At 46.4% G+C, this 69,652-nt stretch overlaps 3 protein-coding genes and 1 long non-coding RNA gene across 4 annotated transcripts; all 4 read left to right on the forward strand.

The window, feature by feature from the left end:
- The first annotated feature begins 7,189 nt into the window (after positions 1-7,189).
- Positions 7,190-8,280, forward strand: LOC111837259 (uncharacterized). Its single transcript, XR_002836613.2, has 4 exons — positions 7,190-7,363; positions 7,543-7,606; positions 7,710-7,754; positions 8,031-8,280. It is a non-coding gene; the product is annotated as an uncharacterized lncRNA (long non-coding RNA).
- Positions 8,281-16,078: 7,798 nt separating this feature from the next.
- Positions 16,079-19,127, forward strand: scpp5 (secretory calcium-binding phosphoprotein 5). Its single transcript, XM_072706917.1, has 10 exons — positions 16,079-16,175; positions 16,601-16,675; positions 16,780-16,824; positions 17,028-17,105; positions 17,718-17,759; positions 17,876-17,944; positions 18,060-18,092; positions 18,267-18,326; positions 18,827-18,964; positions 19,092-19,127. Exons 2-10 carry the CDS (start codon positions 16,622-16,624, stop codon positions 19,113-19,115), a joined length of 543 nt encoding a protein of 180 aa, XP_072563018.1. The 5' UTR covers positions 16,079-16,175; positions 16,601-16,621; the 3' UTR covers positions 19,116-19,127.
- Positions 19,128-23,015: 3,888 nt separating this feature from the next.
- cnga1a (cyclic nucleotide gated channel subunit alpha 1a) lies at positions 23,016-26,240 on the forward strand. The gene is made up of 6 exons (XM_023799389.2): positions 23,016-23,062; positions 23,367-23,420; positions 23,511-23,588; positions 23,676-23,780; positions 24,549-24,655; positions 24,805-26,240. Exons 1-6 carry the CDS (start codon positions 23,016-23,018, stop codon positions 26,238-26,240), a joined length of 1,827 nt encoding a protein of 608 aa, XP_023655157.2.
- A 10,409-nt stretch (positions 26,241-36,649) lies between these two features.
- tacr3a (tachykinin receptor 3a) lies at positions 36,650-51,614 on the forward strand. The gene is made up of 5 exons (XM_023799144.2): positions 36,650-37,326; positions 41,156-41,344; positions 41,518-41,668; positions 47,737-47,933; positions 48,738-51,614. Exons 1-5 carry the CDS (start codon positions 36,947-36,949, stop codon positions 49,048-49,050), a joined length of 1,230 nt encoding a protein of 409 aa, XP_023654912.2. The 5' UTR covers positions 36,650-36,946; the 3' UTR covers positions 49,051-51,614.
- The last annotated feature ends 18,038 nt before the right edge of the window (positions 51,615-69,652 follow it).

The raw sequence follows: 69,652 nt of genomic DNA on the forward strand, positions 1-69,652 counted from the left end.
GATTCTGTGGCTCTATATATTACATTCAGCAATTGTACATATAAAACTCACTGGCCCTATACACAAAATTTTCCAGCCTCGATATATAAAATGTAAAAGTCCCATAAATCAAATTCAGTGTCCTGATATATGAAGTTCAACGGTCCGATATGTAAAATTCAAATCCCCTATAGGTTAAATGCCATGGTGCGAGTGAAAAAACACACAGACCCCTACAGGCCAGACAACAGCACCTTGACTGCCATTGGGTATCAGGATGAAATCCATGGACCCATTGTCAGACCCTATGCTGGTGCAGTGGGTCCTGGGTTCCTCCTGGTGCAGGACAATGCCCGGCCTCATGTGGCGAGAGTATGCAGGCAGTTCCTGTAGGATGGAGGAACTAATAGCATTGACTGGCCCCCACCCTTGCCTGACCTAAATGCAACAGAACACCTCTGGGATATTATGTTTCAGTCCATCCGACGGCGCCAGGTTGCACCTTAGACCGTCCAGGAGCTCAGTGATGTGCTGGTCCAGATCTGGGAGGAGACCCCCCAGGACACCATCCGTCGTCTCATTAGGAGGATGCCCTGACATTGTCAGGCATGCATACAAGCACGTGGGTGCCATACAAACTACTGAGTACGATTTTGAGTTGCTGCAATGAAATTTCAGCAAAATGGACTAGCCTGCCGCATCATTTTTTCACTTTGATTTTTGGGATCTCTTTGAATTCAGCCCTTTGTAGGTTGATCATTTTCATTTCCATCAAACAATATGGCATCCTTTCATTACTAACACATTACCTGGTCCACATCAGTATAGGTATCCAGCATGATTTTTTTCCCATTGAGATCTGATGTGTTCAAAGTGTTCCTTTAATTTTTTTGAGCAGTGTATTTATTTTTATTTTGTTTTATTTACCTTTTATACCTTTGGTAGGATGCAGACAGAGTATAGTTGCTAATTTAATGACAGTGTCGTTCCTGTGTGTCAGGTTGTTGTTCTATTCTATTCTATTCTATTATGTTCTGTTCTGTTCTGTTCTGGTGCATGACGGAGCTGGATGGGGACTGATTTGGGGGTGAGATTAGCCAGCTTCTCTTCACATTACCTGTACACTTCTCTCACGCCCTAGTGTTACAGTTCCATGTTGCAAATGGGTTTTGAAATTCCTGCTGGATCAAGGAAATCGGCATCATAATCAAACCAAACACCCACGTTGTGGTGAAATTTTGTGACTGGCAATAACCACATGAATGCTGATTGGCTAATAACGGCCCAATCGCACCTTTATAAATACCTGTTCTATACCAGCACCAGCCATCAAACTGCTTCGGCATCATCAGTGGTACCTTACAAGTCACCTGCCAAGGTAAGAGCATCACAACAATGTAACTTCTGTGTTGAGTTATGGGCGGATTCTAATCATGTGGATGCTTTTACCGACAAATGTGACAGGGCTGTTTCGGGAAGAACTCCTTCATCATGAAGTACGTTCTTGTTGTGATGTTGCTGATTGGCTTCAGCTTGGCAGTTCCCGTGAGTATCATGAGTCTGTGTTCCTCCTAATCATTTATCACGATGCCAGCGACCTTAGGAAGTACTTCTGAGGTCATACAACAATGCTACTGAATGAAAGAAAGACATTTTGCTACATGATCTGAAATCTAGCCTAGTGGTAAAATCCACCATGGCCTCCGGATGTAACAAGCACGACTTGTTTCTTCAGCAGGCTCCTGAGGAGGAGCATATGAGGAGTGAGCGTTTTTCTGGTTGGGAGGTCAGTCCCCCGTCAATCTTCCTCTCAGTTCTTCCAGCACGAGTGACCAGATCTTTGGCTTCACCGCTAACGCCGTACAGGAGAAGCTAACATGAGGTTCAGTGTTATGGTTAGAAGTGGCGAAGGGTGGCACTTAGTTTAAGAGATTGATGGTGCAACTGAAACTGAAATTATGAGACAGCAGTTATTCTGCAGTATCCTGACGATTATGCTTATTCTGAATTATTCTGAAACTACTAAATTGTGTAAAAGGTTTTAAAGACTGATGTTTAGACTTTTTGTACAGATGCATCTGTAAATGATAGAGTAGGGCAGTGGTTCCCAAACTTTCTCTGCAGGGCCCCTCTTTTCTAGATAGGAACATTATTGAGACCCCCCATTCAAACTACACAGGTTTAGATTCAAACTTTATTTGAAATACAACTCCCTTTTCTAATTGAGTGAAACAAATACAATTACAAAATACAAATGGTGCAATTTCACCAATGTGGGAGAAAAAAGAGCAATCAATTAAAAATAAAAGTCCAGCATAAGTTTAAAATTATGCAAATGCTGATTTAACATTCCTGTTAATATCCATTGGCGTACACAAATTAAAGTTTGTCTTGCGTTTACCGCATTTTGTTTTTAATGATAGCCGCAGGTTTCAGCCTATACTATAGCACAAAACAACACTAAATCATACCCGTTAATTGATAGTCTCCCTGCACTTCATGTAGAAAATTTTAAACCTCGTTTTTCATGATATGGTTAGATTTTTTTGTCCAGCGCTACAAAACGTCGTCACGCGTCACCATGTCACGTGGTGCAAAAACCTTGCAAGAGCAAGACGACTTAAGATAGATCGTACAGCACCTCTCAGCCGGCTGAACAAACTGGAACAACCTCCGTGACGACACAACTTTGCCCTTATTGGCTGAAGAACGTGACGTTTGTATCCCAGGAATTTCTGATGCGTTATCTGCTATTTCTCCCGAATATCACGTAAAGCAGTGAGAACTGGTTTTCAGTTAATTTACCTGGTAAAATAAAGTTTAAATAAATTACATAAATGCTCTAATAGTACACGTAAGTTAGTGGTTTATTTATTGTTAGTTACTGTAATGTTGCGCTGATTTATTTTGTTTAATCGTCCAGTCTGTGAAGAGATTATTTTAGGGTGGCACATGCCCCTGAGGGTATCCCATTGCTGCGCCCCTCCGCAATACCTCTGCGCCCCCCAGTTTGGGAACCACTGGAGTAGGGTGATACTTGACCTGAATGATTATTGGTTTGAAGATCGTGCCTAACTGCACTGTCAAGGAGTAAAGGGAGATTGCTTGCGATACTGGGAGGGAATGCCTATTTTGGTCATGTGACATGGACTTGCCTCCAGGGATACGGTGGAAACTGTGGATTCAGTCCATATGGCGGATATGGACCATGCTACCCCTTGTGCAACTCCGCCTTCAACGCCCTGCTGCCCTGCCTGGTGACTTGTCTGACTTCCTGCCCCGCTGCCGCCCCCGCTCCCACCCCCACCCAGGCTCCAGCAGGAAAATAAGACGTCAGACATGGGCGTGGTCACCACACAGACGGCGACCCGGAGTGTCACATGAGAGATCAATAAAGCTCCCTGAGTCACTGAGAACTGTGCCTTTGTGTTGTTTTTGTGCCCCATGTGAGAATCTGAGGGGAACGATAAACACATGCGAACACGGACACCTTCCGTAGCCCTGCGGCCCAGAGACTTCGCCGTGAATATCTTACGGCAGAGATCTGTGCCCCTCAGCCTGAGCAATCTTACATAAATACGTCAGATTCTGTGGCTCTATATATTACATTCAGCAATTGTACATATAAAACTCACTGGCCCTATACACAAAATTTTCCAGCCTCGATATATAAAATGTAAGACTCCCATAAATCAAATTCAGTGTCCTGATATATAAAGTTCAACAGTCCGACATGTAAAATTCAAATCCCCTATAAGTTAAATTACATGGTGCGAGTGAAAAAAGTATTACACACAATATTTTAGTGGACAGTATCTTCAAATTACAAATTTTTTGAAGAAGTCTTGTGAATCTTAAGTACAGTGGTACCTTAGTACATGAACTCAGTTTGTTCCAGAAATCTGGTCAAGTTGTGATCCAGTCGAGGCCCAACTTGCATTTCCCCATAAGAAATAATAAGAAATAGATAAATACCATGTAGACCTTGTACCAGCTCCAGGGGTCTGAAGCACATTGTTTACACCCAAGAACAATATGTGAAGGAAAGACTCAATCAGGGTCAAAGGTCAGTTAATGCCTCTAGGTCAATGGTTCCCAATGGGGTCCACAGTCAGCTTTACAAGGAGCTGGGAGGGAGCAGAAGTGTGGATCTTCTGTGTGTCCCTGAGGACCAGGTTGGGAATCACTGATCTAGGTAAAGGTCGTGTGGGGTTTCAAAATATCCTACTACAGTGAGTCACAATCTCCGGATATAAAATGACTATAATTCTTGTTATTATGCAGTTGATGTAAAGCATCACCCAATATTGAACAAGCATCACAGATATTTCAACTTAATTGCAATTCTGCAATTTCCTGCAAGAACAATATGTGAAAATTCGAAATGAAAGATCTTAAGCGGTTAGTGTCTGGATGCCATGGAAGCATGTTTGACTGACGTGCAGGTGGCTTGGACACTCAGAGATGATCTCTCCTTGTCATGTAGAACAAAGACACATGAGATCAAGCAATTGCAACATCTGGAGCCTGACTGCCCAAAACTCAGACAGGACACTTAAGCACTTATATAAGTCGCTCTGGCTAAGGGCGTCTGCCAAATGCTGTAAATGATTTGTAGACGTCTGGTATATATAACTGTCAGATTGGTAAACATATGTTCATCACCAGTCACTGAGCTTGACTGGACACTCCTTCCAAAGCGAGGTGAGAGACTTTGAATTACATGTAGTGGAACTTTGCTTTGAATAGTCTGCTCTCTTATTGTCGTATAATCTGCATATTTCTGTGCTGATATTTACAGTGATGATACCTCATTGGAATGACCTACTTATAATACATGATTTTCTCCAGTCAGTGACAATGACAATGACGTCTCCTGTCCCCTTACTGGCATCGATGCTGCTGGTGTCTCCTCTTCAGCAAACAGACATATAACAGATATCGATGAGACTATAACCATTTTTATATGTAGATGTTTAGTGAAAATATACTGCCAGACAGCTGTTTTCATTTTTTTTTTTTTGCTGTATTCCGTTTAATCTTTCCTATCATGTTAGACTTTGTTTTTCAAAGAACACAGCTGTCAGAAAAATGATCAACGAGATTCTTGTTAGCAAAGAAATTACTAGAACCTTCTGGCAAAGGTTAAGCACAAGCATTATTTAGAATGGAAACTCTAGGGGGCGGATTGATATTTTTTATTCTGGAGGGTGTCAGCCACTCTCCTGGACTCGGCAGTAAAATCCCCCAATTGTCCCCTGGGGTGAGGAGGGGGCTGTCCGCATTTTTCAGTTTTTCTGTCTGCAGGCTGCTAGCATCTGCGGGCTGGAGGAACACTCCGCGAGCAAAGAGGTGACTGCATAGGGGGGGCTGGTCACATGGTCACATGGTCACATGATACATGTCCATGTCACTATGTTAGCAGAAAGGCTCTCTCCAAATGAAAATATGCATATTTAATTTAAATAGGATCGGTATACAAGGTAACAAATATCTTTGATTTTTTGTTCCAGAATATGGACAACACCTTCCTCCAGATGTTTTATGAGCTGCTTCTGCAAAGGCTGCTCCTCGGGGCAAACCTGGCACTCCCTGCTCACAAATACCCCCCCCCAACCCCACCCCCGCTCCTGTGCCAGCACCCCCCACTGGCCGCTAACATCCCCCGCAGCCATCGGGACCTGCAGTCCTTGTGTTGTGTATCTTCCTGGCCGGAATAAAACCGTGTTCCCCGTCTCTGCTTACCATAAACACCAGGATTACCTGTGTCACGGCAACTAAACAACACGCAAGCAAACAGTGTTTGGCTGCTCTGACGATGCTATTGTACCTTTGGAAAAGTCCCCCTATAAAATGCAGTTGTCATTTTTATTGTCATGCTAATTATCCAGTGTGATGTTTCTATCTGTTTTATGTTATGAACAAAGTTCAAAAATCTGACCGTACCTACCATGCTGTACCAAAAGCAAATTCCACCTTCCTCGGTCGTGTTGTCATTAAAAATAATCCTGATTCAGCAATGTCAGAATACACTATAATCATTAAAATATCATAAATACTATTACGACTTATACTACCACTCATAATAACTACAATAATAATAATAATAATAATAATAATAATAATAAAGAGCAGCACGGTGCTCATTGGGCGGCACTGTGCCCCCCCCCCCCCCACACCCCGACTCTGCTAATGCAGATTTTACATGTGTTACTGCACTGTGCTGTGTACCTGCACTGATCCGGACCTTTACATGCAAAATGTATTTCCCAGGCTGTGACGGGAACGAGGCTCCGTAACCATGGCGATCCGAGGCTTTCCTCAGCTTGTGCCGACCAGTCAAAGCCAAGGGCTCCCAAGGGCTCCCAAGGGCTGTTAACGCCCCTCTTTCCCAATCCCGGCCTCTGTAGTGTGAGTCACATAGCCATACATTTACCAGGGGAAGCACTTTTCTGCCACACATTAGCCGTTTTGCCCTCACGTTTCAGAGATAAACCTTAGGGGATAAGTCATGCATTTGACAGAGAACCAGCCTGAACTGCGTAAATGACAGAGTGACAGGGCTCTCGGCAAGGCCAACCGACCTGTCACTGGAGACAATGCAGTCTATTGGCCTGGGCATTGCAGTTTTTCATGGATCATGAGTGACCCCATGTGGCTGGAAGCAGTACTTTTTGGAGTAATGACACTACTCAGAATAAGAACAATAATAATAGATTTTTAAATAATAAATGTTCTCCACATATGAATTCCCCTGGGTCCTCTGGTTTTCTCCTGTGCTCAGGCAAATTGAGCCTTACTCTTACGTTACCATTAGTGCGACCTCATAGTGACAGTGTTCCCTCCGTTACACAAGCAGATGACAGTTTATCCAGAGTTAGATGCAATGCACCTCGTGTCCCTACAGGGGGCAGCAGTGGCACTGGTGGTTGAGGCAGATACAGTCATTCTATGTGTTCTCTCACATTAAACTGACTAAAAATATACTCCTTGTATCCCCTTTAAACATCACACCAATAAACAAAGACGTCCACGCTACATCCATGTTGTTATATTTATAGCTGATTTATCACTGAGAAACGATGGCCGTAGTTTATTTTAACCACCAACAAAGCAACAGGTACCAGTGTTTAGCAAACAAAGGGCCACCTTACAACATGAAGGCAAGACAGGAAGTGATGTCGCGTTGGGGGAGATTAGGCCCTCATTCCCACTAATGTTCCTACCGTCATTTATCTTTAAATCCTCCTCATTAATCGGAGGGAGTGTCATTGGTCAAAGCGCGCTTTAGCTGGGAAGAGGCAGGTGAAAACTCACTGCAAACGGCGATTAAAACACCGTATCAGAACCAGAGACAACATCTCTACTACAAGAAGGACTAAAGGTAAAGAAATCAGCCATTCAATTTTTATTGTAACAAATATGCATGATTATTCCAACAGTACACATGACTAATGCTGAACAGATTGTCCTTAGGGATGTGAGAAAGGCAAACAGCAATACAAGAAGGTGCACTGTGAAAATTACATTAAATAACAACTTTAAAAAAAAATTTTTGGTCAGGTCTGACTGCAAGATGAATGGAAGAATCCTCTTATTTTTCCTTTGGATGATGCTTCTAGGAGTTGTAAGTACTATACGCATATCAAATCATTTACAATACATTGATCAATCATTAAAATAACCTAATATTTCACACAAAGTAATTCCTTGTCATTTTTCTATGACAGGTCTATGGACACCGTCGCCAACAGAGTCATTCTCACAGTAACGAGGTATAGAAATTCCATTTTCTGTAATCTCATGTAGCTAAGCTATCCGTTCTGTTTAAACAGCATCTCAGAGAAAATGTTACATGTAAGCGCTCTAGAAAAACAATTTTATTTATTTGTAGTTTTGTCTACAGATCAAGTTGGACATTTTAAGGCTTATTAAGGATTTAAACGTTGGCCAACCAAATGTTATTCCTGGGTTTTTTGTTTTGTTTTGGAGAACTTCATTAACAGCCCATGAGATAAACACTTGGTTATACTGGCGTGTCTCTGTTGCAGATACCCCACTTCTTCCAGCGCCCACCATCTCCCCCTCACCCTTCAAAGCCTTTATGGCCTCTCATCCCAGGACTGTTCCCGTTTCCTTGGCCAACACCTTTCCCAAAGTGGGTTCCAACATCTCCAACACAAGCTCCACCTCCTGCCTCAATATCCACCACTGTGCCTGTAACCCCTGACAGGGGTGACAACTAACAGACCATGGACCGCATTTCACTCGCTCAGCCCGGAACAATCTCAACGTCTTTCTGTAGTTTACAGTTTACTGTTGATTACATTTGACCACCCATTAAAATCCAGAAGCAAGTTAAATGTCTCTGTGTTTTGATATCTTGTGGTTGTCTGAGAGTGACACATGTTTGAAAGCATTGAGAATTTCGTGGAAGAAGTAGTGATGAATTCCTTTAAGTTTGGGCAGGTGTTTGGATTCAAACTGTGGTCGGACCTCACATTAGGAAAATCACACAACTATGACAACAACTATACCAGCAAAACAATGAAATGCTGAAAACTCAGCAAATTTAAGTAGTTCACGGTGATGTTTTGGAGTTGAATCACTGTTTCCATCCTTAAACAAAGAAAAGGTTCTTATATTAAATGTCAATGGAAATATTTTTGTTTCGAGCTGCTAACTAAAATTCGTCTGAGGTGGCCGTGGCGGGGAAGGGGGGGGGTGGCAGCAGACATAAGAACTGGGGGCAGCCAGACGCGGTTAGCTATGACCTATCTGTCTGTGGGAAGCTACATCTTGCTAAATTTCACAGCGGATTACAGTGCAGTGGGATAATGAGCCCTTGCCGTCTGTCTCCTGCCCACACAGCACTATTGCAGGATTAGTGGTTGTGGAAGGAGGAGACGGAGACTTGGTTTGCAGGTGCGTCGTGGTCGCTGGGCTCTGGTCCAGCGTGACTCAGGTATCTGCAGAACTCACCTGTCACACCAAAAGGCGTTCGGGGAGTTTCGCCCAGTCAAACCGCTACATTACCTCATCTCACAGCGAGAACCCTACTACTCCACATTCAAGCCCAACGCAAGCTGCTCTGTCAGTAATAGAATGACTCATACCATCAGTGGAGAAAAATCAATTTTCATACCGGAAAAAAAGTTCAACAGTTTTTGTTCAAAATTCTGTGGGTTGGATGAGACACCCAGGACTGAGTGATGTGTCTTCGCAGTATGAATACATCAGCATTTTATTTTCTTTACTCAGTCCTTTGATATCCTGAACTGAAAGTCATCAGATTCTCCAGCTACGCGTAACGCAAAACTTCAAACGGGCCTCAAAATGTGACAGGTCTGACCCTCTGCGTGTTTGCTTATCAGGGGAAATATCGGCAGGGAACGAATACACAATCTGATTCGCCAGATGAAAAAGGTGCTTCCAAAATGAAGCAATTGAATTTCTGGAATTGTATTAACCAAGTAAAATGGGGACGACCTCCTAACCTGTGCCCCTAGTGTAAAGAAAATATTCTATTTACTACAGTAAAAAAAAAAACATGTGCGGCTGAATGTCCTTTGCACTTCTGCCTCCTAGTGGCTAAACACAAGTACTGCACAAAAGACTCAGATGGCAGAGCTGATGCCTTATAGCTAAATATAGGGAAGCGTACTTGTAATCGAAAGATTGCTGGTTCGAATCCACCGTTGAGGTACCCTGAGCAAGGTACCACCCCCAAGCACTGCTCCCTTGGCGCAGAATTAGCTGCCCCCTGCTATGTCACATTGTCACATATGGGTTAAACGCAGAGGACACATTTCGTTGTTGCGCACTGTGTGCTGTGGTGTGTTAACAATGACCACTGATCACCAAATTCTATTGTCTACAAAAGTCTACTTGGAACTCATTTAAAACAGCAACTTTATAAAAAACAGACTGATAGAACTGTTTGTGTAATTATTCCACCCCTTTTCATGTTAATAGCCTCATGTACAGTATCACTGTCACACCATAGTTATCCTAATCTTATCATAACTTGAAAATGTTTAAAAATGTCAGTTAATCACCAGGCACAGGCTGCTTTGTCACCTACAGTTTGATTAGCAGGTGAGTAAATGAGCCAGGAGGCCTGGTGGTCGCTCCGTTCCTGTTCCAGCATGAATGGGCTGGTGTCACGGGATGCTTTGGTTCTGTCCAATGCATGCCGTTTCAGTGCCGGAGATATAAAGGTCCTGATGTGAAGCTGCAGAGTTTTCCTATCGGCAGCTGGGTGGCGACCCAGTTTGCATTGAGGCCTTTGTCTGTCCTGATGCTACAAGCTGCTAGCTTGACCAATCAGGGTGTATCTACAAGGTGGTATCTACACAGAGCTGCAGCCACTACCCTTCCAGCTTTGACATATCCTGATAAGGCACCCTGAGCCAACCACCGGCGGCCCAAAGTGCTCAACACAGACCCTGAAGCAGCACTATACACTGAGTTAAGTCAAACTGACAACAGCATCAATATTATTGGATGCATTAATACCCCCAGGGCAGCTGAGGGCGCTGTGCCATTTTTCCCTTCTCTATAAACCTGGCTTCTGTGTCTCTCCTGACCCCCAGAAAACACAGCTGGACCCCGAAGCCTGAGCCCTCCCTCCATATTTATATGTTTCTTCCTCTCAGCTGTTTAATTGAATCCATCTCTACCCTGTGCCCAAATAAAGTCCTGCTTCCCTCCTTACTGCTTCTTTGGATTGGATTTGTTATTCTTCAATAAAGACCAAATAGATGAAAAAATTTTCGCCCCCCCCCCCCCCCCCCGACCTGGGAGACATCCCCTTGAAACGGATAAGGTACCCATAGTTTCTGCAGGAATGGCGCACATGATTGGTGGCCGTCTGACAATATGGGATAAAGAAAAAGAAGACATATCTACCTCTTGAGGAGGATGTGTTACATCACCGTGTGAGTGACCTGCATCCACACCGTAGCCTGAGACAATACTCCCCTGTTGTTCAACCGCTTTCACTGGAAAGCGATAATTATGGGTGGGTGGATACCAGACAACAAGACACGTAACAAGCAGCATTATAAGCCCGGCGATGAGGTAACAGACAGAGACACAGTCTTTTTCCAGTGCCCTGACAGTCATTGTTGGCTTTGTGACTGGTTTGTTTCAGTCGTCCTGTGACCCGAGCAGGCCGCCTACACGAGCTGAGGCCCGCTTCAGCCTGTCAGGTCCACTCACAGTGTGGATGAGGTCAGCACTGGTGCCCCAACCGCTACGTCACGGGTGGTGCACTGATTTCCATAATGATCTCACATGTAAAGCACCATTTCAAAAGGTGTGAGTGTTTCCCTTTCACCTGTGTGTGTGTGTGTGTGTGGGGGGGGGGGAGGGGGCATACTTAATCCAGAGTAATTACAGGTAATCAGTGGCAGTCTGTCTCTGTCTTCTTCCATTGCTGAGATGAAAAGGCTCGCTCAGTAACCTGATTGGCTGCCTCGGCCCGCGCTCCCAGCTTAAGTATGCCCGATACCACCATGGAATCTTCTGGAGAATATTTTTTTAGCTTCCTTATTGCTTGCTTCTTTCCTTCATCACCCTACAGCATCTTACCAAAAAAAAAGGTACCTGACTAAAAATACTTCCAATATTCTGGTGTACAAGCAACCTTGTTTGTGCTTCATGTAATTCTGGCGGCATCAGGCAATACACTTCGCATTTATGAGATCAGAGAGCTTTCACTGCGTTGTCTGAAACTTGAACATCACTTCAGCAGACCTGCGTGACCCTGTATGCTTGCTGAAGCTTTCCGAAGATGCAGGAGACTTTTGCACTGATGTGTCTGCTGTACGCCACGGCATCGGGACTTCCTGTGAGTATTTTATCTCCGTAACTCGTTTCTTTGTTTGGCGGCAGAAACTCTGATTGAGGTTTGCAAATTTCGTAACTGCATTAACTGGGATTTGCTTTCCTAGTATTTAACATGGAATGACAAACTGGGAATCCTTTCGAAAAAGAAGCAAATGGGCCATAATGTAGACACTGGATACGTTTCCCTAAGGAAGCTGGAGGCTTTATGACTCTGCTGTGCTGTAATTGCACTCCTCCGCTTTCTTCGCTTCTGGATTAAACACTATCCTCACTCGTTCGCTTTCCCTGCCCCTCTGCCCAGGTGACCCAGTCGCCAGACCAGGCCGCTCCCTCCACGAAGCCGCTCCGCACTGACCTGATGGAGCCCGGGAAGCAGGTACAGCTTCTACTACAGTCAGCTGTGAGCTGTGGATCACCCAAAGGCCTCAGCTCAGTACCCAGCCAGGCTCTGGTCCCTGTAGATCCCACTGGGGTTGCCTCTGCCAGTCCATCTCCTCCATACCCTCACTTAGCTGCTCAGCTTCTGTGTCATTTTAGCTCATGATCCTGCTGTCTGATCCACCACAGCACATTCTGTCACTGAGAAGCTTTTAATATCCACCCAGTAAAACCACAGTACTGTAACAGCAACATCCTGGTTTAGTTCACTCACACTGTGTCACATTTAATTTTTCCCAGTTTCTTTCCTTGGATTTGTCTTCATTTGTTTTTCTTGGTGTTGATGTATTTCCCAGGCATTCCTGCCGTATGGGTATTACCAGTTCTTTCCGGCACTTTCCGGCAGCCAGCAGGTACGGCGTTCAGAGGTGATGTCGTGGCTGATCCTGTCTGGTCACTGTACTGGTTTTCCCAGACGCTCGATCTGGCCCAAAGCCAGGTTCCTGTTTGAAGATCACATCAGACCCTTAATTATAGCAAGTTATTTAGCCCTCAGGAGATCGATTTCTGTCCTTTTTATCTGCTGTTACTTTGTTTGTTGAATGCTATTGCCAAATTAATGAGCAAGTGAAATTCCTTTTGACATCCATTGAATTTCCCCTCACGTGTGATTGGCTCGTTCGCTAGACACATTTTGGGTCAACTGTCCTCATGCCATTTTGTTCTTCCCACCAGGCCCCCGCATTTGGGACGCCCATGCTCATCCCGGCTCCGTTCCCCCAGCTGCCTGCAGGAACTGCGCAGCCTGCGCAAACTGCGCAATTGTTGCAGCCAGGACAAAATGTATGAAAAATGCAGGAAATGCAGAAATCGATAAAGGCATTTTCTAATGCATTTGTGGGCCTTTCGTTTAGACTGTGATAGGTCTTTCTCACTTCCATATGCTGGTCCCGTAAGCTTTTTCCACTCTGCAGTTTATCCTGTCCCCCTCTCTCTCTGATGCAGATTCCTCCGACCCTCTACGTGTTTCAGCAGGCTCCGGTAAATACACCCTGTCGCTGTAGAAATGGCTCCTTCCCCCTGCTTTCCCTTATGTTCCCAGCCTAGCTTTCAGGCCCTCTCACTCGCCTCCTTCTCTGTTCTTTCCCAGCAGGAAAGTGTGGGCAGCGGCAGCTCTGAGGAGCCGCAGGTAAGGGCAGCGGGGGAGGGGGGGGGGCTTTCCTCACGCCCAAGCGGCTAGCTTTGTTCTAAGGGGGTAACTCTCTATCTGCTCCGCACAGGGAGGGAGAGGCAGGGGTAGACTGGAGGTGTACGTGCCCAACTTTGGGGCAGCACCACCCACACTCCCTGGAAGCCTCCCGAATGGACTGGGGGACAGTCCTGCCATGGGCATCTTACCTGAGGGGCAAGACGGAGGGCCGCCTAGCTCTGCTGTTCTATCTGCCTATGGCATACTTCCTGTTACAAGGGTACTTCCTTTCTCTGGAGTGCATCCTGTTTCGGGTATACTTCCCGTTTCCAATATCCATCCTGCCTCCGTCCACACTGTGCCCGGCGTCCCCCCCACCGATCTGGACAACCGGCAAGCTACAGACATACCAACGGTCCACGGCCGTGCCCGACCTGCCAAGAGCAGCACCAATCCTGCTTTGGCAAAATCTGAAGTCCCGCCCATTCGTGTAGCCCCGCCCATTCGTGTAGCCCCACCCACAGAACCGGCACTGCCTGACATTCCTATGCCACGCCCATCACCAGCTCCATAGCTTGTTGATAAGGAAACAGGTTTTTCAGAATGTAATTAATACCCAGGGCAGGATCCATATACTGTAGCCAATTTTTGTGGGATGCAAATTCAATAAAGTGATAAATTCAAACTAATCTCTCTGAGTGTTCTTTTTTATACTGTTATGATGATTCAGCTTAAAATGCATATATTCTCACACATGCCACTCATTGCATTTGCATCAAACAGCTATTTTCAACCTAAAGTGCACAAAATATTGTAGAATCTTGAACTCTGATCCACTGCACACATAACAAATTGCTCATCCTTAGTTGATCCTGAAAGTGTATATTTCTATCCTCCGTCCCATTTACTTACATTTATTAATAAAAATAAAGTCTCCCTCAAACAGGTAACACTGTACTGTTAAAATACATTTTCCCAACCGAGGGTCAAATCCTCAGGGTAAATGTAGCTTTTCAATTCAACCCGTGAATTATAGTAATTATGTTTTCTACTGGCATTAAAAGTTTCAGTTTGGATAAATGGCTTCAGGAAAAGGGTCCAAAAATAAGACGAACCTAAAGGGAAGCCTGTGTTACCTTAGAAACATTCAGTTTCATTAATAAAATGGTACAAATAATTTTTTGAAGGGGACCAATAATTATTCTTTGAGAATTTTTTGGACCGTGCTTTGCGATGCTGTGGGAGGTGTTGGGGCAGATTTCGTTAAACCCAAACACAGGCTTCTACCCGGATTCCTGACCAGAACCTTGTTCATTCTCGTTGCCGGTATGGGACTGCATGGTCTGTCCTCGTCCTACCAGCAGAGGAATTGGGATGTCCTCGTTTGTTACCCTGGCGACACGTCAAAAGACATGCTCTGAAAATTGTGGGATGTCTTCCACTGGATTTTGTCACTGTTTTGAACATTAAAGGCTTTAGATATTTAACAATAACATTATTATTATCATTATTATTTCTTTTGTTATTATTATTATTATTATTATTATTATTATATAACTTCCCACAAGTGATTATTGTATTTGTATGCATCTGCGTGCAGGACGTGTAGCTTTTTAATCTCAAATTTATTCATTTGTTTTGTGTTTGTCTGAATGACTCATAACAAGAACAAGATGCCCTTTGATTAGCGAGAAAACGTCCTTCAGATTCAGTCGTCCCGTCCCCCCCCAGCCCCCGCTGGCACCGCTGTCTCCCCAGAGAGCGGGGAGCGTGGAGATGACCTGCACGCCTTTTTGATCTCAGACTCAGCCCGCCATCAGGGCTGGAGCGATACGTTTAAAACGCTTTTCATCTGACCATAATGACTACAGCAGTGAGTCAGTTTCACAATTTCCCACGACAGGACAAGGAGCACTGACCAGTCCCAGCCAAACTCACGCTTACATTACACGGGGCCATGTGCCCAGCTATGGACAGAGCACTATATCAACTAGCCAAATATCTAATTCCTCCAATGAACTGAACCAAAAACTTTTAAATGATCTTGTACTGGTCTTTTTTGTCCTTTCTTGGAAATCATGTAAACAAACATTTATGATGTCACTGTTTTTTATGGGAGATTGACATTGGTGCTAAAATACTCCGGGCTGTAGCCCCGAGTGATCGGACCTAAGGACGCCCATGCTGTACAGTATCATACGATATTTTTAAACATCGTTTCCTTTGATGCGTGTAAATGTGTTTAGATTTTTGGTCATTTTTTCATTTTATTCACCCTCACACCCACTTCCTCCCAAAAAAAAATAAAATGAACCCCATGAACAGTAAGCCACAGCTGTTGGCACAGTGCTGACCGCCGTTACGCTGATAAACAGGCAAGCTCCCGTCTGAACACTCCGCACTGGGGCCCGGCAGTGAAATACAGGACCTGGCGTTCCCAGGGGCATTTCCAGGACGCCTCCGATGTTCAGTTTCCCATCGGACCTTAAACAGCACCTTGGGCTGCAGACCAGGGGGGACGTTCAGAAACGCTCGCGTATGCAGTATTCCGTGGCGTGTTTTCAGAGCTGGGGTGTCATTAAGGGCGAAGCGTAACCTCACCACTGATCATTTCCCAAATCCCGAGGCGACACAGTAGAACTCCCTCGTGGGTGATGTCAGACACTCGGCGATTGGTTACCCACTTTGGGGCGAAGATATTTAAACCCGGGACCTGCCCTGCTCCCCACTCTACACCCTCTCCAGCGACCGTCTCCTCCGTCTGGAACCCGGGAAGGTGATATACCTATCCGATCATTCCTTCAGCGCATTCCTTCATTTATAATACCATGGGATCCGTCAAGCCTGTTATCTATACTTATGAGATTATTTCCATAGAGAAAGCGTGTTCCTCTCTAAGGACATTGAATTACCTGGTGACTGTGGTAATTAAACTGCTTAAAACACATGTAGAGAGAAGGTCTTTGCTCTATGAGAAGGGCTGTCACAGATTTATCAAGAAATGAACCGTAAAACTGTCTTCAGGAGATGTATCTAGCAGGCAGTAGGCATATCAGATACCGTTAAAATGGACCTAATGTAAGCTGCTCTCATAATTACAAAAATCATGTAGTTCGTTCCTTTGCCTCATTATCTAGCACCCTCTTCATTTTTAATAATGTGCCTTTGATGGGTTTCTTCACCCTGGTTTTGTTTTTGCAGGCTGTTGGGGAATCCGCGACAATGAAGAGCGCCCTCTTGTGCCTCTGTCTGGTCAGCACGATAGGTGCTGCTCCTGTAAGTCCCGCCACTCCCCGCGCATTTACTTGCACTGCTCTCCAGGGGGCGCCGTGAAGGGTCCAGCTGCCTAATGATTCTGAAACTAGGTGTTTTTTTTTCAGATGAAGACCTTCTATGAGTATCTTCCTCAGGCTGGAGTCCCACAGGTAGGCTACCCCCATCTGTCAGAGGTGGCAGCATCATTATGGAACAATATCCCATATTTGACCACAATTTGAGGTCCTGAAGAAAATGGGTCTTAAATGTCATGATGTGTCTGCATGTGAATACAAAAGATAAATATTTAATTTGTTGTAAGGTAACCTGGGAATAATGCCCTACTGGGCCATTTTCTTTCTGATTCTTCCAGCAAAGAAGCGGTCCGTACTTCCCCCTGGCACAGCCCCCACCACAGCCAGGCCTCAACGGCCCCGTCAGCATTGAAATGGTAGGCCCCCCCCCAGCTATCCTGCTGCACACACGGAGTCTGATTCCTAATGTAATTCATATGCATCCACACGACCAAAAAGATTCCCATCTTAGACCTCATTTGCATATTCTCATAGATGACTTGTTTCACTTCACATTCAGTTCTGATTCACACTTGTTCACAAGTTCACTTCTACTTCACTCTCGTTCATGCATTCAGATCTGATTCACTCTCGTTTACACACTCAGATCTGATTCACTCTTGTACAGATTATTCAGTTCTGCTTCACTTTCATTCACATATTCAGATCAGATTCACTCTCATGCATCCAGATCGGATTCACTTTTTTTCACACATTCAGATGTGATTCACTTTCATTCATACATTCAGATCTGATTCACGCTCTATCACACATTCAGTTCTGCTTCACTTTCATTCACAAATTCAGATCTGATTCACTCTCTATCACGCATTCGTTTCTGCTTCACTCTCATCTCAGTCATTCATATCAGATTCACTCTCTTTCATGCATTCAGATCGGATTCACTTTCATTCACGCATTCAGATGTGATTCACTTTCATTCACACATTCAGAGGATGCAATGAGTTGTGATCCTTTTTCATTTATAGGTGATGATGCCAAGATACTCTAGTAATGGTCCAGCTGGAGAGGTACGTGATCGTAGAAGATGCTGAGAGTGAGATGCTGAGTGAGATCATGTGAGATGCTGAGAGCCCCCGGCCGAGCCGCCCTCCCCACTAATGACATGTTGTTCACATGCTCACAGCCCAACTCACCCCAGGTATTTCTGAAGTACAAAATGCCCAAGACGCCCGGCATGAAGAGCATGGAGATTGTAAGTGCTGGCTGGGCACATCGCAGGAGCACGATAGCCTAGCTGCAGCTAATGCCTGTATGTTAATATATACGCTTATATGAGTTAATTAACTATGTCCTCTTCGCTCCCCAAGTTCTACCCCATCGACTACACCCAGCAGCAGCAGGTGAGCCTCAAAGTCATCAAGTTAACACATAAATTATTGGGAAAAGCCGTCTGTTCACATTTGTTACAGAAGCAATGGCTCGCCAGCTTCAAAACGTAAAGTAATGCTCTTGGCGGTTCGGGAAAACGTGCTTTCAGTAACCAAGGCCTTCAACTGTGTTTCATTCCTCCGCAGATCTTCTCCAGATATGGACTGATGCCACCAATGCTTCCTCAGCAGAACCAGAACCAGAACGTAAGCCATTTTCTCTTGGTGTCTGTCTGATCTTCAGATATAAGTGTCCAGAGATACTTTATTCTTATTACTCTGAACAGTGCAGATTTATTCCTATTACAGTGAACAGTGCAGATTTATTCCTATTACAGTGAACACTGCAGATTTATTCCTGTTACTTTGAACACTGCAGAGTTATTCCTATTACACTGAGCAGTGCAGATTTATTCCTATTACACTGTACAGTGCAGATTTATTCCTGTTATTCTGAACAGTGCAATTTTATTCCTATTACTCTGAAGAGTGCAGATTTACTCCTGCTACTCTAAATAGTGCAGATATATTCTTGTTACTATGAGCAGTGCAGATTTATTCCTGTTACTCTAAACAGTGCAGATGTATTTCTATTACACTGTACAGTGCAGATTTATTCCTGTTATTCTGAACTGTGCATATTCCTATTACTCTGACCAGTGCATGTTTATTCTGATCATTCTGATTATCACCTCTTTGCATTTCAGGTGTTCCCGCCCAACACCATGCCACAGAATGGGCCCCAAAACCCATCCCCCCCTCAGGCCCAGGCCCAGCCCCCCCCCAAGGCCCAAGGCCAGGCCCAGGCCCAGCCCCCAGCCCAGGCTGTGCAGTCAGGCACCAAGGTGACCACTTTGCCTGTTTCCTTATTAGCGGCCGGTTAGGTTGACGGTGAGGCTGCTGACTGTCGTCTTTGGGGCCTCAGATCCAGATCATATGCTGAAACTATCCTGTATGTTTCTGTCTCTGTAGCTCTCAGGGGCTGCAGTAAACTAAAAGCCTTTACCGTGAGTCCTAATGTCCCTTCAGGGATCTATGAAGTACCATCTTATCTGTCGTATTTTGAGGGCACGAAGTGCCTTTAGAGAAGCTTAATCCTACTCGCTTCTGTGCCGTTCTTTTCAGGATCTGGCAGGACTCACCCTCTGAAAGTCAGGACCCCATTGAGCTGCCTCTCCAGCTCCCCCTGGTGACGGGGCAGGTCCCTGCTGTCTCTCTGCTTTTGCATTTTGGGATTTTCACATGAAGGGACGAGGCAGCGCCGCTCTCTTCACACGCGGGTCTGCTGCTCATCCTGGGCCAAACGCTGTCCCTTTACTTGCTGTTTCTGTTGTATTTATGTCAGCTGTGATTAAAATTTTTATTTCAAAGCAGTCGGTTGTAATTCGTTATTAGAACATGTCTCGAAAAAAATGAAGGAAGACCTGGGGATATCGATTCAGAGGCCAAAATGAAGTGGCAGGAAGTGCATGCTGTGGTGCTTTGTGCCTTCAGACTAGCATGTAAGCTAACGTCTGCATATGCAGATAGGTCAGGAACCGGGGTGGGGGGCATAAAGTCATTAACTGCTAATATGTTGTTGTTATGTTGCTAAGACATAGTTTTAAAAGCTGCAAAGAGACAGTGAGCCAATTACAAAGCGAGCCTTAAAAATCTATAGTTCTTCTGTTTACTCACTCAAAACAATCTAACAGTTTTGCTTAGCGAACGTTCTACTCTTTCTAATTATGCAAAAATGATTTAAAAAAAAAAAAAAACGTAAATCTTGTATCTAATTACTTGCAAAAACATATAAGACAGATATACCAGTCACAGTAAATACTAACACTAATCCCGCTATTGGACGGGTCATGTGACCCAGGGGACTGGCTGTGCAGATGACAACATGCAGTAATTAGTAATTAGTTGTCAGAATGATATTCTTCCAGACAGCATTTACAAGAGTTTGGGGTTTGAATCTGACCTCTGCTGTGTGTGTGTGGAGTTTGCGTGTTTTTCTACCAGAAGGGGTCTGTAATGTTTTACTGAGTGTGCGTGAGTACCTGCCCTGCGATGGACTGGCAACCCGCCTGTCCGAACAACACATTTAACAACTCGTCATTTATTTAATTTTTCCTCCATTTTGCCGTCCCAGGCCCAGTCAGCTCTAACGGCCCCAAAACCTCAGCCCTGTGCCTCTCTCCGTCCCAGGTCACCCACTCTCCCTCTTTCTCCTCCCTTATCTTTCTTTTGAACCCCTAATATACGTCTCAGATGCTTTCTGAGGCAGAGGGTCCCGTTGAAGACGGAACGGCCATTTTCTGGCACCTTCTTTGTGCCTCTCTGCGTTTGATATCCGAACATCAAATAACTTGTGGCTTTAATAGAGTTTTTTTTTCATCACTGATGCCGTCTTGGGTTTTTGAGGCTGGGAAGCTGCATTCTGCCATACGGGGATCCTCCCGTCGGTGAAGGGGAGAGCCGTCAGGGAAATTTATCAGGACCCTGGACCCAAACTCAGACTGCAAAGGAAGCCACGAAGCCCGCTCTGTAATCTGCCTGTGTGTCGAGGTGTTTTTAACATTCATACTTGATCTTTCCCACCCATTTCTATCCCTATTATAGGGTACATGCAATATGTTTGTAATTATATATAATTTATATGCACATTTATGACTTTATGGCTAATATAATTGCAGTTATGCACTGAAATTTCATAAAATCATTTCAGTATAAAATATGCCGCCCAGTCTGACATTTAAACAAATGCTTTTATCCAACGCAATGTACATTTTTTGAGCGAGCAAAGTAAGCCAGTAACTGGGGGTTACGGGCCTTGATCAACGGCCCAATGGTGAAATCACTCTGCCAAATGTGGGACTTGAACCAACGACCTTCTGGTCCTTACACACAGCCTGATATATGGTGAGCCTTTGGAGACAACAGTTCCAACTCCCAGTCTAACCTCCGATAGAGGAGTGGGGGCAGGTAGGGCTGATGCCTGAGGGGGATTATGGAATGCTTCAGAACGCTGACGAGGCAGAGATGAGGAGAGGAAAGCCACGGGATAATCCTTGGCGTGGGATAGGCTGCTATTGAAGGTGATGTCACCGTTTAGTAGCCTATGGAGGTGGAGGTGGGGGTCAAGGGCAAATGGTCCTCGGGGCTCCATGTCAAGGGCAGGAGGGGCCTCAGAACCTGTAGGTCCATTAAAGGTAGAGTACAGCACCAGACCAGTACCGCGGCCGGGGTCTGTGTGGGGCAAACTTGCCACCAGCAAGCTTCATCTTACCCAAATCCCCGACGATCTGATCTGCAGATTCGCAGCCGACACGCCGCTCGGTTACGCTCAGATGTGACAGCATGATCACACCCAGACGAGTGATTCCGGGCTGCTGGCCAAATGAAATTCAGCAGCACCTTCACACCGAGGTAAAAGCGGGGAAACGCTAACTAAAGCTGCAGCTTTGGAGAGCGAGAGTGGACATGGGTCTCGCCATAAGCCTCATCCATATTTCTGGGGGGGGGGGTGGGGGTTGTCATATTTACCGGGCTCTAAATCCCCAAATCCAGCTCACAGTCAGTAGACTCCTAGAGCAAAGTGAGTCCTGTGCCGCCAGTCGGATGCTTGTTGGTAGGAGTCGCACACAGTCGGTCCAGACGATCTGTTCTGGTTAGTAATGCTGGGGTTTTCCCGTATATGAGGACGCTGGATCGTACCACTTGTCACCAGCTGGGTGAGCTCACAGAAAATTTACGATTTCTCAAGTGACTGAGACAGTATCTCCGCTTATGTACGTTTTTACGTCCTGCTGATATTCTCTCTTATTGTCATAATTATTGAACTGAAACCTCACACCTACTTTATATAAGATGCTTCTTTGCAAATCTTTGGATTAATGTGGCATAAAATGACAAATTCAAGTCTCTTAAGTGTCCCGGGAATAATCCATGGGATAAAATCTCAGCACAAAAGCAACTGGTCAGATTTCAGTTTATGAAACAGCACGGATGTTCGCTCATGTTTAATCCTGGAATTTTATGTTTAAACGTAGTAAATTTGCACAACGAGACTAAAATGTGGAGCAAGGTGACAGATGCATTATTTAAATAAATCTCAAAAAGCATATCACAATAAAATCTATGTCTGTGTGAGGGTTTCCCTCTCGTCACCGATATGAGTAATACACAGTACAAATGGTGATGCTTTACATTAACTGCACCTTCATAAAGCATCATAGAACATTCATAAGTACAACGTAACATCTTAACATCCCATAACAGCTTTAATATATATTATTAACAAACATTATATTATACAGTTATAATGTTTGTTTTTAAAGAATACTACAGCTGTTAAAGTATGTTAGTATGTTAAAGTATACTTACTGTATGTGCTGCTTATTAATGTTCTACGAATGCTTTATGGATGCATTATAAAGGTGTAGTAAATGTAAAGAGTTACTGTACATATGATAGGATAATATATTGATAATAATGTCCCAATCAGGTCCCGCCTTTTTCTCCTTTTATTATTGGTCGAGGCTTAAAAAGGCTCCGCCCCACATCAGGACTGAGAGCAAAGTGGAGCTTGTTTCACCCACATAAAGCATCGATGTTTTTTCATTGTCAGATCTGCTGTTTGACCTATTCTGCATCTTCTGGAGGGCGATCGGAGCATCATCATGCCGACGCTGGTCAACACTCACCAAACACACGTGGTACAACTCCCAGTAATCCCTCTGGGGAGGGAAGGAGACATGGAGGAGGAAGAATGTGACAGAAGAGAGTGAGGTTCTCCATCGCAATGGAATAGGGCCTTGACTTGCAAGTGCACTTTGATGAAGCTCTAAGAGTAACATACTGTTGCACTGATCAGCGTCTGATTGGCTCGTTTTCAGAGATGACTGCCAACCAATGGCAGGGCTCCGTCTTAATGCGAACAACAGCAACAACAATGAAGAGTAAGTAGATCCAGTTACCCTAATTACTGTTATTAGAGTCAAGAATGTAACTGTTATCTAAGCTATGTTGGTAGATCACCTATGCATTATGAAAAGATAAGCTGCTTCTCGTTGGCATTAATGGTCCTCCTAGGCATGTTGCAGATCCTCTCCCTGAAGAGACGGCACATCCTCATCAAACGTTACACCGTAAAGCGAGATGATGTGTGCTGACAATAAGTGTCCCTTTAAACGCAACAATGTCCGGAAAACCGGGAACGCCGGAACCTGGATCTCACCTGGAAACTGGTCCTTATCTTTCCAGAAAAGATAAGAAGAAAAAGAAAAGGCAGAAAAATGAAAAGAAGGAGAATAGAGAGTAAGCAGTCTCGTCTATCGGCCGATTTGCCCCATTTGGTCACTTGGAGCTGAATAGGAATAAAAAAAAAAACCACACATTTTATCCCAGAAAAAAGAAGGAAGAGCAGGTGAAGGAGAAGAAGAAGGAGGACCAGGAAAAGGAGAAAGAGAAAGATAAAAAAGACGAGTATGTGCCCTGAACAAAATCCCTACGCTGGATATGCTATCCACACTCCTTTGGAAAATGACAGCTGTGCTCATATCCCCCCTCCAGGCCCAAAGAGCTTCTGGTCATCGACCCAGGGAGTAGTAGGTACTATTACTGGCTGTTTGTGATCACCATCCCTGTGATGTACAACTGGATCATCATCATCGCCAGGTATGGCGACCCCTACGCGATCTAAACACCGCAGTCAGATTCAAACACACGAGTGACTGGCTGGTTTCACCCGCTTATTGCTATTGTTACTGGTTTGCTACCTAACTGCAATTTTTAACAAAGGCATCTTACAATTCTAGCTTTTCATATGTTCTTACTATTTTACTAACTTTTCTAAGGGTACAACAGCAATACCCTCCAAGACTTGAAGCAACAACCATTCGGTTGCCACCCCCTAACGCACAACTTCATACATGCACTTAGTCAGGGCACTGACATAACAATTGGCATCTATTCTCATTTGCTTTTACACTTATGAGCACATGACCTGAAGGTCATTGGTTCGAATCCCAGAACAGCTGGAATTTTAACAAGAAAGAATCATTTACAGCATATATTTTGAGGTGTTTAATTAATATTACATATCAATGAATAACCGTATAATTAAACTTTAAGACAAATTTGACAGATTAATAGATAGAACGTCTCACTGAATATAAAATGCAAAAAATGCAGTATTTATTTTCTCATTAATACCTATATTAAAAGGAGGTTCAGATGTCCCCTCTACCTGGGGGAATGTTTTTGGGGATTTTTATCTTTCCAGCCATCAGACTGGCTTTCATCTCCAAAGCAGAAAACCTCTTGATTTATGTTTGATAAACCAAGTTCCCCTCCGGGGAAGAGAAAACAAAAGACTGCGAACATTATCATCGGTGAAAGTGGCCTGGCTGAGTAGCCCCTCTTCAGCCGTGTTTTCTCGCGCAGGGCCTGCTTTGAAGAACTGCAGCACAGATACCTGGTCGCCTGGTTTATTTGCGACTACATAGCGGACGTGGTATATCTGGGTGACATGCTCTTCAAGGCCAGGACAGGTAAGAGTCCCATTATGTGCTTTGAATTCCCTTAGCGCTGCAAAGTTTGGAAGCTTGAGGACTCTGCAGTGGCGTTTTGTCATCCCGGTGCAACCCGTTCGTTTTTGTTTTTGTTTTTTTTTAAACGTTGGGTTTTTCTCCATAAACAGCCTTTCTGGAGCAAGGCTTGCTGGTGAAGGACGAAAAGAGACTCTGCGACCGGTACCTCCTGAGCTTCCAGTTCAAAATCGACGCTGCGTCCATGTTGCCCACCGACGTGCTTTACCTTGTGCTCGGGCTCGACTACCCGGAGATCCGTCTCAACAAGCTACTCCGTCTGAACCGTATGTTCGAGTTCTTCAAGCTGACCGAGACGAAGACGCACTACCCCAACCTCTTCCGCATCTGCAACCTCGTCATGTACATCATAATCATCTGTCACTGGAACGCCTGTCTTTACTTCTCCCTCTCCAAGTCCATCGGGTTCGGATCCGATAGCTGGGTGTATCCCGATCCCAACCACCCCGAGTTTGGCCAGCTGCTCCGGAAGTACAGCTTCAGCCTCTATTGGTCAACGTTGACGTTGACCACCATCGGCGAGACCCCGTCCCCAGTGCTGGATTCGGAGTTCTTCTTCCATGTGACAGACTTCCTGGTCGGTGTGCTGATCTTCGCCACCATCGTGGGCAACATCGCATCCATGATCTCCAACATGAACGCCGCCAGGGCAGAGTTCCAACACCGGGTCGACTGCATCAAGCAGTACATGCGGGTCCGCAAGGTCAGCGTGGACCTGGAGGACCGCGTCATCAAGTGGTTTGACTACCTTTGGCGCAGCAAGAAGGCGACTGACGAGAGACACGTGCTCAGGTACCTTCCGGACAAGCTGAAGGCCGAGATTGCCATTAGCGTGCACCTGGACACGCTCAAGAAGGTCCGCATCTTCCAGGACTGCGAAGCCGGCCTCCTCATCGAGCTGGTGCTCAAGTTACGGGCGCAGGTCTTCAGTCCTGGGGACTACATCTGCCGCAAAGGCGACATCGGCCGCGAGATGTACATCATCAAGGACGGCAAGCTTGCTGTGGTCGCCGACGATGGCATCACGCAATTCGTAGTCCTCAGCGACGGGAGCTACTTCGGCGAGATCTCAATCCTGAACATCAAAGGCAGCAAGGCCGGTAACCGTCGGACTGCTAATATCCGGAGCATTGGCTACTCTGACCTCTACTGCCTGTCCAAGGACGACTTGATGGAGGCGCTCACCGAATACCCGGAGGCTAAGGGCATGCTGGAAGACAAGGGCAGGCAGATCCTCCTGAAGGATGGGCTGATCGAGCTGGACCCGGCCAAACTGAAGCCCGACACGAAGGACATCGAGGAGAAGGTGAACCGCATGTATGCCACGCTGCAGCTGATGCACGCCAAGCTGACTCATGCCACGGGCCGCTACGGCACCACGCTAGGGGACATGCGCCGGAGAGTCCGTGAGATGGAGAGGCGCGCCGGCGAGATACCCGAGGACGAGGAGGATAAGGAAGCTGCCGAGGCAGAAGAGAAGAAAGAAGGGGACGCGGAAGGGGTGCAGGAGGAGAAAAGAGAGGAATAACGGCAGAGGGATGCAGTAACTCTCGGCCACAAGCTGGCAGACAAACCACGTCAGCGTTTACCGATAAAATAAGTAACTATTAAAAGTTAAATGACAGTGTACAAAATCTTAATGGCTTTGAGCTATCCCGAATACCAGGAGACAGACACACCTTTGTTATGGAGATTATTACAGGATATGGGAGAGATTAAAGGTGTTTTCATGTAACCATGACACAGCTCTGTGAGAAAGGGGGCGTTTTCCTCACCGGTGCTTCTCCACAGGCACCAGACACGCATTAGGCTGCCTAACCCATTAGTAAATAAGATGAGATGAAGGCTGCGTTTCTGTTACCCTCTTCCTGCTTACAGACTCACACGCTATCTCTGATATCTATGCCCAGAACAGCAAAGCAAGCAGCATTTTGTTACACCGCTTGGTTATTCACCTCCAAGCTGATCTGCCTTCATCATTTTTAACGCTCCGTTCCTGATATATTAAAAGAACGACTGAAGTATAATATTCCGTTCACTGGCAGCCTGAGATATTTGTATTATAAGACACTATAGCAGACATCTTTGTAGCTTTACTCTCCCATCACAAGATGGTAGCAGATGACAGCGTTTGTGGCCCCTGTTCTGGCTTCTGCCGATAGCCACACTCGCCCTGTAACAGAGAGTATCTGTGCATAAATACATCATAAGGAAAGTCTCAGCATTTCCGCGATGCCCTTCCTTCATCGTCTCTCCTTCCCGCATCCTACTTTCCAAACACCTGATGCCCTCTCCCCCTCTTCCTGTACGTAACCACGGTGCCTCGACCTTGACATGAAGCTGTCTCACCCCATCTGTAATTCATTAAAATCCACAAATAACCTGTCAGGTTTGATTACGGACTGAGCAGAATTTGAGGACCAGCGTTATCCAGACCCACACAAACAGCCACTATTAGTAATAAATGGTAATTGGTGATTGCCCCCCTCCCCACACACCACAGCTTCTGTTGTTAATGGTTTTGTACATTAATTAGCTGTCCCTCCCCCTCCCTCCTGCCAAACGAACGCCAGGTAAACACGAGCGTGCCTTTGCTGTAAGCAGGGCCAGAATCACGTAGGCATTCGCAGATTTGCATTTGTTTTGTCAGTAAATTAAATGAAATATTGCACATAAAAAAATTTAATTGTATGAGGGTGCATTCCGGAAGCTTATTATGCTCAATCTCGCCAGACTACGAGAGATACACAAACGCAAATTACACTGAAATGTTTTAGAGAATGTCTCCAACCTGTTGATAAATTTCTTCTTTTTCTAGTCTGAGAAAAAGCTGTCTCCTCTTCCCCAGGGTGAATTGAGAATAAATCAGTTACTGGTCCACTTACAACCAGCCAACTAACTGGTTTATGTATTGGGTCGAATAGTGAGAAGTTCTCACAAACTGCTGTCAAGATCCACCAGCATCAAAACCAGGACAGAGGAACTTACAGATTAATATACACCATACTGTCGAAATTTTACACACACATGAACTATAATGTGATCCCATTCTTACTATAACCTCCTGAGACCCCACCCATTCATTTATGTCCATTGTAGTGGACGTGTTGTTTATGCATCTATCTTTTCACTGATGTAAGGAAACAAATTTTTTCCTGTCATACACTAAAGAGGACATGCTATGAAATTAAAAATAAAAATAAATTTGAAAAAATCTGTCATGTCTTATTTCCTCCAAAGACAAATAACCTAAAATTGAAAGACACTTTTTTCCTTGGGTCTCAGGAGGATATAAGCTTTAATATGGAGTTGGTCCACCCTTTGCCGCTATAACAGCTTCAGCTCTTCTGAGAAGGCTGTCCACAAGGCTTAGGAGTGTTTATGGGAATTTTTGACCATTCTTCCAGGAGAGCATTTGTGAGGTCAGGCACTGATGTTGGACGAGAAGGCCTGGTTCACAGTCTCTGCTCTAAATCATCCCAAAGGTGTTCTTTCAGGTTGAGGTCAGGGTTCCTCCACAACAGACTCGCTCATCCATGACCTTATGGACCTTGGTTTGTGATCTGGTGCACAGTCATGTTGGAACAGGAAGGGACCATCCCTGTTACCACAAAGTTGGGAGCATGAAATTGTCCAAAATGGCTTTGCATGCTGCAGCATTAAAAGTTCCTTTTACTGGAACTAAGGGGCCCAACCCCTGAAAAACAACCCCACACCATAATTCCCCCTCCACCAAACTTGGCACAATGCAGTCAGGCAAGTACCATTCTCCTGGAAACTGCCAAACCCAGACTCGTCCCTCAGATTGCCAGGCAGATAAGCGTGATTCGTCACTCCAGAGAACACGTCTCCACTGCTCTAGATTCCAGTGGCGGGGTGCATTACACCACTGCATCCGACGCTTTGCATTGCACTTGGTGATGTAAGGCTTGGATGCAGCTGCTCAGCCATGGAAACCCATTCCATGAAGTTCTCTACACACTAATCTGAAGGCCACACGAAGTTTGGAGGTCTGTAGCTATTGACTCTGCAGACAGTTGGCGACTTCTGCACACTGTGCACCTCAGCATGCATTGTCCCCACTCTGTGATTTTACATGGTCTACCAGTTCATGGCTGAGTTGCTGTTGTTCCCAATTGCTTCCACTTTGTTATAATACCACTAACAGTTGACCGTGGAATATTTAGTAACATGAAAAATTCACGAATGGACTTATTGCGCAGGTGCCATCCTATCACGGTACCACGCTTGAATTCAGTGAGCTCCTGAAAGCGACCCATTCTTTCTCAGATGTTTGTAGATGCAGTCTGCATGCCTAACTGTTTGATTTTATACACCTGCGGCTATGGAAGTGATTGGAACACCTGAATTCAATGATTTGGAGGGGTGTCCCAATAGTTTTGGCAATACAGTGTATATGAAAGACTGTTGTTATCATTCTTATTGTATTGTATTATCTATACACAGTCATTGTCGTGTTTTTGTCCAGCACCAAAACTAATTCATGTCCCATATAAACATAAAGGGTCTGATTTGGAGTCAAATTCAGATGGGATAAAATCTGAATATTCCCATTCTTCAGGCTGGCCATGCCGGTTCCGTCCATGTAACTTTTGTAAAAGGTTTCTGTTTCCCTGAAGGCCTTAAGAGCTGATCCAAAAAGAACAGACATTGACCCCGCATGAAGGGCATGAGGTCTATGGGTCAGAGGTCAGATTTATCCCCCACGTGCTACCTGTCCTGGACATATTCTGTCATTCGTTTATCCACCTAATAACCAGCCGCTTCCCTGATGCGTCGTGCTTTCATTGGGGAGCATCGCCAGGCCGAAATACGGGGCCCGTGATCCACGCCTGACGCTTCTTCCCGGACCTGCTCTCCATCCTCTGGGCAGCCCCCCTGTGAAGCTGCCTGGTACCCACCCACATTGTCTGGACACATGGCAGAGATCAGGGGCTCGATAGCAAGCCCCTCCGCCCCAGAACAGGGGTGATAAGCTCCAATTGGTTGTAATGTCAGCCATGGGAAAAGGTTGTTCAGGTCCATGCTGCCCTCATTTACCCCCCCCCCCCGCCCGCCACTCTCGCAGACAGAGCCTCGTTAACCATGTGCCTCGTTAATTAAATTATGTTGATTGCGAATCAGCCCACGACCGTGAGCGATGCATCCAGAGATCCGGGCCTGGCCTCGTTTTAATCTTAACAAGGTGATACTCTTTCTATGTATCTGCCATGACCTGACGGCAGTCATGTGACCTGGCCCTTCCCGCACCGGTGGGGCTTATTTGCCCCAGGGGGAGATGTGAACAGACCAGCCTCTGAAGAATGGCCTCACAACGAGGATATGAAATTGAAAAGAAAAAAAAGAAAAACTACGGCGCTGAGCTGAGATTTGGATGTGGCCCTCGTTTGGGGGGGGGGGGGGGGTAGCACGCCGTTTCTCAAAGGTTTTTATCTCATCATCAAATGAACTTCTACAAAAGAGGCAGCATCGCCGTGCGCGAGCCAGAGCCGGGCATTCTGGGTAGCCATGGAGGGCCGCAGAGGAGCCGGCTAAGGACCAGTCGAGAGCAGGAGAATATGAAAAAGCATGGCTGTATAATTTATCACCCCATTTCAATTCAATTACTGGCAGATTCCCAAAATTCATTATCCTAACCAACCCATCTGCAACGCAACATGCCCTATTCCCCATGCGAAACCCCCATGATAACTTAATGAATCCTTTTTGGTGTGAGCGTTGGCCCATCAACTAGCTAACTAAACCATCACCTGGGTTAGTTACCTGCACCATGCCAGTGCGTTTGCCGGTAGCTCAGCCCTAAAAACACGCTCAGGATGGAATGGCTGTGAAGGTGCTTGTCACCAAATGTGCCGCCCTTGTGTCAAGATCACTCGACGAGACCAATTAAGATCACAGGATTATTGTAATGAAGTTTGATGTAGAGCTCTTCATATATCTTCTGTAAAAGGCAGGGCATCTATCAGAGGGTTCTGTCAGAGGGCATCTATCAGAGGGTTCTGTCAGAGGGCATCTGTCAGAGGGCATCTATCAGAGGGTTCTGTCAGAGGGCATCTGTCAGAGGGCATCTATCAGAGGGTTCTGTCTGAGGGCATCTGTCAGAGGGCATCTATCAGAGGGTTCTGTCAGAGGGCATGTGTCAGAGTATATCTGTCAGATGGTATCTGTCTGAGGGCATCTGTCAGAGGGCATCTATCAGAGTATATCTGTCTGAGGGCATCTGTCACGGGGCATCTGTCAGAGGGCATCAGTCAGAGGGCACTGTCACGGGGCATGTCATGGGGTATCTGTCAGAGGGTGCTGTCCGGGGGCATGTCACAGGGAAGCTCCTTAGGAATGATGACATAATGCTCTTGGTTTGCAATATTAATAATAATAATAATAATAATAATATAATTTTTATTTATAGTACTTTTCATACATGGAATGCAGCTGAAAGTGCTTCATTTATGAGATAAAAATAAAACCAAACTAACAAATAAACAAATAAATGTGATAAAATATGAAGGAATAAAAAGGTCAAAAGACATAAACGATATAGCAACAAAAAAAGACTAAAAAAAATACTAAATAACACGGACCACGATTCTGACATCAGATTAGGCGTTGAAAGTGCTTATTGAACACGGGAGTTTCCTGTATCCGCAGACGACGCCGCAGCTGTAGTCGTATCCCTGCCGAGAGCAGAGACACCATCAGCCCTTTGCAGGAAACACACACGCGGAATCAAGCCCTACATCTGCTACAGCAAGCGGGGGAAGAATCCATAACCGATGTCATCAAACAGCGGGAGATTGTCGAGGCCATTGAGTTTGGGTAAATTATGGTTCCCTTCTCAAATGCTTGCATTAATGCCCGGGCGATGACTGAATTAAGTTAATAACTGCAATAAACTGGAAGGTTATTTTCTACAGGCAATGTTATTTTAACAACACAGGCAATTTCATGAAATCATTAATTCTGATGCTGGCAACGAAATTCTAACTTTATGGCTGACTGAAAACCTTGCGTGCATCATGAAGAGATGAAATCCCGTAAGTTGAGGGCGATTTATAAGGGTTAAAGGTCATGAGAAAGTTCTTCTAGCTAGACTTCGGCCGCTGGAGTGTTTTAGTATGGATGTATTTTGCATATATGGGGACTGACAGCGGTTCTGAGTTGGTGTAAATGCTGCTCCACGCTCAGGATGGTGCGAGGAGTGATCATCTACCTCACCCTCCATCTCCGGAGCAAAGTGAAGCAGACCAGCAGACCACAGGGCGTCTGACCCGACTTGGGAGGTCCAGACGTCCTTCAGAAGGGTAAAGCGTGCTGCTAGCATATTTAGAGAGAACGGAGAACTCGCTCAACGGCTTTTCGGGTGAAGAGCCGATATCTGTCAATTTCACCTTTTTGCATTCGACGAGTGTGTGATGGTCCATTTGCCTCACTCTTACGTCGCCTTATACAAAGTATAGTGCTGTACAATCAAAAGCATACCACACAGCAAAAAAAGACAAAATGAAAACGTGTACGATACAGAAATGGGTTAAAATAAAAAATTAAAAAGCGAATGCAGAAATATTAATAGTATAAAAAGTTAAAGAACAGATGACATCTAATATGACCCAGGGAATGCGAATGCACATAGATGTATTTTACACTGAGATTTAAATCTATTTGTAGAGGAAGCGGACTTAACATACAGGGCAAGACTGTTCCAAAGTAAGTAAATGTAAATGCGGAAAATAGATGTAGGTAAGATTTTAATGTTCACGAAGAGTCTAGGATCCAAAAAGCATTGGACAGATCCAGGGATCGTCAGTCCATTGGTATGGATGACACCAGCCCAGCCAAAGGAGCACAGGGGATGAGAACTGCAACCACGGCGCTATGGCGCCAGCCAAGGACCCAGCCAGTTACAGGTTCTCCAGTGTCTTAAAAATCACTGCATTCTAGCACATGACTGACAGTTAGTCACGCCCACCATTGCTGTCCTGGGTTAATGTATGCGGCACAGAGGTGAACTTTGTGACGTTCTGCTAGATGTTTACCTTGTGAAGCCTTGGAGGTTGCAAGAAATCTGCCTCGCTCCGTGAATACAACTCACAGCCGTCAATTAAAGTATCGTTTTAGTAAAACCCAATTATAGGCTGAGAATCCATTGGCGCAGTAAATTGCTTCTGTCTTGTTTAAGTCAGGTACCCAAGAAAACCTGTATCGACTAATGTTCCCATAACTGTAGCCCACTCACGAGTTTTATATGGAATGGGCAGCTTTCCCATCTTTATTTCTGTATTTATATTACACTTAATATTTCCTGCTGTTGGGATTTCTCCAGCTGAGCTCAGAGGCATGTGTCAGGGTCCATACCATTTGTCGCTACCCTTTGTGTCTCCTCCCCCTTTGGCCAGCAGGTGGTGCTGGTCATCCAGTCCTCCCCCTCTCGCTTGCCCCTTAAGCCCCTAGTGTGTTTCCCTTGCCCCCTGGACTGCTGCGTAGCTCAGTGTGTGACTCTGAGACACAGTACCTGCTGGTTGTGAGTTTAAGGCTGGCTTGACTAGTCTCCTGTCATTAGTGTTTCCTGGTTTTCCTCATGCTTATCATTTTGGTTTCTCGTTAATTGTTCCTATCTTGTGGTTTGTGTTCTCATTTTGGGTTTTGCTTTGTACCTTTCATGATTATGTAATACCTGTCTTTATTATTTTCCCAGTGGCTAGATTCTGTCTCCTAGTTGGCCTGTTAAGTCTTTTGGTTTCATGATTAAGTTTGTTATCCGTTCCACCTGTTGGCCATTTTCCTGTGCCTAGGGATTGTTGATTATCTGTTGCTCATTGTCCCGTGTCCCAGTAATTGGTCTGCTGTCTGATCCACACCTGTCCTTTTGTTAACCCGGTTTAGTCAGTGTATTTACGTGCCTGCTTTTGTTTTACTTGTCAGTCAGTCATTGCGCTAAATAGCTGTGTGTTGCTGCTCTGTTTAGTTTCTATTTCTGCTCCCTGTGTTCTCCAGTTCCCAGTCATTGGTTGTTCCTTAGTTGTGTTTAGTTTCTTGGTAATTAATTAATTCCTTATTTTTCCCTGTTTGTTTTCTGACCCCTTGTGGTCCATTTGTTTTGATATATTTTCCCTGGTATGTTTTTAGTTGTATTAAATAAACCCTCGTTGTCTCGGAGCCGAAAGTGTATCGGCCCCTGCTTTTCCCATCCTGCACCATGCCCCGCGGCCGTGACAGTGTGACACTCAGACCCGTATTTCACATATGCGTTTCTCCCTATTTCCTCAAACCTATTTATTTGCTTTTATTGCAGAAGCAGGTAACATAGGGCCAACTATTATTTCCAAGAAGACGACTTGCAAAAAACATGGGAATGATTTTCTTAATCGACAATGGTAGATTTTGTTCGGTTAATGGTTTATTGGCGTGTAAAGCCCCTTTAACCTAACAAGGTAAAACATTACTGTCATTATTTTGAAATGACATTGCGAAAACATAACTTCATAGAAGCACAGGTTTTGCATAATGATTTATTTAATGGCCCAAAATATTCGGGGATTTAGGTTTGCGGCCTTCATCTGACAGAGAGCCAGGGAAGCAGCGAGGTTCGCGTATCTGTCTGCAGAATAATTCAGAAGTAAACCCATTACACAACCCCAAAATGAGCACCTCTAATGAGCTCCAGCCTTCGCAGACGAAAGCCCACAAGGGACCATTACTGCCGAAAGGGGAGTTCATTTACATTGGTGTTATGAAATCCACTTAATGGGACGAACCCAAGAAACTTTCATTCATTCATCCTCTAACCCAAATCCCCACATCTGCCTCCCTGTGTCGACTACATGGGATACTGGTATCTAATAATTCTCGTTCTCTGACAGAACCTGATGCACCATGTGTGTGCATCAGGAAACAATTCAATCTCTTATTTTATGACCAGTTCTCACTCACGTGATGTTTGCACTCCGAGTACCTGTGGTGCTGTAAATACTTTAATCAAAACAAATATTCATCCTGCTTTTAATGCAATTTTAGCTTACATACATTGATCTAAGTTTAAGATTCAGTCTCAGTCCATCTTAAAAATGTTCGTGTAGCAGACATATTCAAAAATCGCCAAAGGAATATTCGTTTACTTTTTTTTTTTTGCTGATTCTTTCCTGTTGTTTTATTTTCATGTGTGTTCTCTGTGTTTTTACCTCCAAGTCTTTTTTCCCACACTGTGTATTAATCCTCCTGTGAAGCACTTAGTGTAGGCCTATTGTATAACTTAAAAGCGCTATTGATAGGCTATTATGGTTGTTAATAATAAAGACGCCCACATGCTGTAATAGCGGAAAGCGAACCTGAGCACGGTGGGCAAAGACCATAAGCAGCCTTGGGGGTACAAGGCCCTGTGTGAGAGGCCGCGACACGGAGAAATTTGTGCGTGTGGCTAGTTTAGGTCAGAGGAAAATGTCGGGCGGTAAATATGAGATGAGAGTGCGGAGGGAAAGGCCGGGGACGCTGTGCGGAGGCTCCGTGCTATCGGCGCCGCAGAGGAAGGCTGCCTGACGGCAGTCCTTGTCGAAATGAGCTGACAGCCGCTAATTGGGACACCGCGGTTCATCTGCGTGCATGTGGCAGTCGGACTGACTGCAGCCGCTCGCCGCGTCCCTCTTTCTGCTTTCCAGCGCATTACTTCCCCAGACTTATAATTAGACGCGGTGCGGTTGAACGGCGAGCAAATGTCCCTCTGTTGCAGGTGGCAAAATTAAAGTAGAAACAAAAGGCAGCTTTTCGGGGTGCCGTGGTCTCCTCAGAGGGCATGGGGGGCTGCGAGATGTGAAGCTGTCAGCCGCTGGGAGGACGCTTGTCACTTCTCTTTGTTTGTTCCTCTGTCTCCGTCTCTTTATTGACACGATTAGGGTAGGAGTGAGCTTCATCAGCCCTTCATTTGCTGCCCAGTGGACTTAACTGCCTTAACATTATTGGCTCTGAAGCCCTGCAAAGAGCTTTAAAAACATTAACTGCAGGGTTTGACAAGGCAATGCACGCACACGGGTCACACACTGCAAGGAATAAAACCCGAAAACAGACATCATGTGGTGTATTGAATGCAGATATAGGCAGGGACACCAATGCAAATGTCCGATCGTGTAATTTATCAACCCTTCGCTTCATGTAGCCTAGTAAATGGAATAGAGAAAATGACTGAATATTTGAATAATGAAAACAACGCGATACAATCAGGCATCGAAACATTAATAAGTGGAGTCCGACTTGTCAGTAAGATCTGTTTTGGGACAATGTGTAAAACAACAATGCCCCAGAAAATTAAACTGAAATGAACGATCACTCTGTTGTTCTTCAGTGTACTATTAATAAATGTTATTGTGCTGTTTCTGGCTGCAGTGTCTAATTGCCTGGGACTAACAGTTTATTTGAATGCAGCATGCCAGTGTGGAAGCTGAATAATGCACCTTCCCTGATGAATTTACTAAGATAATTTTTAGCAACGGGTCCATAGGAACGACACACACACACACACACACACACCGTAATATTGAGTTTATCGGCTGTTGCACAGCGAACTTTCCTATGGGCTGGGAGCTGCATTGTCATGCGAGTGATTTCTTCGGAAACACCTGTGAATATGAGAGTTATGGAGTCCGAACAGAATACAACTTTTAAGGGATGTTTCCCATCAATATTACACAGTATTAAGGCAGTAAGGTTGCACTCTCAAATCGGACCATCATTGCCAGATGTATTGTATAATAAAACTACTGGGATTAGGCACATTGCATCGCTGATTTGAGTCATAGACGCGCCAAGCAGCTTCATTTCAGCCATCAGGGAGGATCGATAGACTCAGGCGTGCGCGTCAGTGCTGCGGACAGGGACGCGCATCAGACTGGCGCTTTGCTTTAGTAACTTCAATAAACTGCGCTCGTCAGATCGTGGGCTGGGCTGGGGGCGCGTCTGGTCGGCAGCCCCCCTTCCCGTGTGACTGCCTCAGTCCTCGGGCAGCCTGCGCACGGTGCGTCTCCGAGCTGCACAGCGATGCATCCGCGCAATGAGACGCGGTCTGGGCGCGCACACCGCTCTGGGTAGCGCTGACCACTCATCGTCACGCAAAATCTGCTGCGGCGGAGAACCTATCGATTCCCCCAAATCTGCGCAATTTACCCGCCATATAGATTTTGCGTTTAGAATTTTGATATTGAGTAAAAAAAAAAAACAATAACTTTTATAATGGCATTGCCAAATAATGGATCCAACAGCAGCGCTGGCATTCCCGGGAATATCACGAACCAGTTCGTGCAGCCGCCGTGGCAAGTGGCGCTTTGGTCGGTCGCCTACAGCTCCGTGCTGGCCGTGGCCGTCTTCGGCAACTTGGTAGTCATCTGGATCATTCTGGCTCATAAGCGCATGCGAACCGTCACCAACTACTTTCTGCTGAACCTGGCGTTTTCCGATGTGTCCATGGCTGCCTTCAACACCCTCATCAACTTCATCTACGCCGCCCATGGAGAGTGGTACTTCGGCAAGGCTTACTGCAAGTTCCACAACTTCTTCCCGGTGGCTGCGGTCTTCGCCAGCATCTACTCCATGACTGCCATCGCCGTGGACAGGTAGGTCTAACAGCTGTTTCCCAAACGCATGCAGGAAATATCACTCCTTAACGTCACTGTGTTCAGCTTGTGCATTGTACGTAATTTTTTACATGCACTGTAAAATATTTGAAGAACAGCTCTATTTGCAGAATCGAATTTCCCCGGAGGCCCACAAATTCATGAGAGATGTGATTAAAGTGAGATTCGATCAAACCTTAATTAGCATAGAATTGTAACCGTTTATTAAAGGAAATGAAATACACGGGACGTCGCTCCTGAAGTGCTTGCTGTGGGAAAAAATGTTAAATTATTTATTGACTGGAATGGGAGGGGGGGGGGCGTCCCCGTGCGATCAAAGCTTAATCTAAATCTAAAACCCTATGGGTGTTGACAGCAATCACAAGTTTTGATGTCTATTTCCTCTGCGAATTTCCTGCGAAGTGTTAGTGGCAGTAACAGTGGTAAAATCCGTAGCCATTAAATAAAATGAGAACATGAATATTACTATAAACGGTGGAATATAACATTCTGAAATAAAAGGCAGGGTTGTGTCTGCTCTTTGCGGACCACTTAAGCTGGAATCAATATCAAGTTTTAATCTATTCACAAGACGCCAACTTTATGCTCACAAAGGTACTTGGAGACTAACTTATGACAGATAATATGTTGCTTTGTAAACTTACTTTCGTAAATTAAGTGCATCAGAGTTGGTGAAGCGCTCGTTTTTACCGCGTTTACCTCACAGTCACTATGACAAAAAAAATAATAATTAAGACTGACTGACTACAGATATTATTAACGACGACTGTGGTTTGGAAACGAAGTCTGCATTCATTGCTGCAGGACTGCCGTGGGTTCCGAGCGTAAGATTGAGTACAATCTCTAAAAGCGTAGGAATCGACTGGGAATAGAAGGGCTGTGTTTAGGAATCACAGCTGTCCTGCAGGTCTCTGTATGATTGGGATTCATCTATCCATTCATATCCCAACCACTTATCTAATAAAGGTTCCCAGGGGACCCGATCTTGTTTGGAATGTTTGTCCATTGCAGGACACATAAGCACCCATTCACACTTCATGGACAATAAGGGGATGCTGGTCAAATTCACTGCATCTTCTTGGACTGCAGGAGGAAAGCTGTGCATTGTGGGTACAATACACAAACTCCACACACACCCTGAGTGCTTTGGAACACAGCAGACCCCAAAAGGTTTTCCAATTGATCAGGAAATCCCATTTGGCAACGTTCCAAAGTCAATATTGGAGTGCAAGGAACTCCTTTCAGTACTGGGTATCCGGAGCATGCAGGTGGGTGCGGAAGGTCAGGATAACTTATATATAGTTCTACAGAAGTTCTGGGTGGTCCCTGTATTAAGGAATTCAATGATTAAGGCAGGCCTGCTTTGGACTTTTGGTACCAGTACTGGGCCCGATTTATTTGAATGACACTAAACCTATGGCAGAATGCCCTCCACCTGTTATCAGGGCTCTAGATGGACCAGGCCGGGCCGAGCAGACTCTCGAATGCACCTTTACCTCACAGACACATTTCTTCAGTCTAGCAGAGAAAATTGCACGACGTTTGGAGGATCGTGGTGAATAAGTAACTTGGGGTTCTTCTGCTGGTGCACAAACGGAGGGAGACTGCGGCTCGCCTCGTTGGAGTTTCCCTGGTTGAGATCCAGCAGCATAAATAAATTAAGTATGACCGTAATAAGCTGTGAAAATTGCTCTTGTCAGGGACTCCTGCCGTGTAAATGTGCCGTAATGATGGCAGGCTGCCACCTGGGGACTCCGCAGCGCCATTGGTCCTCTGTAAACCGAGACCAATCAACTGCGACCGATCACGCCCCAGCCAATCAGACCCCTCCACCCCTGGATCCTGGAAGCCTCTCTGGGGTTCAATGACTTATTTATGAAGGTGATTCGGCTGTGTGTTCGTTAACGTGACGGAACCCCCAGTGGCAGATCCTGTGGTTTTTGCGTTGAAACTGCTTTCATGATTCTTACTTGAAATGTTAGGGCCTTCAGTGAGCGACAAGTGCAGCATAAATGTAAATATCTTAGTAGTGTAAAGCAACCATTACTTAGAGCAGGCATCAGCTGGGGTGCTGTTTAAACAGTACACATCAGAACCGAAACAGAACCTTAAATTGAAATTGTGTGCAAGTAGAGAGAGAACAGCTGATGCAGTTAGTGAAGGTACTAGCTAAGGTACCAGTCAAGAACAGCAGTGTACAGTTTTCTCATTTATAGGATAACATCATCTCAGACGTGCCTGTAGTTATCTAAAAGGTTCTGTGAAATAAGGGGGAAAAAACAAAAAATAAAAATATAGCTAGTTAAGGTTATCCATCCATCCATCCATTTCCCATAAACACTTTTCCAGTGCAGGGTCAGGGTGAGTCTGGTCACCCAACGATGCCAGTGCAACCTTAGCTAGCGCTACTGAACGGGATCAGTAATTCATCTCCTCCGGTCGGCACTCTGTCCTTGATCTGAGTGCAGGCAATGGAAACATCTTTAGGGGCATTAAAATAATTTGTGCATTCCTACAGCGGACAGACACCCCCTAATCCCACCCCCAAGAGAGGCTTTGAGGGTCAGTCTGAGCCGAGCCATGAATCAGTTATTGTTATGGTTTTGTCAAGTCAATGTCAACTCCAGGTCACCACAGAGATGGCTTTCCTCCAGAATGCCCTGTCTTCTGTTTGCATCTTCATGCTGAAAAGAGTACAAAGGAGAGTGTGTAAAGAAAGCAGTCGTCTTGGCCGACCCGTCTCGCTGTCATTTGGGTTTTAAGCCTTCGTCATTAGCTGCAATGGAGAGAAACCGCAGATGGAGACGCATAGTGATTTTATCGTTATCCATAATGCGCTGTTATAGGCATGACGTCAATAGAGCCAAGGTCTGGCTGGGCCCGCGTTGGCATTAGCTAGGTGTCCATTGTGTCACCAAGCCCAATTGCGCGGAAAATCGTACTACGTCAGACTCCTGTCTGCTGCGGCTCCTCACGTCAAGGGAAACGCCGACCCGTCCCCCACGGCCCCCCGCTGTCTGGCGTCAAGCACAGTAATGCGTCCTGTTCCTCCCACCTCCCGGCACGACAAATGGCCCAGAAGCCAAAGTGTTTGATTTGAAATTAGCGCTGTCTGCAAACCTGGTTACCGTTTTGTTTCACCGTGTAACGCAATTAGCAGAACCATGGCAACCACAAAGCTCTTTTCCCACGGTGTAAATGGATGTTCTTATGTTATTTTTTTGCCAAGATATGGATGAAGAGACGCGGAAGCTAGACAACAGGTTAGCACTGACTGCCCGGGCCTTTGCGGGAGGGGGGCATGTGTTCCATGTAGCAGAGGAGACCACCCCCCCCACCCTACCCCCAACTACTGTCCCGTACACAGAATACACCATTGTTATTCATACTCTCTGATGGAAAACCACAGAATGAATCAGTGGGTGGGATCATGTCACTCTGCCAATCAATAACCAGTTGAACCCACTTCCCATTGGTCGCTTCATAGATTCCCTTTGGGTTACACTAGGCAGTGATTGGACAATGTGCCCTCCCCATTGACAACGGAGTTCAAGTTTTTCACACATATGATCTTGATAACATCTTAGCAAACATCTTTTTCGATGTGTGTCTAAATAATAAATTCATAAGCAGTATATGTAAAGTCATTCTTTGGGCATTTTTGTTGATAGTTTGTCAGGAGTTACCTGTGAAGGTGTTCTTGTGTACAGGACATGCTGTGTGCTTGATGTTATGAGAACTTGGCATTCAGTTTGATGGCCCCACCCATCCCTCCGCCCCCGGTGTGGCGGTCCTGCTCTCCGCACAGGTACATGGCCATCATCCACCCGCTGAAACCCAGGCTGTCGGCTACAGCGACCAAGGTGGTGATCGCCTCCATCTGGGTGCTGGCCGTGGTGCTGGCCTTCCCACTCTGCTTCTACTCCACCACCAAGAAGATCCCGCGGAGAACCCTGTGCTATGTGGCCTGGCCCAGGAACTCCAAGGACCCCCTCATGTGAGCCCCGCCCCCCCCAGCCCTCATGGCCCCCACCCCACAAATCTCACATGTCACTCGCTCAACACACGCGCTCAACGGGATCATCAACTCCCCGCTTCGATTTTCCATCTCTAAACTTGTCGCTTGACATCTTTCCCTCCCCACCACCTTCTCCCCTTGCGTTGGCTCAGGTATCACATCATCGTGACCGTTCTGGTGTACATGCTGCCCCTAGTGGTGATGGCCATCACTTACACCATCGTGGGGGCCACCCTATGGGGAGGCGAGATCCCCGGAGACACGTCTGACAACTACCACGGGCAACTTCGGGCCAAGAGAAAGGTAAGGCGGATCACGAGGAGTCGGGCCTCTGAAACGGGAGAGCCTCTCAGAGAGCTGATGGTTACTGCCTGTTGCTGACAAACTACTCCGTGATCAGCTAATATTCCTGTCTCAGGAATAATAATTGAGCTCAGAATGCATCTTGGACTCATTTAGCTGATGTTCTCATTACATATACTACCCATGCCACAGGACAACTGTGCCTCAGATCCCATGCCACGCCATCTTGGCTCCATTTTGTCCACCACACTCAATTATAGCAGTGGAGCTTAATTAAAAGGGCCCAGACTGATGGTCGTCCAGGCTGGATGACTTTATAGAGTGAATGTCATAGATTTGGACGAGCTGCATCAAAGAGGGGGAGATGCTTCTCTTTTATGGGAGCCTCAGGCAATGTCCTGCTACGCACAGTGGGCAGCTCAGATGGAGATAAAGCCCCAAGCCAACAAATGATAAGGAGAAGATGAGAAGCAGGGATCCCTCGGGTGAGACCGCAAGGAAGCTCAGATGGTATTTGAGCCATCGGTACACAGCAGCACTCCGTGCCGAGGTCGGCCGATGATCAAGGCGCTCCGATTGTTCGCTTTGTAAGTGGCCAATCTCACCCTGGGGAACGATCCAAATAGAGACGAAAATCCAGCCCATACGTGCAGCCAAAAGAGCGCTGGGACGGCCTCATCGCTATCCGTCATGCATATCGGCGTTTGGATCGGACCCAGCAGCGAACAAATCGGCGCCAGATGTGGAAACATGGTGCACTTACCTGCCAAATCGTAACCTTTCTAAAGCAAGCTGAAAGCTGGCCTGCTTTTCTCTGCAGGTGAGATAGATCAAATATTTACATTCTCTTCACAAAACGAATTACTGCTCCAGGCCGAGACAATTCAGACCAGGAGGAAATAAGGAAATAGTCATTATCGATATCTTGGTAGTTTGTCATGGACTCTGAATAAAAAAATCTGAATAATGGTTTTGCCAAGTCATCAGTACCTATTTATCTGTGAATTTATGTTTCCTGTTTTTTCTTGGGAGATCAGAACACTTCTCTCCCCCGAGTTTGAACCTCGTAAGCGGAAGTAAACATTGGAGAGGTCTTAGTCTGTTATTGCATCCACGATCATCACCGGTCCTGTAATTGCTCTGCCAGCCACCGGAGGCAGACTGAGTAATTACTCACAGCCTGCATAAGGCGGCAATTACTCAGACCGTCAGGAAGGTTCATCCTGTGGATGGAGTCTGCATTCTGAGAACATGTAGCTGTGTGTGCGTGTGCATGTTCGTGTGTAAGAGAGGGAGGGGGGGGGGGGGGGGAACCTCGGGGGAATGACTCAGACGACTCTCTCTCAAACGACGACCGGAATAAATCCATTTTAGCAAATTCAGAGCCCTGCGATCTCCTTTCACTCGTGTGAGGGGGCCAGCTTTGCCCAGAAGAGTCTCTTGACCAAATGACACAGTTGAAGACCCCCCCACCCCCCAGTCTCATTTTGGATATTCATCTGAAAGTGGATTTTCTTTTTTATTTTGATCTTTCTGTCTCCACACGGGAAGCTGATATTTTTTTTGCAGTTTTGCTTTCAGACCAGAACATTTCTTAAATCCTGCCACCTGTAAGCATCGGGTGCCCTGTCTCTGAGGTCGTTCCCGTCATTAAGCTCAGAGGAAGCGTGAATTGGGGCTCAGCATCTCAGACACGGCCCTGCGGTCCAATCCTCCTAGGTCGGTATTGAAACTGAGCTTAATCCGACCGCTCTTATTGTAACGGACGCCCCGATATCTGAGCATTAACGTCACCGGGTTTCCTCTCCGTGAGCCACAGAGGGACAAACCCTTGTTTTCGTCACCCCCTTAGGGGTGTTAACATGCTCCAGCAGCACGTAGGAAATGCAGAATAATGCTTCTATTTCTGTTATACCTTTGCGCAGGTAGCTGAATTGTGTCATTTGAGAATGCAAATTGGTAAAAACAGTAAAGTTTGGCGCCAAAGTCTGGGCACACCTACTAAAAATTAGTTGTTTTTCAACAAGATAATGACCCTAAGCTCACCTTGAGGTTATGTAGAAACAAGGGAAGAGATGGAGTGCTGTGACAGATGACCTGGCCTCCACAATCGCCCAACCTAAACCCAACAGAGCAGGTTTGGGATGAGTTGGATCAAAGAGTAAGAGCAAGATACCCAACTTGTGCCCAGTACTTGTGGGAACTCCTTCAGGGCTGTGGGAGAAGCATTCCAGGTGGCTACATCCAGAAGCTGGCTGAAGGAACACCGAGAGTCTGCAATGCTGTCATCGAAGTGAATGGGGACAATTTGGAAAAGTGTAAATATGAGAAAATTTTTGGTTGTTGCAGTATTTGAAATGTATTACATAATTGCCTCAAGGCCTTATACTGTAAGTTGAATAGCACAGCTAAAATAGAAACCAATGCGCTAAAAGCGGGTATGTCCAGACTTTTGACTGGTGCTGTAAATGGAAAACAAATACTATGAATGGTAGAGGTGAGAGGTGAGCTTGTTGGTAGGATGTAGTAAAATTTAGAAACAGCAATTTGGATGAAGAGACGCTCCCCCCCGCCCCAGAGATTCAGGCCACTGCTCTGACGTGGAGATTAGAGGGATTGTTATTACAGTGGTATCAGCTGAGTGCTAAGCTATCACCCCAGCACCTCCCGGCTGCAGACGGCCGCGCCCAGAGACAGCTGGAGGCCCCATGGAGAGTCACAGATGTGCTTCTTTATTTGAAGTCATTACCTGGCCTAGCGAGGCAGCGGAATTGTGCTTCACTGGCAAGGCTGTCAGCAGCTGGAAAACGGCATACAACCCCCCCCCCCCCCCCCATGGGAATAATGGTGCTCAGACACAGAAACGCCGCCCCTGTGATACATCAAAGCCTTTCCACACATCCTCAAGATGGGGGAACGTGTTTGAGAATATCTCCATCATTTATTTGGAATAGTTAGTTTAATTATTGATATGTAAGCTTTGTAAAAATGTAAAGTTCACAAATTAATGAAACTACTGTAGGTACTTGTGTGTGCAGATTAGTAACGAGTGGGGATGACTGAAAAGACACAGTAATTTTCCACTAGTTATACATACCTGTGTGTAAATGCCTTTATTTATTTCCAGGGGTGACATTTGCATTTGTATCTGCTCTGCTTTGAATTTGTCTGCTCTGGTCACTGTCTGAGTTCTGACGTTTAGTAGCTGCCTCGCGTCACTCTGTCTCTCTGGAGCTGTGACGTTCCCCAGGTTTACGCATCTTGGCTTTCATGACTCTCCAAATTCCCACCAAAGGGCAGGAGACCGGACACAGTGTAAACACAGGTTGCTGCCGGCTTTGTTTATCCACCGCTTTCGTGTTTATTTTTAGGACCCGGGCGGCCGTCTACACTACTGCCCGTCAGAGTTAGAGACGCAGGTATTCCCAGCTACCTGCCCCTGCCAGGGCTCCGTGGTAGACCCCGCATACACCACCAGCTGCCTGTCAATTCAGCTAGTTAAGGCCCAGCATCCATCAGCGTGCAAAGCAGCGTAGATATTTATGCCGGCGCCGTTAGCGAGCTAATGACCGCTTGCCCCCTCTAATTACGATGAGGGTATTTAAAAAATTAATTAGCGCGTCGCCTGTCCCGCACAGAGGCGCTTAATTACGGCGCTGTTTTGATCACAATCGCCATTTTGCCAGCAAGCGTCGGATCGGCCAACAATTATACGGGAGCGTTTCCGTGGCGATGCACGGACAATGCACAGCACCGCCACTTAACGTATACCAGGAGGGTAATTAGTTATCTAAGCATTGTTTGGTGTCCCAGCATGCATCAGACACCCCTCTGCAAGTCCCATGTTTGGCAGAAAGATCTTGTTGGTTAAAGGTCTCGTTTACTGTCTGCCTTTAGCTTCTTACCAGAGGAGTTTTGTTGAAGAATGTTATTCCATTTTAGATATTAACATGTCTTGTTAACAGTGGGAACCACCACAGAAAAAGGAAACACTCGGGTGAATGATCAGCATTTGCCAGGGCGAATCGCAGTCCGTACAAACCAGACCCTGGTGTTAATCCCAGGCCCGTCGGTACAGTAAATGAACCTGTGATCCGTACCGCAGATTAAGCTCTTCTGAGAAGCACAGGAGATGTTGGATGTTGGAGTTTTACCGTGAGCAGCGGATTAGTATCAGGGTCCCTGAAATGAGGTATTGAGGCAGCCACGGGTTTGTGTCTGTGACCATGTGACCGGGAATGGGGTCAGCGCTCACCGGTCAGCAGCCCAAACTGTCATATCCGACATTATTGCTAACAGGCGGCAGGTCAGTTTCAGTTCAGCTCAGTTTTATATATCGCCTTTCACAACACAGTTGCCCCAAGGTGCTTCGTAGGAGTGTGTGGCCGTCCGTTACAACGTCATGTATACAAAATGGTGCTTGATACCAAGAACCAAGAACTGCAGAGTAGGGAGAGAAGAAAACCTCAGGTGTTCCAAGGTTGACTTCCAGTCGGAAAACAGATAAATGAGGCTGGTTTAGTAAAAGTGGGGTGTAAACTGGTCATCCTAGCAGGACAGGACAGCCTGGCATGTGATATATTGAACAGAGGCCGGCTGCCATCGCTTGCCCCTTCGCCCCCCCCCCTGTCCAGCCTCCTTTGGAGACACCCAGGCAGAGGGGGTCCCCGCTCGTCCGTTACCCGCTGCGGTCTCGCACCCGGGCCTGTCCGGCTGCCAGTGATGTCACTTCCCGTTAAATACCAGGGATTTGAGGAGTCTAAGGGCCCTCTTCCACATTCCTGAGCAAGTCAGCTGACATTTAAAGCCAATCCAACATGGCCAGATATGCTGAATAATGCAGTGCAATTTTTATGCAAATGTAAAAACAGGCTGGAATGTGCATTATATATTCCAATAAACAATATAAAAAATTATGTAAAAAGATGCAACCCAAATTTCAAATATCAAATCCTTTGCTCCTCAAGTATATTTTTGCATTCATGTTATTTCATGGAATCGTCCTTTTATTCCCCATAATAGAAACGCTAATATATGCATGCACTGCTCTCTCTTACTACTTCTGCATGTTTCACATTTTCTCCCGAGGAGATTTCCACTTCATGTGGCCTTTGCGGCCGTCTTTCTGTTTTCCTTTAAAAGTCAGAGTCCCCGGCGTGCTGCGTAACTTTGGAGAGGAGCTGGCATTTGCAGTCAGGAGTGACGAGTCGCAGATTGTGGGGGGGGGGGGGGGGGGGTGCATGGACGCTTCCAGGCAAAACCTACGGCCAACTTAAATTCACGCCACGCCATTCGAACCATAAAATATCACACAAAGCCTTCTGCGAGTGCTATGGAATCAATTTCCGACACAGATAATGGATACCTTCAACCAGAAACTACATTAGACCTTATTTCTGATTCAGTTATAATTACCTTATAAATACTGAAATGTCGCATCACGGCAGGCCAGCTGGCTCTCCGCTGTATCAAGACGCTTAATCTAAGAGTGACGGTGGTCTAGAAGAGCCTGGTACAGCTATTTATCATGGATGGATGCCATGAAAACGTCCTCCTGCATGAACTTAAAGGCAAGAGCAGCTCAGATGGATTTGTTTTGCCCGCCTTGTCTTCTGCCTGAATATCTCAGTACCTGAACGCAGTAGGAAATGCCTGGTGTGGATCTCAGGCCCTTAGCGTGACACCAAAGGACGTCGGTGTGGGTGTGGGTCTTTGGGTTGGCCTCTCCATTAGCCAATAATAAAGCAGCGCTTCTCAACTCCAGTCCTGGGGACCCTCTGTGATTGGCTGATTGAGAGGCCATCCCAAAAACCCGCACACACACCAGCCCTCCATGGAACAAGTTCCCCAATCCTGTTCTAAACCTTACTGAGGATCTAAGACCCAGAATCCAAGATCTGCGATCCATTTGAAATTAAATGTGAATCATATTGAGGTATGGGTAATGAACTCCATTGCAGCAAGTGAGTTGGAGTCCATCTTGACACATGTCCATTTAAGCCCATTGGGCTGTGATTTGTTTCTTGTGTGTTTTGTTCTCTGCTATCCTCCCTCCCCGCCCCCCGTAGGTGGTGAAGATGATGATCATTGTGGTGGTGACCTTCGCCACGTGCTGGCTGCCCTATCACATCTACTTCATCGTCACGGGCGTAAACAGGAGACTCAACAAATGGAAGTATATCCAGCAGGTCTATCTCTCCGTGCTGTGGCTGGCCATGAGCTCCACCATGTACAACCCCATCATCTACTGCTGCCTTAACAGCAGGTAGGCACCCCCTGCTGTCGCAATGTCCCACCAGTAGGGGGCGCAGCGGTTAAGCAAATGTCTTTTGGGGGTGGCGTGAAGCTTTGGGAATTGGATCCTCTGATCAAAAGGATACAGGGTGAAGTCAGGCTAAGTGATGGATGCTTTTGTACGGTATTATGAGAGTGTCTGTCGTGTCATCGAGCTCCTAGGTGTGTCTGTTTACCACTTTTTGTGTTTTGGCCCCAGTATGAGTCTGGGACTTGGGCTGAACACAGACAGCTGCAGAGGCAACGTCCTGGCAATCCAGAGAGACATTCTGTAGCTCTGACAATTGTTTTACAGAACATTTAAACATTTAAAGCCTTGAGAGATGAGAAAGCAACGCAGACTGAAAGGGCTGGGAACTGAGGAGCTGTTTGGCTGCTCCTTTGCTTTGCTTTCATGACCACCTGTCCTGGGGCTAGAGTCCTCTCTGCTGCCTTTTTACGGTGCTGTTCATCTCAGGGCCATCTGTCCTGAGCAAGGTGGGCGGGGTCCTCGACTCTCCGCCAGGCACCAGTAGACCCTGGACAAGATGCCAGTCCATCACAGGGCACACAAGACAGGAGACACAGGGAAACATGCAAACTTCATAGTCAGGGAAGCGGCGGGATTTGAACCCATAACCCTGGGCTGCACTGACTCACCATGCCGCTCCCTCAGTAACCCTGAAAAGAAAACCATTTATTGCTTTGTGTGTTTGTGACGGTCTCTATGAACCCCCCCACAGAATAGGGTTATTAGGGGGGCCGTGCTCATCCCAGTCCGGTCTGCTCTCTGCAGGTTCCGGGCCGGTTTCAAGCGCGCGTTCCGCTGGTGCCCATTCGTGGAGGTGTCCAGCTATGACGAGCTGGAGCTGCAAGCCACGCGGCACCACCCGGCGCGGCAGAACAGCACCTACACCCTCTCCCGCATGGAGTCCAGCATGGTGGTGGTTTACGACCCAGCCGACGGCGACAACCCCGGATCCGGCCGTGGCAAGCGGCCTGGCTCCCGTCACGCCAGCGCCAACGGTTGCCACCGCAGCAGCGTTAAAGCTTCCCTGCGGCCCAACCTGTACAGCACCACCAGCACGTCGCCGGAGGAATTCTCCTGAGAGCTGGGGAAGAGCGCAATCCCCGAGTCGGGACACTCTCCAGAATCCTGGAATGCATCCTCCATCGCTTAGTGGTTTGTGTGACGTCCACGCACCATTCCGTGCTTCTCGAGAACATCTTTTGGCTTTAGACCCAGACAGGACACCAGCAGGACTTTTCTAGAAGGGTTTCTCTTGTTGCTCCTGGTTAATGAAAAGCAAGTCATTGCGATGTTCAGTTTTCACCTGCTACGTGGACCTTATCCATCCTGGGACTATTCAGTTTGCTTTCATCCTACCGAAATCTTCTGTACCTGCAACCGTTACGAAATGCGTCGAATGTCAGTTCTAGTCTTTACCACCTAGCAGCTACATGTTGACATGAAGGTTGTGCGTTGAGGTGGTTTTTTCAGAGCGACACTGAGACATGATCCACTGGGAAGCCGGGAGCATCACAGAGTGTCACCAGCAGGGGGCGCACGGGAGCCGCAAAGCCGCGCCTTTGGGGTGTTTGTCTTTCGGATAGCCCCCGCTAACTCAGTTAGCATTACATCAGCGTGGTATTTACAGTGTCTGACACACGGCGGTTGCTCCTCCGCATCCACTGGGACATTCAACTCAAAGGCCACCCGGGGCAGGAGACAAACCCCTGGAGCAAGAGGCGGATGGTGAAGGACGCTTCCTCCGTTCAGATATCTGCAAGTGTGCTCCATGGCTTCCTGTCCGTAATCACATTGCACGATAAAGTGTTTACACCCTGTCCAACAGTGGCAACAGGCAAGACCCACAAGATAAAACCAACTAAAAATTTCATTTCAGGGCTTCTGGGAGGCCCGGGTCTTTATAAACTCTAGTTACAGGATTATTTTTTATCTCGTTTACCATAATATCTCCCTATGTCCGTTTTTCACATCGAATTGCCTGTTTTTTTTTTTTCTCTCTCTCTCTCTCTCTTGCGTGTGTATGTACGCAAGTCAAACCAATAAGATTATATCATCATCTTTGGTAGTCTGAAGATTATTTCAGGCTGTAATGAAAGGACTGACTTAGAGCTTATATTAGGAATCATGAGCGTATTAAAACTAAAGTAACGAAGATGTTAGGAACAGTCATGTGACCACCGTGCATCATCGGCAGTCATTACGTGTGTGCTCCGTTTATCGTGCAGGATAATCACGTTGTGGTTTGCTGGTACCTTCACTAGCTGGATTTCAGTCTGATGTTTTGTGTAAATATTTGCAGTTTTACTGTGAGGTGTTAAACCCAAGAGTAAAAATGCTTTTTTATATATACAGATGTCTGCGATGAAGGAGGTATCATCTATTGCCTGGGGGAGTGGGTGGCTGTCATAGATCCCCCCCCCGCCTCAATTTAAAATGCCGACACACTTGGAAGAGGAGGTGAAGGGGGTGCGGAGAGAGGTCCTGCGTGTGGATAATCGTTACCTGCACTCCGGATGCACATGATAAACAGCCCTGGAGCCCCCTCCTCTAAGGCCAGGGGTGGGCAATCTTATCCACAAGGGGCCGGTGTGTATGCGGGTTTTCGCTGCAACTCCCTAATTAGGTCACTAATTAGAGGACTGATTGCCTGAAGAGTCCTCACACCTGGGTTTGAACAACTTATCTAAAGGTTATCCCAGAAACCTGCATACACACTGGCCCTTTGCGGATAAGATTGCCCACCCCTGTCTAAGATGGAAGGTGAGGGTCCATGACGTCTAATAATATCCGTAGCGATGACGTATTCAGACACGCAGCCTATTAAATAACCAGTGGTATTACCCAATCCCCTTAGGTGACGAGTATTAGTATTTAGAGGAGGTCTATCGCTCACATGCCGCGTATTTTATCTTCCGGCTTCATTTTCATGCTGATACTTAAGTTCAAAGCAGACGAACTGCGGCAAGCGATTAAAAGCACTATATTATTTTAATGTAGCTGCCAGTCTGTGCATTATTTAATCCAAGAGGGCACAATACTTTTTTCTTGGCTGTCTTGGACGTGGGTGCAGATTTCGAGTCAAAGCAACAGCGAAATATATTGTCGGGAATGGGGGGTTGCAAGGGCAGCAGATGACAAGGAACAGAAACAGAAATGAGAAAGAACATTCCAGTCTTCAAAGCTGAAGTTAAATGAGCATCGAGCCCCCCAAACTCCCAGTACAATCTGCTATGCTGTGGTACCGGAGTTGCCAAGTGAGATGACATCACTATCTCCAATATAACTTATATAGCTTATAAATCCAAGTACATTTGCACAGCGATTCAATCAGAATGAATTAGTGACTGATTTCCAGCACGTGCAATTTACACATTGAGTGTGCAACACAGTACAGTACTCACCGACCCCTTGGGCGCCCCACTGACGTTAATATATCTATAATCGCCGATCCTCATTGAAACTGCAACACTGGTCATAACCAGTGTCTGGGGGCAGCCCCATGGTGTCGGGAAGCGACCTGCCCGGGGTCTGCCACTGTATCCTCCGCTTGAGAGCTCTGAGAATTTGATAGTGTTCATTTAATTATCGGTGCTTATAGTGACAGCTGTTTATATATCGCTTGTATGTAGAAGTATTGTTAATATTGTAATATCAGGTCTATACTGGGCTACTGGATCTGAATATTAGTCTACTCAGAAGACGAGGCTCGCTGGCTTACGGGTGGTGAATAAAAGAGACTTCACTCATTCACTTAAGTTGGAGGTATCTTTACTTCAGAACAATCGCGGGGAGCCCAGTTCAGGCGGCTACCGGATTCTCCCCCCTTTTCTCACTCTCCCCCCATGCAACAATTTCAAACACATTAGTTCCGCTCAGCATAACCATTTCCCTTAACTAATAAAAGGAGCAGATAACACATCCCCCATTCCTATGGTTACATCACTCCCTTACCCCACAAGAAATGGCCTCATTTCTTACAGAATGAAAAAAAAACAAATGAATAAATAAAGAAGCAAAAGCAGACCAGGGTAACAATGCAATGGAAGTACCCCAACCACGTGTCCACATTGCAAATGCATGAACATACATACAGAACCCAACAGATTTTTAATTTTTTTTTTTTTTGTTTTTGAAGAAGAAGAACAACAACACAACTTATGGTATGAAAGTGACAATCAATATGCACGAACACATGCCACCCAGCACACAGTCCAGCAGCTACTTGTAGCGTAACACAAAATCCTGCAAATGACGTGGCATGTGTCGCTGGCGCTGAGGCAAAGCCCGCCTTAAAGGGGGGCCACCCTCTTGCGGAGGAGCAGCGGATTGGACAGTCACACGGGACAGAGATGGGATCGATCGCACCACCACGTCAGCACCATCTCTAGGCCGGACAGTAGAATCAGGCTGTTGTAAGACAGATGGGTTGGGCCCCAATGGGTCAGCATGTTGAGGCAGTGAAGGAGGCACAGGCCGGAGTACACATGGCAGTAAGCCAGGTAAAGCAGCTGGTGTTGAAGGGTTGTCAGGTACTGGCCTCGTAAGGTCAGCGGTTGGTCCAGGAATATAGGGCTTGAGCCGGTTGTAATGTACAATTTTGAGCTTGGCCCCCGGATGCGACAAGGCCCGTATCTGGAAATTGACAGGGAGAGGGTGTTCCGGCGGCTGAATCGCCCGTACCACCTCGAAGGGACCTGTCCACCTCGGGGCCAATTTGTTGCGCTGGTGAGCAGGGTCATCCAGTAAAACCAATTGCCCAGGTTTATATGGGTTGTAGTTCAATCGGCGGTCGTAGTAGAAGCGCTGTTTCGCCTGAGCCTTGTCCCTGAAAGCAGCAGCAGACTCAAATGCGTTCACCAGCCTGGAGCATAACGAAGCCGCATAGGCTGCTGGGGTGCCAGCCGTGGCCGACGTATGCGAATGAGCGGTGTTCCGGAGAAGGTCAAGAGGCATTCGTGCTTCCCTACCATGGGCTAAGAAAAAAGGGGTGAAACCAGTACTGGTGTGGACAGTGGTGTTATAGGCCAGGGCCACCAAAGGGAGGTGTACGTCCCATTCTTGGCCTAACTGGAAGAGATGCTTAGCCAGTTCGTCCTTCAGCGTACGATTATATCGCTCAACTGCACCGTCGCATTGAGCATGATACGGAGAGGTGCGAATTTTGCGGATTGAGAGCAGGTGGCACAGGTGTTTAATAAGGTCCGACTCAAACTGTCGACCCTGATCTGAGTGTAGTGCTTCAGGAACACCATGCTGAGGAAGGAACAGCTCAAAAATGCATTTAGCTACGGAAATGGCAGTTTGATCTTTCAGCGGATATAAATTGACAAATTTAGTGTACAGGTCCATAAGAACTAGAACATATCTATTGCCCATTGTGGACAAAGGGAGCTCGGTGATATCAGCAGCAACCAACTGAAATGGCCGGTCGGGGGAGATGGGGAGCAACGGGGCCTGAGGACGAGGTACAGGGGAACGTCGTGACTGACAAGCCGGACAACATTCACAATATCTGGAGATGTCCGTAGACATATATGGCCAATAGAAAAGGCGTGTAGCGCGATCTAATGTTTTGGCCAGGCCATAGTGGCCAGTTGTTGGGTGTCCATGGACGGACTGTAGGACTGAGGGAATCAAGGCAGAGGGAACAACTGCCTGATACAGGTCCCCATCCGCTGGAGAGCGAGAGGAATGGTAACACAAAAGTCCATCCTGCACACACAGTCGTTTAAACTGTGACCACAACTTCCTGAGAAACGGTGTTGCATGACGGAGTCTCCAAAGAGGTGGTCTATGTCCCTCCTCTACCCATCGGCGAGCCATGAGTAGGTCAGGATCTGATTTTTGAGCCTCTGCAATGTTCAAATCTGTGTCAATGCGCACTAGATTTGTAAAGCAGGGACTAACCGAAACCTGAACTGGTTCCAAATTAGGAAAAGATGTTTGGACAGAAACAGAGGATGTGGGAGCCGAGTTAGTGGTCTGAGTAAAAGACTCAGCAGAAAAGGTGTTGGATGAACTATGAACAGGTGCATCTGGGGGCCGCCGAGACATGGCGTCGGCATTCTGATGCTTTGCGCCATTCCTATGTATAATGTGCCAATCATAAATGTCCAACTCTACGGCCCAACGTGCACGCCTGCCTGTAGGATCGTGATCTAGTGGTATCTTATGAAGTCCCACCAGAGGTTTGTGGTCTGTGACGATGGTGAGGGGACTGTAGGCCACATAATGGCGAAAGTGTCTGACAGACCATACAACAGCAAACAGCTCACGATCAAACGTCGACCATTTTTTCTCTGATGCTGAAAGTACATGACTAGCATAAGCGATAACACGTTCTTTGCCATCCATCAGTTGAGAGAGAACCGAACCAATGGCGTGAAGAGATGCGTCAGTGTGCAAAAGGAATGGGACGGACAAGTTAGGAAATGCCATCACAGGTGGGGAAGTCAAGGCCAATTTCAGGAGTCGAAAAGCCTGATCAGCGTCAAAGGACCATACAAATGGCACGCCCTTGCGTGTGAGATGGTGTAGGGGTTCCGCAATGTGTGCAAAGTGTTTGATGAATCTCCTGTAATAAGAACAGAGTCCAAGGAAGGCTCTGACCTGAGTTGGAGATTCAGGCAGAGGCCAATTTGCCACTTTCTCCGTGTTAGAAGGGTCAGGTCGGACGCCATCATGAGACACATGATGGCCTAAGAAAGAGACAGAAGAGCGTGCTAAGTGACATTTGGACGGTTTCAGTTTAAGACCGGCCGCTCTGAACCGGTGGAAAACATCACGTAGGTGTTGAAGGTGTTGCTCAAAATCTTTACTATAGACAATGATGTCATCTAAGTAGATTAAACAAACACTCCAGTGGAGACCTCGTAGTACAAGTTCCATCAGCCTTTGGAAGCTAGGAGGGGCATTAGTAATTCCCATAGGCATCATGCGGAACTGGTACAGGCCTGTTCCTGTGGAAAAGGCTGTTTTGTGTTTGTCCTTAGGGTCAAGGGGAATCTGCCAATAACCAGCAGTAAGATCGAACGTACTGAATATGTGAGCTCCAGCCAAGCGGTCCAGAGTGTCATCTACTCTAGGCAGTGGGTGAGAGTCTTTAATAGTGATGGAATTAAGGCGACGATAGTCAACACAGAATCTGTGGGTGCCATCCTTCTTCCGCACTAGCACGACTGGGGCCGACCAAGGGCTATCCGATTCCTCAATGACGTCATGTTCCAAGAGGTTAGCAACCTCCTGTTGCAAAACAGTTTGAGTTGCCGGTGAGGTACGGTAGGGGCGAAGTTTGATCGGAGCAGCATCGCCTGTCTTGATGCTGTGTGTGATTAGGTCCGTGCGACCATAATCATGAGGATGACTACTGAAAATGTCAGGAAATTCGGACAAAAGATTTTTTAGGTGTGGGAGTGTAGAGTCATTTAAGCATGTGCTTTGTAAGTCCACATCAGGAAAAGAACCCGAGGGGCAAGGTGAAGCTGTAATAGTTGAAACTAGTGAGTATTCCTCATGGTCACGGCCTGTGAGTGAAAACAGTAGGCCCAAAGGACAGCCACTATCGAGAGAGACGGGGTCTGGGCATGGATTAACTACTCTAATGACACCCCGACCATGTGTGACTGAGGTAAGAGTCCGAGCGACACCCAAAAGTGTAGTAGGGGTGGCTAAAGGTTCAAAAAGGCCAGGGTACGAACCCATGTGTGCTGAAGTCAGCTGGTCATTCAGTACCATCACCGGAATGGCCATTTCGGACAAAGGAGGCACGGTTACTGGATCTGCGCTGACAGCAGCACACTGCAGTGGAACGAGCTGCTGCGGGGAAGAAAGAGACACTTTAGAGTCATGTAACAGAAAAAGGGCACGGGAAAGATCGAGAGTGACGCAATGTTTAGATAGAAAGTCCCACCCAAGTATGACTGGGTGGCTAGATGTGCGTACTACATGAAAAACATGGGATAAGGTAGTATCACCAATGTGTACTGTAGCAGTGATGGAACCTAAAATGTCCAGAATGTGTCCTGTGACTGATGAGGCAAGCACAAATGATTTGCTAATTGGCTGTGATGAGATATTAGGAATGAATTTGCGACATTCATCCGTGATGAGAGAAATACCTGAGCCTGTATCAATGAGAGCGGTCAGTTCAGTGCCACTCAGAGCTACTTGTATGAGGGGTGTCGGAGAAACATGTGAATGTAGTTGAGCAGGGCGCGGCTGGACCACAGGAGAATTAGGAGCTGACAGCTGGCCCGTGATACCAGCCCCTAGTAGTTTCCCTGATAGCTGTCAGAGAAATGTACATGTCGAGATGGAGAAGAGCGAATGGAGTGAGCATGTCGACCGGGTGAAGTATCAGATGGTTCCTGTCGTCTACGCTGTTGCCGACTGGTGTCAGAAGATGGAGAGCGAGATGGCCGATGCGGGTCATCACATGATCTGTGTGAGTAGTGGTAATCACGAGGAGATTGACGGCCTGGAGAAGGTGAACGATGTGGTGATGATCTGGGACTGGACCCCGATGCGAATCGGCGATACTCATGGTCATGTCGCAAAGGGGGCGGAGAAGAGTGGTATCGTCCATGGGCCTGATAGCGATCAATAGAGGAGTCCCTATTCCTGGGACAAGTGCGACGATCAGGTGACCAATCACGGCGGTGAGTAGGTGTAAAGGAGTCATTGCTTGTCGATGGGCGTCCAGATGAAGATGCACGGTGGCTGGAACAGCAACATGGGGCCCGGTCACTGAAAGATGGCTGATGACTATTAGGGTAGGTGGTATGAGCAGTCACATTACACATAGACCGGGGCAAATGTAACAACTCAGTCAGGTCTCTTTGGAGAGTGGAAAACTGTTGAGTTATTTGATTCAGGGCGCCACCCGACTGGTGGAAATGGGAGTGGCGCAGATCATCAACATCACTGCGAAGTGCAGCAACAGCTGCCGTTAGCGAATCCATTTGGGACACCACAGAATTATCAGAGAACTGGGGAGATGATGTCACTGTAACTGGCATGACAGCAGAAGGAGTTGCCAGGCTGAGGGCCAATTGAGCACGTTCACACTGACCAGCTACTTTTAAAGCAGCATCTAGAGTAAGTGCGCCATGTTCATGTATTTTTAGTTGAAGAGATGGGTCCAACCCTGCTACAAAACGTCGAAAAATTTCACAACGCTGGGCTTCTAGACCATATTGAGGGAACGCCTCCATTACTAAGTTAGTGATGTCAGCAGCATAGACTTCCAGTGCCTCTAGAGGCTTACGTGGGCGTGCATTTAAGTGCGTCTGGAACATCGCCATAAAATGAGCACGGCCAAAGACAGCACCTAAACTGGCTTTAGTCTGGGGGTAATTAGCCTGAACCACATCGGGCAGGGTCTGCCAATAAGAAAACGCGGCGCCACTAAGTTTAGCTGGAAGGAGTCGCGCTTTATCTATGGTAGGAGAGGAAACATCAACTGCCACTTCAAACCTCTGAATCCACGTAGAGAAGGGCTCCGAGCCATCACCGTTGAAAGGGGAAGGCAGATCGATCCGAAAAGGCAGTCCCACACGTCCGGCGTCAGCAGGTAGAACCGGCGCAGGGTGCTCCTCGTCCGCCATCAACTTACAGTGCGCGCTCAAAGTCCGTGGTCAGAGTAGTAGCCGGTCTGGCGTTAGCGTCACGGCAGCGGAGAGAAAAAAAAAAAATCGCTGCGAATGCCAGAGTCCGTTGCTGGGTCCCCGACGTTATGGCAAAAAAAATACAGCAACAACGACCCGTATTTTAAGCCAACCGCGCTGCCACCAGTGTAATATCAGGTCTATACTGGGCTACTGGATCTGAATATTAGTCTACTCAGAAGACGAGGCTCGCTGGCTTACGGGTGGTGAATAAAAGAGACTTCACTCATTCACTTAAGTTGGAGGTATCTTTACTTCAGAACAATCGCGGGGAGCCCAGTTCAGGCGGCTACCGGATTCTCCCCCCTTTTCTCACTCTCCCCCCATGCAACAATTTCAAACACATTAGTTCCGCTCAGCATAACCATTTCCCTTAACTAATAAAAGGAGCAGATAACACATCCCCCATTCCTATGGTTACAATATTATATATGTGCACTTAGTTAAGAATATTGGAATGTAGCCTGAACACGGAGTTCCCCATTTTCATTGAGAAAGGGGTAATTCCAAAATCAAAATGTTCAAAACTGTTTTAAGATGTATCGTATTTCTCCGTTTCTTTTCATTGGTTTGCATTGTGGCCTCACATTGTGTTTGTGGATATGATTCCCATCCCCGCTTACACATGCCCCCAATGTTTGCACTGGGGTAACCACCTCCAAGCAGACCAAATGTGTGGTTAGTAAATTTGTGAAATAATATTTGAAATCCCAGTAAACTGTACCTCAAAGACATAAACCAGTATTTTGCATGCTCATCACACACACACACACACACACACACACACACCAAATGCTTAACATTTAAAAACTATTAATCGCAATTAATCACAATGACGTCACGTAGACGGACGCACTCTTTTCACAGGGCAGCCAACTTCGGTCCGCTGGGTGGAGCGAGATTTTCAATCCGAGACCAGTCTGGACAGTTTTATTACCTTGTAAATAGTATGTGGGGCTTGTGAACTACCCCAACGCTTCTGATGTAGCAAATGTAGGGTTATAATGGAATAATATAGATTTGCCGATAGATTTCTTGCGTGAGAGTCTGAAAGCGTGATGTCACGCCGGACGCGTTGGTTGGCAACCCTGCTTTCGGTGTGCGTCAGTTTCTGACTTTCGGTGGCTAGCAGTTCGGTATTATTCAGCATTAGGAGCCACTTGGATTCATAATAATATTTTTTCCCCCCCTTACAATCCGCTGTTGCGAAACATCATGAACGCAGCCGAAAAACCCCGCAACCTCCAGCTAATACCTACCCGCTATTCTATTTACAAAATAGCCCAATTGGGCAGAATATCCCCGCTGAAAATGCGGGACAAAGGGTCAAAGTGCCGTGGGGCGCAAAGCGGGATACCTGACCACCCTAGTTTGCAATGGCTTTCTGAAAGTGTGCGACCTTGATGGACTAAACTGCCATCCAGGCTGTACCCCTGAAAAAATATACATTTTGACACCCCTGAATGCCCAAATGTTGTTTTTATTATACAGCTCTCCGTGGAGCATTACATGAGTTTTATAATTAAATTAAATCCCATATATGAAACCAATCGTTGTGACACCCAACAAGCAAAACGCCCATATTCGTGATGGATATCGAAAACAATTTGCTTCTAGTGCTTGTAAATGCGTGTTTTGTCCTTGTCGCTTTGTTCGTAAAAGCAAACAGCTGAGTTACCGTAGGTAGTGCTCTATGAATCAGAAAAAAATATCAGAATCGTCTGATTTATTATTACCTTCATCCTCGATTTCAAACGTTAGCAGTGACATATTTTTAGCTGTGATTGTTTTGCCGTTTACATGCTATTTTGATGTCAGAAATGGAACTGCTTTGTAAGTGCTAATTACCTCTGTACTTCAAAAAAAATGGATGTTTAAATTCGTATCGCGCCTTTTATAATATGTTACCGATGGACCCTTATTTTGAAGTGATGTGGTGCGTTTCATAACCTGCCGTTTTGTACATTTTGTCGATGGCTGTTAAATGTTATAGGCTTTTAACAATATGGATCTGTTAGAGTGTGTCATTCCTAACACGTATTGAATAAATGTGTTTTGTTTAGTCTGAATGGTGGTTATTCACGAAGTCCCCCGAACTCAACCTCACGCTGTTTGCACTTATGTAACCTGCCATTTTATCTTATTGATAATTTAGTTTATTGTGTTTGTATGCGTCTGTTTGATAGTGGGATTTGGCCTCCGGGTGACCTTGGAGTCATTTTTAAACTTGCAAATAATGAATTCACTTTAAGAATATGTAGGTTGTGTACACTGCCAAACTTCCACTCTGGAGAGGCCTGAATCCCGCCATCTGTCTTGCTGTTTATTTTTGGTTTCTGGCTTTTGTCTGTACATGTGGGTGAGCGGCATATCTGATCTGCCACAAACAAGTGGGTCGACCCTAATGAATCATAACAGATAAACGGACACAAGCCACTGACACTACTCTGCTCGACAAAGCGAGCACAGGGGAGATGTTTATGTCTGGGCTATCGATGGGGCTCGAGACTCTGTTTGGATTTCCAGAGTCGATCCTGGCCCTGAGCTGTCTGGGATGGCTGGGGTGCTGATCTCATCGTACTCTGACCCAAACAAACCCTCTCTAATGGACATATTGCCAGATTGCAGCTTTTAGTGGCTAATTTGGCCGCCATGGACTCCTTAAGCCCTGGGCTGGTTCTTAAACCGTAGCTGTTTTGTTTACTGGCTTCGTTTGTGGCGTAGCACCCCCTAGGTGTGCCGCGGCAGCCAACGCAGAGAGCGACATTAGCGTGCCACAAGGAGATGACAGCCTGATGGCCTGGAGAGTCTCTTCCAAGCAGCGGCAGAAACATTTCGCCGTCAAAACACCATTATCCCAAAGGCCGTGAACAGACGTGGCTTTACCAGCTTCAGTAGGGGGTGACACTGACTCGCCTGCAGGGGGGGGGGGGTGTCCCACTGACTACATCTCGGAAATGAACGGGATGACATCATGGCACAAAACAGTCACGTACATCCACTGCTGCAGGTTCCAAATCATAACACGAATGTCTGCGTGTATTTTACATAGAAACGATGGCTGAGAAAGAGGGGATCTATAAACAACGGAGATTCAATCCAACCATCCCTACTGTAAATGACATGAATGAGCAGATCATGACATGAATGAGAAGATTATGAATGGGAAGATCACACAGATGATCTCAATAGGTTTAAAATGGGACAGTCGCAGTACCTTTGGACAAGTAATGCATAGCAGCCTGTTCATACATGTGCTGGCTGGTATGTAAATGGAAACATTTAAATATATGATTTTAATATAATAAGGGCGAATAAAACACGGGCACGGTGGGGAATAAGCCAGCTGCACAGAGCATTGGGGAGGGGGGGGCTTCTGCTCCAATGGCCATGACATCACTGTCGGGGTTTGGGCGCTGGTCGGCGTACATGTTCCCGAGCCCATACCGTCCTGCTAAACCACAGCTGAATCCCGAAACGCTGTCGGCTGTCCTCCCGTTATGGCAGCCCCTCGCACCAGGCCGTCCATCACGCTGTGCACGTCTACCACACCCTCAGCTTACCCCTGCCCGTGACCCGTGTGCGTTCGAGACCTGCGGGCAGATCATTGCTCAACAGTCCAGGGGATACGGAGGCAGCGTGTAGGTGCCATGGGGAGCCCAGGCGGGCAGTTTGTGTATGTGTGTTGTTCCGCATATGATACTCTGATTAGCAATGCGGTCCCACCGCTACGCTATCCGTTGGCCGCACATCAGCTGACCACCGCTACGCTATCCGTTGGCCGTACGTCAGCTGACCACCTCTACGCTATCCATTGGTTGCACGTCAGCTGACCACCGCTACGCTATCCGTTGGCCGCACGTCTGCTGACCACCGCTACGCTATCCGTTGGCCGCACGTCAGCTGACCACCGCTACGCTATCCGTTGGTCACACGTCAGCTGACCACCGCTACGCTATCCGTTGGTCGCACGTCAGCTGACCACCGCTACGCTATCCGTTGGTCACACGTCGGCTGACCACCGCTACGCTATCCGTTGGCCGCACGTCAGCTGACCACCGCTACGCTATCCGTTGGTCACACGTCAGCTGACCACCGCTACGCTATCCGTTGGCCGTACGTCAGCTGACCACCTCTACGCTATCCATTGGTCGCACGTCAGCTGACCACCGCTACGCTATCCATTGGTTGCACGTCAGCTGACCACCGCTACACTATCCGTTGGTTGCACGTCAGCTGACCACCGCTACGCTATCCGTTGGTCGCACGTCAGCTGACCACCGCTACGCTATCCATTGGTCGCACATCAGCTGACCACCGCTACGCTATCCATTGGTTGCACGTCAGCTGACCACCGCTACGCTATCCGTTGGTCGCACGTCAGCTGACCACCGCTACGCTATCCATTGGTGGCACGTCAGCTGACCACCGCTACGCTATCCGTTGGTCACACGTCAGCTGACCACCGCTACGCTATCCGTTGGTCGCACGTCAGCTGACCACCGCTACGCTATCCGTTGGTCACACGTCGGCTGACCACCGCTACGCTATCCGTTGGCCGCACGTCAGCTGACCACCGCTACGCTATCCGTTGGTCACACGTCAGCTGACCACCGCTACGCTATCCGTTGGCCGTACGTCAGCTGACCACCTCTACGCTATCCATTGGTTGCACGTCAGCTGACCACCGCTACACTATCCGTTGGTTGCACGTCAGCTGACCACCGCTACGCTATCCATTGGTCGCACATCAGCTGACCACCGCTACGCTATCCATTGGTTGCACGTCAGCTGACCACCGCTACGCTATCCGTTGGTCGCACGTCAGCTGACCACCGCTACGCTATCCATTGGTTGCACGTCAGCTGACCACCGCTACGCTATCCGTTGGTCGCACGTCAGCTGACCACCGCTACGCTATCCGTTGGTCGCACGTCAGCTGACCACCGCTACGCTATCCGTTGTAAGTTTGCAGGCCTTGATCTGAATCTTGATGATGTCCTTTTTAAATCTATTTTTTTGGGGGGGAGAGTACATTTAAAATTCAAGTATGAAGAAGGATAAAAAGCAGGTAAATGCCAAGTAAAGGGTGACCGTCTGAAGGGTGCAGCACGTGCTTGCTGGGTGTGGGGTTTAATTACGTAGTGACCTATTCCAGCAGGCTGATTAAGAGAGATTACTGGGAGGAAACAGCCAGTGAAAGGCTCTCTTATCCATCCATCCATCAGCACAGGGCACTGAGGTGCATCCTGGAAGGGTTACACTCCGCAAGTCCAGTCCATCACCAGGCTCTCTCATTTTGCTTTCTAATTTTACTTCCCAAAAAACATTGCTGGGATTTGTGGACAATTTATTATTATATCCTTTAAGATAACACCAAATAATAAAATAATAATAATGATAATAAATGTTTCGCATTCAGAGTCTAAATGTGTCTGTGCTGTAATTGTAGTTCCTAGAAAAGGAGGTTATGTATTGAGTTATAATACATTTTCCATCCAGCTTTTTTTTAACACTGTTTATAGAGGCAAAAGTGCATCATGGGAGTCTTATTTTCCATACCCTGGTCTCGGGAACGCCGTATAGGTTGTACTGCCGTGTTCCCAATCTCTGTTATCCCAACCCAGCTGATCCCGGCCTTGTCTTAAGGACATACATTTTCTTGTTCCCTCGCCGTTAATGTCTCTGGCTAAATGCCGGCTTCTGCAGCAGAGTGTAGCGAAAACTTTTCACGCGTTCGTCAAAACGCTCCCCGCAGCGACAGAATATTAAGTACGGACTGAGAGTGGATCATTTTAATCAAGGAAGATGAGCCGTGCAACTTCCGAGGCATAAAATTATGTTGAAAAAAAAATGTGTTAAAGAGAGCCAATCTTTCAGGAAGACAAGAAGCAAGTGAAGAAGGAGAAAAGAGGAAAGGGCACGCAGCCAACACGCTAACACACGCTAACACGGCGCCACCCGTGTTCCGGTAAGTGACCTTTGGTGCGTGACAAATTACAGTTTAAACCGGAAATTTCTGGATCATTATGAAGGATCTTCCTTCCCCTTTTCTGTTCTGCCAAAATTTGACTCTGCAGCCCAGCATTTACCATACGGTGCAGACACACGGGTGACGGGACAGCAACCGTGTGGGGGGGGCATTAGCTGGATAAAACCAGTGTCAGCTGACTGGACTAGAGAAGAATTTTAGTGATTAATTGTCATTGTTGACGCCACAATTTTAACCATAAGCAACCCAACAAAATACAAAACATTTGGCTATTTTAGTTTTTTGATTGCAGTCAAAGATTCTTATAAAATTGAGTTTCCCTTGCCAGGACCTAAAAACTGGTCCCCACAATGTCAAAATAACAGGTTTTTATCACATTTTGGGGACATTTGGTCCCCTCGATGTAATATGTACAAAACACACAGACAAACACACACACTATTGCTACAGTACAAGCTCATCTTCCCCAGCCCATAGTGACATAGTCGGCTGCCTAGGGCACCCTCTTCTGGTGGGGTGTAGACTTAGCAAGTCGATTTCACTTTGTCTCAGACAGGGGGCGCCGGTGGTGAAGTCTGTCTAGGACAACACACAGGGTTTGACTGGTACTGCCCCTGCATGCAGGCACTTGGCAAGCATTCCCCACCCCCACCCAAAGTCTAGACCCTCGGAGACAGAGGCAGCGGATGAAACATGAAGGGCTTTTACCTGATTCGATGTGACAGATCGTTGCTCTCGGGGGATTTTTCTCTCCCAAGGAGAAACCACTGACGAGCTTCTCTCCTTTTTTGCATGGCAAGCAATGGCAGAGGGCACAGTGGAGACCAGCACAGTAGGGCCACGGCGGGGGGGAGAGGAGGGGGTAAATGACAGGCGATGACATCGCAGAGATACAGACGACAACACGCCAACGTACATGACCTATGACGGCCTGGAGACTGGATTAGGATGTGGTGAGCTGGAGATCTTTCCAGAAACAGAGAATCGGGATTTTTTAATTTCCCTCTAAATTTTGCTCGATACACAGTACTGTGCAAAAGTCTTAGGCAGTCCAAAGAAATGTTTAAAGCTGTTTATCTGGGTAGCAGGTGTACCTTGGCTTAGAACAAAAAACACAATTTCACATTAGAACATGTGCAAATTAACTAGTAATAATTTCTTCTGTTTTCTAAAAAGTTACTGATATCTAGTTGGATGGCTAGATGAACACCGCTTCAGTTCCCAAACCTCTCCTCAGGGGCACCTCAGCCGTTCCATGATTTTGTTAAATTTCACCAACAGCTCATTTGAATAATTAAATAAATTGGTTTAAAAAGTCAGTGACAGATTGACTAGGTGTATGAGGTGAGCTAGTGGCCAAGTCAAAAAATACATGGCTGCACTGGACGGTCACTGCAAATACTAGGATGATTTTAGAAATTCTGAAATGACTACGCTGACACACTTTGCAAGGCATAATATCATAGTTTTACACCAACAATAATCTAAACATCATTTTCTTTGCCTGCCTAAGACTTTTGCACAATACTGTAACTCGAGAAAACGATGCCGACACATGTCCATTGGGGATTGTTCATGTTTAATGTTACTTATCTGAGAATATCTGAATCGTTTTAAATATGCAAATATGACTAATTTAGAGCTCTCTGATTGGTGGCAGGGATATTGTCAGGCCAATGGCAGCCCAGCATCACCAAATTTGCTAATTAGTAATGTGTGGAAGAGCACTAGCTGTCGTCTGATGCAGCAGCCTCCAGCCCGAAGCCAGAGGCGAGGACTGTGAAATCAAATTAAGGAACGTGTTACTCTGGGGGACTGGATAATTAATTAGAGGGCGAGAGGAATGTTTCTGGTTATCAGAGCCTTCTATACAAGGAATACTAAGATGTTAGAAAGCGCACATTGATTGCTAATATAATGGTGTTCTTGTGTTGGGTTTATGAAGCAGAATCTTTTTTGTACAATGTTGAAATCGAAGGAAAACTGAACATTTGGGTTGAATTACAGAATATACACTAATGATGCAAATTTGAAAGGGAGTAAAGCATGTAACGTTATATTTTCATTATGGTAGAGCCATTGCACATTACCCATAATGCACTCTGACTCTTCAGGATTGCCAGCACACTGGAGCAACTGGAAGGGCGCTGATACTGGTAATGGGTTCTGGTTTCTGTTTATGTGAGTCCGCTGGACAGCCTTGACGCTGATGCATCGGTGGAATGTTTCCGCATCAAGGCCCCCCGAGATAATTAACACTCCCCGGCCAGACTCATCCGACTGCAAACAGTTTTAATCCAAGACTCATGAGACCCCCGGCCTTCCTCTGAGTGTCGGGTTAGCCGGTGCGAGAAATCAGAGAAGAAAATCACGTTAATGGGAAGCTAACCTGTAGCTCACGGGGGTGCTAACCATCGGAAGCACATCTTTTGATGATTTTGAGTCGTCAATCAAGCGTGCGTTTGATGATGTGCGTTTTGTGAGCGCGTCGACTCACTAAGGGATAGATTGGCGACAGGCCCCTTCGCTGAAAGCTGCTGTGATCTGAAAATCCTTTAGCGGAATATTTAAGCTGCGCTGCTCTATAAAAACATAATAAGGAAATAAAAAGCTGTCCGGAGTTGCTGGAAAAGCTAACCACGCATAGCCCCGCGTCCAAGGAAACAACATGCATTGTCACGACAAAATAAGATGATGCCTTTACTGCGTTCCTCAGATGTAAATCCGACGTTATGAAAACCATCCTCCATCTGTCGGTCTTGTGCAGCACCCGGATTAGGAAATTCCTCACCACGATGATGGAAAACGTTTATCTGGACACCTGCTATTTAATTTTGAACACAGACTCAAATGCAGTAATCCGGGCTTTCAGGTTCCGATTACGGGGGCAATTCCATTGTTCGGAAGCCCTGTAAATCCAGCGGTTATTTTTAAAAATAATTTTGGTGGTGAAAAGGGGGGAAAGAATGGACACAAGATTAAAACGTGCGTGATAGGAAGGGGAGGGCTGCTTCAGTCACCCGGGGTAGCCGAAGCTGATGATGAGAAACAGAAACGGCGATCAGGGGCGTTGGAAATAGGGGGATATTGGCAATATTGGCAGATCCCCCCCCCTTCCCAAAAAATGAACATGAACAGATACCTATTTAAGGATGAACGAAATAAATAAATAGCTGTATTTTGGGGTTTTGCGATAACCGTTCATAACTGCGCCTTTTGCTAATTTACACATTTCTGTCATAACACAGATGCCACCGATAAGATGAATTAAGAACGCGATATCTTGTCTTTCATTGTGAATCTGTGCGCCACTGAGACGAATTCGCTGCACATGTAGAGCGTGAGGACGAAACATACCTAACGAAGATTTTAGTCCTGTGTCAGACAAACATTTTATCATATAGGTCAGTTATTTATTTCTAAGTTAAGTTAGTTATTTCCAAAGGTGGACATTTCAGGTCCAGAAAGTAAAAATCCAGTCCACGATTTTGTTTCAACCAACCATTTGAGCATAAAGAGTCACAGACACAGAGGACTCAGCTGCTTGGTTGAAGCAAAATCTTGGACTGGATTTTTACTTTCTGGGCTTGAAATTTCCACCTCTGGTTATTCCCTGTCTTGCGTCAGTAGCCTCTGGGATAGACCCCCTGCAACCCTGAATAGGACAAGTGGTTACAGAAAAAGTATGGATGGATGGATGTTTAGTTGTGAAACTGCACGCTGAACAGTGTAAGTCTTATTGTAAGTGATGAAATCTTTATTTTTTTTTCATTGCATCCTTTCACGATGTTGCTGTTGCAGGTTTGCCCATTTTGATATAGCAATATACATCGCAACCGGGGAACGCATCCGGGCCTGTATGGAAAGCGACACGGAATCATCCGGATTTCACGAGATGTCAGGCGAGACGATCTGCAAATTATTTACACCTCTGAGCTCCGATACAGACCAACGCTCAGCCTGGGAGGATCTCAGCCTGGCCAGAGGGCAGACCTTAACCATCAGTGCGATGGGCGTCACACACTGTCTGGAAACCGCTCCTTCAGCGGTGAGGATGTGACCTTATGGTCAATCCTTAAACAGTACAGAGATTATTGTTCATGATTTGCTTGTAATTCAGTTGACTGGGTTCGTTTGTTACTAATCTGTTTGTTCTGATGTTACGTTAAGGATTATCTCCAGGTCACCGCAGCCCAAACCAGATTAATTGGCTATTTTGAAAATTTATGAATGGATAGATGGACTGAATGGATTTGACTGGCAAATACCCCACTGGGGAGGAAGCGGTTTAGGATTTTTTGTTCTTTGAAGAGTTGCAGCTCTAACCTGCCCCCACCATCCCCAACTTGGCTCTCATCACCCCCACCCTCCACAAGCCACAAGGTCATGCAATGTTCATCCATAAGCTACTGGGGCCAGTCCCAGACTTAAAGTTTTCGGGGGGGGACTCTCACCCCAATCGAAGACAATTCCCCATTTAGACTTACTGGATTTGTGATAAATTCTAATATTGAAAGGAAAAAGTTTAACTGGTGTCCTGAGTGTGTATATCTGCATGAGAGTCCCCAATTTCTCGTCATGTGGAAGTTATGATGGATGGAAATAATGCAAAGTTCGCAACCTAGGACTTTGACGCTGTTTAACACCAGACCCAGCAGAGGTCGGCTGTCTGTTTTAAATCATGGAAGACTATACAGCTGCAACATGGAGGACAGAAAGCTCTGGACCTGCCCACCGTTTCCACAGCTCTCATCGGTGCTGTGAGGGACTCAGCCTCGGAAAGCTCTGCTGCTCTATTTGAAGGGAATCATTCCCTTTAGGGGGGCGTGTTAGACGATAAAATCAACTATGAAATATGCTGCGGGAAGTCTGTTTTAAAGACGTCCACATCCACGCACTGTCAGACCTCAGACCAATCAGAGTTTTAATTAAATAATTTCTCAGACAGTGGAGATAAGATAACACGAGACTGCAGGTCCAAAATAGGGTGAAGCTATTGTCTTTGGGGGGAGGGGGGGGGGGTGGGTTAGCACTGCTGCCTCACACCTCTGGGAGCATGGTTCAAGTCTCTGGTTGCTTTTTGTGTGTGTGTGTGGGAGGGGGGGGGGAGTTTGCATGTCCTCCTTGTGTTGTTGTGGGGTTTTTTCCAGTTTCCCCACCACAGTCACACTGAGGCTAATTGAAGTTACCAACCTGCCTGTCGGTGTGCATGTGTGTGTCCTGTAATGGGTTGGTGCTCCATCCTGGGTCGTTCCCCTCATTGTAACCATACACTCTGTAACCCCCCCCCCCCCACATCCCTGAACAGGGGAAGCAGTTACAGATGATGGATGTTTTCTTTGGGCCCATCACGTGCTCACAGAAGACGATGGATGTTTTCTTTGGGCCCGTCACGTGCTCACAGAAGACGAGCTCTACCACAGGTTATTTATATAGCACATTTTCAAAGTCAAGCAAGTGGATCAAAGTGCTGCAAGATGGGGGGAAGATCAAGGTATGAAAAGAACTGAAACAATAAAAACAGAATAGAAACAAATAAATTCAAAGCTCAGTATTAAAATAACAAAATCAACAGACTGATTCTACATATTAAATGGTCAAAGAAAGAGAAAAGCGTCATAAAGACAAACGACTCAAAGAATCCAATCAAACAGCCCTGTGAAAGGCAAAAATCAGGTTAAATGGAAAAGACCATAGGAGATTAAAAGTAATCAAAACCGAGATTAAGCAACATTAAAAGCTAATGGAAAAAAGTCTTTAATCTAGACTTAAAAGCAGTAACCGAGTGGGTGGTTCTGACAGTTAGTGGTAAATTATTACAGAGTTTGGGTCCAACAATAACAGAAAGACAATCCCCAGCAGTCTTTGTATGAAGTCAAGAAACGGTCAATAGATACTGGTTCTGAACCAGAGAGAATGATACACAAGGGGCAAGTAACTCAGGGACATAAACTGGGGCATATGAATCTAAGGCTTTGTGAATTTGCATTTTGGATTTGATTCTAAACTTGACAGGCAGCCAG

The sequence above is a fragment of the Paramormyrops kingsleyae genome, chromosome 25, assembly GCF_048594095.1.
Source record: "Paramormyrops kingsleyae isolate MSU_618 chromosome 25, PKINGS_0.4, whole genome shotgun sequence".
In the NCBI taxonomy this organism is placed as follows: Eukaryota; Metazoa; Chordata; class Actinopteri; order Osteoglossiformes; family Mormyridae; genus Paramormyrops; species Paramormyrops kingsleyae.

What these genes read in the sequence shown, in the direction of transcription:
- scpp5 (XM_072706917.1), top strand. Translation starts at nt 16,622, where the DNA reads ATGAAGAGCGCCCTCTTGTGCCTCTGTCTGGTCAGCACGATAGGTGCT. An exon ending in GCACGATAGGTGCTGCTCCT is followed by an intron (nt 16,676 to 16,779) that starts GTAAGTCCCGCC and finishes TTTTTTTTTCAG; the next exon opens with ATGAAGACCTTCTATGAGTA. An exon ending in ACTACACCCAGCAGCAGCAG is followed by an intron (nt 18,093 to 18,266) that starts GTGAGCCTCAAA and finishes ATTCCTCCGCAG; the next exon opens with ATCTTCTCCAGATATGGACT.
- cnga1a (XM_023799389.2), top strand. Translation starts at nt 23,016, where the DNA reads ATGGCAGGGCTCCGTCTTAATGCGAACAACAGCAACAACAATGAAGA. An exon ending in GAAAAGAAGGAGAATAGAGA is followed by an intron (nt 23,421 to 23,510) that starts GTAAGCAGTCTC and finishes ATTTTATCCCAG; the next exon opens with AAAAAAGAAGGAAGAGCAGG. An exon ending in GCTCTTCAAGGCCAGGACAG is followed by an intron (nt 24,656 to 24,804) that starts GTAAGAGTCCCA and finishes CTCCATAAACAG; the next exon opens with CCTTTCTGGAGCAAGGCTTG.
- tacr3a (XM_023799144.2), top strand. Translation starts at nt 36,947, where the DNA reads ATGGCATTGCCAAATAATGGATCCAACAGCAGCGCTGGCATTCCCGGG. An exon ending in ACTGCCATCGCCGTGGACAG is followed by an intron (nt 37,327 to 41,155) that starts GTAGGTCTAACA and finishes CTCTCCGCACAG; the next exon opens with GTACATGGCCATCATCCACC. An exon ending in AACTCCAAGGACCCCCTCAT is followed by an intron (nt 41,345 to 41,517) that starts GTGAGCCCCGCC and finishes GCGTTGGCTCAG; the next exon opens with GTATCACATCATCGTGACCG.